This window comes from Zalophus californianus, chromosome 7, assembly GCF_009762305.2.
Source record: "Zalophus californianus isolate mZalCal1 chromosome 7, mZalCal1.pri.v2, whole genome shotgun sequence".
NCBI classification, from domain to species: domain Eukaryota; kingdom Metazoa; phylum Chordata; class Mammalia; order Carnivora; family Otariidae; genus Zalophus; species Zalophus californianus.
In genome coordinates this window covers 92045232-92117320 of record NC_045601.1, presented here as the reverse complement: position 1 = coordinate 92117320, position 72089 = coordinate 92045232, and the positions used below count along the sequence as shown (strand labels likewise).

The window sequence follows — 72089 nt, the reverse complement described above, 5'->3', positions numbered from 1 at the left end:
GACATGAGATCATAAGATCCACTGCTCTTACCTTAAACTCCATCATCCAGAAGCAGTCAGCAAAATAGAACAGTGGAAGAGCCTGTAAAAGACTCAGATCCAGGAGCCAATTGAGGACAGCGTCCTGCCAGTTTGGACACTGTCCTCTGGGATGTGCTAAATCAACAGCCAATATATGACGAAGTGTACCCAAATGCAAAAATACATCCATCTATTAATCAAGAGGTGGAAGGATTGGCTCTGCTCACCATAATTCCTAATGATATATTTGCAGAATTTATGTTTCTCAGTCCCCTGACCTTAGGCTTTGCCAGGTTTGGGGGTGGGGGATAAGGAGGCAGTCAGGGAGGGGGAAAGGGAGGGAGGGTTGAAGATACAGGGAGGGAGACACTTCCACCAGGGTATCCAGTGAGATTTCCACCTGAAGCTACATGCCACTCCTTTTTGGTAACCTGAGGCTCCCCCAGCCAGCAGGCCAGTAGGCAAAGAAAGGAGTTACTCTGTTGCAGGGATAATTAGCTCTAATTACTATGAGGAGCTGAGCTGCTACTAAATAATGGGGACAGAAAGGAGTATGTTTTGAACACAGTGAATTCGCTGGATCATGCCTTTGGGTGTCCATTCAGAGCAATAATAATGAACAAACAATTGCTGTAATCACTGCCCAACAAAGCCAAGAGAAGGGCTCAGAACTGTCAGGAATAAGAACCAGATAACTCAAGCCAAGCTTTGGATGCCAGGGTGGTTCCTGGCAGCGTAAGTCCTGGCCAAAAATGAGAAAAATCTAGCCGGCAAAGCAGAGGATGGAGATAATAAATATCAGTGAAAGCCTTGGGACCAACTGCAGAAGCCTCTTGTAGTAAAGTCCCTGCAGAGACTGCATCTGGTCACCACCTTGAGGGACTCTATAACAATGGACTCAAAAGAAGGCATAGCAGATCTGAATGAAAGTAAGAGTGGATTGTATCAGACACCTCCTATAGTGTCACTACAAATCCTCTGGCTCCGTTTCTCACCCCAGCCTTGCATACCGTTCCATGCAGCAGGCTTCAAATGGCCTGTGGGGCCACCTTTGACCAAAAGAGGAAGGGAACTGATAATTAAATGCTCTTGTCTTTTGTCCCTGGGAGGACAGTTCTGCAAGACGTTTCATAAGGCTCCGGAGAAGGTGAGCTGTAGCCCCAGCCTCTGTAATGGAGGCCAACGCAACAGTGTATCCTTCGTGTTGCCATCCTCTCCTCCCTGTTTCACCTGTTCTCCGCTTTTTTTGATATCACTTCCCAAACATACTCCCTGTCTGACTACCCTTGTCTAAGACTTTACTAAGTCCTAGATGAATTGCTTAATTTCTACAAGCTTCGTTTTCATCACATTTACAGATGGGATGTTATTTATAAAGGGTATTTGAGGATTAACAGAGGGAATGTATATGAAGCATCTACAGCAGGATCTGGTCCAAGCAACCACTCAACAAATGGCAGCTCTTATTGTATGTCTCAGTTCTGTCACAGATCACTGTAAATTACCTTGCTTCTGAATCATTTAGAGTATATTTACATGGAAAAACAGACAGAAAGCCAGAAACAAAAAATGCCCATTTGATGTGTGTTGCTAATTTATTCTGCCCTGGATCATTTTGACATGATCCAAAATAGTACAAATAGTACCAACTTACATTTGTGGCAACCAGTCCTCCCAGCAGCAGTTTGTATTTCATTCCAATGACAATTTGAAGAGAGATGTGAATCAGGAAGGCTCTTAATAATTGATGGAGAAAATTCACGCAGAGGTGGAAGAGGGCGGGACCCACAGTCACATGAAGGAATTCACCTTAGACATAGGAGACTTCTACTCCTCTTACACAGAAGACAAGGAAGGAAAGAAGGGTAACGTGGCAGCTTCTTCTGTAGGCGTCCCTGGAAGTTGAGTGAATTCAGTTTCAGTTTAAGAAGGCAAGGTCATCTGTTGGGACAGGAAAAGAGAAATTGGCAAAGGAGTTTAAGGTAGAAAGATTTGGAATAATTAATATTAGATAGAAAAAGAGATGATTCTATGTAAGCATTAGATTCAAAAAAGAATTGATCTGCGTGAAATGCACAGGTGGCTGAGGAAGGCTGAGAGCCAGCTGAGACTGGAGACCATAAATGTACATTAGCGTGCAAATGTGGGTGGACTATGCAGATATTACATAACCTAGGATAAAGGTAGGATTATGAGGCCTTAACGAGATGGATCTGAATGAAACTCTGGATCAGGGAATGTTGAAAAACTTAAAAGTTGCAAATGGATTTATTCCCTAAGAAGCTGAGGTTTGAATTTATACTTTGATACAGACTTCTGCTTAGAACAGGGAAAACATCAATGAGCTTCAAGGAAATAAAGTGCTCCACATAACCATGTAAAATGTTGTGGTTTGGAGAACAGTTTCATCTTTAGGTTTATGTTTCCGTCAGAAAAAGGTGTGTTTTTTAATCTGGACTTAGACCACCTTTTGCCTTAGCATTACTCCATACTCTTGCAGGCAGCATTGTTTGTGCAAGTTCTCACTTGAAATTAGGAATAGGGACCTTAGAAATTCCAGGAAATGCTTGCAGTCCTGATCTTTACCAGGAATAAAACTGGAGTAAAGACCTGAAAAAAAGACCAAATTGAGATTTTGGCAGCCAATGAAGATCGGACTAGTGTTAAAAATGTTAATTAAAACTAAGCCTGAAAAATTAAGAATTTTTAATGTTTTGTCCATTATTTCCTGGTGAAGTTTAATTATATTTCTGGGATTTGAAAACAAATCCACACCATAATAGCTAGGGCTGAGTTTTTCCCTGAAATAAATAAGTGGACTTTAATTTGCCTGAATGAAACATTTTAGGAAGAAGGATTTCCTAAGTTAAGAAGGATGACTTGAGTTCTCCTTTCAGCCAAGAAGGAATAACAAGACCTGAATTTGTCCTCACTCCTTAAACAATTGAAAAACCAGACAATATTCATTAAACATTGATTTTCAAGACAATGGAAATCAGGCAATGAAAGATAGATCCTAAGAAAGAGGGGGGAACTGATATGAACCTATGATTGCCAAGGTTACTGCCTAGAGAGAGGTTCCAACCTGCAGCACAGTGTGGAGGAATCCAGGTAGTAGTCAGTGGTCTCTTGAAGTTGTGATTGAACTGGAAGTGTGGGGAGGTTAAGGCAGCTAATGTTTTCAAGGCAGAGTACTAGAGAGGAGAGAGCCGCAAAGAAAGAGTTCCAGAGATCCAAAGTGGGTCCTCCTCCAGTCTTCAGCTGAATACTGATCAGAAATACATCAACAAATAAAAAACAAATAATCCAATTAGAATGGGCAGAAGACATGAACAGACATTTCTCCAAAGAAGACATCCAGATGCCCGATAGACACATGAAAAGATGCTCAACATCAGGGAAATGCAAATCAAAACCACAATGAGATACCTCATACCTGTCAGAATGGCTCAAATCAAGAACACAAGAAACAAGTGGTGGGAAGGGTGTGGAGAAAAAGGAACCCTCGTGCACTGGTAGTAGGAATGCAAACTGATGCAGCCTCGGTGGAAAACAGTATGTAGGCTCCTCAAAAGGTAAAAATAAAACTACCCTACGATCTAGTAATTATATTTTTTGTTATACAAAACCTCTAATTCAAAAGGATATATACACCCCTATGTTTACAGCAGTATTATTTACAATAGCCAAATTATGGAAGGAGCCCAAGTATCCACTGATAGATGAATGGATAAAGAATATATATACATTGGAATATATATAATGGAATATTATTCAGCCATAAGAAAAGAATGAAATCTTGCCATTTGCCCACATGGATGGAGCTAGGGCATATAATGCTAAGCAAAATAAGTCAGTCAGAGAAAGACAGATACCACATGATTTCACTCATATGTAGAATTTAAGAAACAAATAAACAAACAAAAATGAGCAAAGGGAAAAAGAGAGAGAGAGAAACAAACCAAGAAACAGACTCTTAACTATAGGGAACAAACTGGTAGCTACCAGAGGGGAGAAGGGTGGGGGGATGGGTGAAAGAGGTAAAGGGGATTAAGAATACACATATCTTAATGAGAACTGACTACTGTATAGAATTATTGAATAGCTATATTGTACACCTGAAACTAATATAACAACTGTATGTTAACTACCCTGGAATTAAAATAAAAAATAAATTAATTTAACTTAATTACTTTAAAAAGAGCTCTCTCTAGCAGAGGACAGCTGTGCCCAAAGGAGTGGCAATCTCTCAAGAGGTAACAGTAGCAGACTTAGCACCATGGTAAGATGACAGGGAAGCCGGAACAATGAATTCCCAGGATAGAGGTGAGAAAGCCTTCTAGGAAACTCACAAAAAATAGATGGTAGGACATCATGACAGGGAGCTGGTTTTTTGCCACCAGGCTGGTAGAGCTCATAATTCAATGTATACACAGAAATAGGACATTATTTTGCAGTCACAACATGGAAAGCAAAGAAACATGGGTGAGCACTAGAAATGGAATACTAACGGGTACTAGATTCCTCAATGAATGTCGGTATGCTGGCATTCAAAAGATGACACTATTCATCAGGGCACATGAAGGAAGAAGAGGAGGTGTGATGTCGATGGGCTGAGGGGAAAGAGGAAGGCATTAGCGGCCAGAGCTTCCACCTCTAGTGGGAGCATTTGTAAAAACAGACTTGGGTGCATCTCAGAGACTCCATGAGTCTCTTTCTTCTATTCTGCCTCAGATGCCTGCAAGGAATGAGACTGCTAAGTTTGAGACTATCTCAAACTTATTTTATCTGGTTCTTACAAAGGCCAATACAAAAAAAGCCGACACAGTTTACCTTGGGGACCCTGCAGCTCCTGAAGTGTTCATTTCACCAGACATATTTTATTCATTTTAATTCCCCTGGCTGTATGATCCTGTACAACTGCATACCTCACTCTCTCTACAGGGCTGACAGAGTCAACAAACAAAAGGATACCCAGCTAAATTTGAATTTCAGATAAACGACAATCATTTTTGGTATAATTATAGCCCCAATATCTGGAAACCCCACTCCCCAGGGATAGGAGATGTTCTGTCAGGAAGGTTGTCATAAATTAATATTTTTTTCCCAGTGCTTCATGTGTCATCCTTGAACCCACATTTCACAGTTATCATGAAAATCCATCCCCTGTACCTATACCTTAGAGAGCTGGGAGCTGGTTTTTTGTCACCAGATTTTTTGCCATCCACTAGTACTCTAGTGGAAATGCTTGGGGCAGAGATATGGGCAGATAGGGCTTGGCTTGTAGGCACTATTGAAGGGGAAGAACTGATCCTGCTGATTCATGTCTCATTCCTCAGGAAAAGGGAGGTGCATGAAGCTACTTAAAGATAAGTTGTCACACAAAATTCTCTATATATCTTTAAAAGGGCAATGTACCCTATTTGAGGATCAGCGTGCTAGAGAGGTCTTCACAGGTTTGTATGTGGTGGAGGCAGAAAGAAGGCATTTTTCTCTCCTTCACTAGTGAGGCATGGTTAAACTTTTGGTAAAAACAATGTGCATAATGGCCAACATCTAACTGATCTTACTCTGGCCTTGACAGTAAACATACTAATTTACTGAATCTTAACAGCCCTGGAGTATGAGAACTAGATGAGAAAACTAGCCACAGAAAGTAAATAACTGACCCAATTCACACATGATAATTTAGGACGTAAGTTATCAGCTTCTTCCTTTTTTTTCTTTTTTTTGCCTCATATTTATGTTTTATTAAAAATGTATTTTAAAATGATAGGAAACTCGAATTACAATTAGTTCATTTTTTGAGATATGAATATGAAGCCAACCCATAGGGATATAAGTGCTATTGGGAAAGAACACTTTGAAGAATTCTGCTAATTATATTTCATATCATTATTAATCACTAGGACCCAAATATAATATAGAATGCTACCTTTAGCTCTTCTTTACCAATATTTTTAAAAGACAACAAAATGCTTGTCTGGGAAATAATAAATGTATATTTATACTTTAATAATTTAGTCTCTCTCTATATGTATACACACACACACACACACACACACACACATATATATATATATCTTTCTTCAGTAGAATTTTATTTATTCAGGAAAAAAGCAAAAAAAAAAAAAGTTTTCCAACCACACATAGGAAGAGTATCGGTAGCGGGGGGAGTGTCTGTCCACCTAGGCCCAGCCCCCGGTCCATGTGGTTTTGGCAGTAATAAGTTGTGTGGGGTAATGGCTCCCAAAATAAACACAGTGTGTGTGGAGGGGGGAAAGGAGAGGGGTCCAAGGCAGTGGGGAGTGTTGGGGGGAAGAGACAGGCAAAGTCAGTACTGGGAACATCACAGGTGGGAGGTTATTTCTATATTTTTTATTGATCAAACCACCATGGTCACCTTCTTTGCCCATTAGCAAGACTAGGTCATGACAGTCATGGTGCAATGATGTGGAAGGTAGAGTTTCCACCTGTGCTCTTGGTACGAAGATCCATGATAAAGTTTCTGTCCTGCAACAGTGAGTCTCAGATCACAGAACATTTCTGTCCCCAAAGTGTTAGCGCAGTCATGAGAAAACTTGACCGGTCTTTGCCAACCAAGACACCAACTTCAGCTGGCATGATGTTGGCAAAAGTTTTGCCAAGGAGGGCCACCCAGATGGGAGGGCAAGTCCTTACAGTCCGCAAAGGCTGCATCCTGACAGCTCCCATAACACTGTCCTGTAGGTTGTGATTTAAAGGTACAACATCTTCTCCTGAGAAATAGGATGAGAAAACTGAATTTTCTGTTCAGATTCAACGTGGATCTCCCTTTCCTAGTCTTTACCAATGGTCACATTCTGCTCAGTGTGTAAAATCAATCGTATTCTAATATTATGCCCCTCTGATCTGGGCATTTGTTGGAGTTCTGTACTTCAAACCTTTAAAACTCAATGCTCATTTAAACAACTTTCGTTTAGTTGAGGCCTGTTGAGGATGTACTGGATGTCTTATGTGCTCTATTCCACACTCTCCTCTCGACCTGAAAAGACTGTAAGATTCCCTTTGTTAAGTCTGGGTCTCAGGTAGTGCACCGTGCGCCTCTAACACCAAAAGCTCATTTTGAAAGTCACCCAATACAGAAGAAACTCATGGGGCCAGAGATATCACTTTCAAAACCATCTTTTATCCTTTTCACAGTGGTGACTTGGAGTATTTAGGCCATCCTTGGACTATTCCGGGAATGCAGAAACATTTAGGATTACTTTAGGCTCTAGAAAGATGGCAATCTCAAATATTTGTTTCATTATTTGTAAGGCTAGGTATTTTATATACTCTATACGTTTAATTCTCCTGATCTATGAGAATTTATTATTTATCTCTCTTTTAAACAATAGAACAGAACATTAGGAAGTTTAAAAAGTGGCCATATACTCAGTGAACCCCATAGCATAGCAGTCAAACCCCCAGACCCATGCCCCATCACCTCTGGGAAATTGCTTTAGAGATACAAGTTACCATTACATTTACTTGCAGTTTGCTTTTTAGAGGGTTTGGGGGCTCAGAATGAGCTGTGACTTGATGACTGTAATATATTGTGAATCCATATTCAGACATTTTCTTTAAAAAATTAGAGGCCTTTCCTTCTCCAATTAAAACAGGTGTGCAATTTGAAAATAGACTATTTCCTCTATCTGTCACATCTTGTTTTAGTCACATCTGACATTTTATTGGCATTGCAATAAAGTAGCATAATTTAATGAGATAAGCACAACTTAAAGGTAATATATATGGATTATGTTCATTTATCTAAACAACAGGTGTATACTCTAAGGTTATATCTTCACAGACAGACTCACTTTATTAAGTTTTGTTTAAAAAAATAAAAAATAGTTGGATTCCAATTACCACACATATATGCATGCACACACACATACACATACATATGCAGAACCTGACAGCTCACTCTTCTCTAACACTATTAATGTGTTCTTAAGAAATTTCAACTTAATAAAAATCCTATTTAATAATCCTATAATATAAAAAGCTGAGTCACTATAGGGGAAAGAAGGTGGAACCTGGGAATGTCAGACACTCATAACAAAATTACTTTTATGAGAATTTAATAATATTGGGGTTTTTTTATACAAGAAATATATTAACATATTATCTTTAAAACTCCAAACAACATAGATAAAAACAAAGAGTAAATATAGCTTAGGTCCCCTTCTTTCCTTCTCCCATTCTCCCCTTTGGCAGCCGTAACTTCTAGCCATCCGGTGTGTATTCTTCTACTTATTTTTTTGTGCATCTATATGCATATATGCATTTATCATATGATCCAATCAATCCTCTCTTAGGTATTTATCCAAGAGAAATTAAGTAGCCCATGTCCATACAAAGAATTATACACAAATATTCATAGCCACTTTGTAAGTAATAGTCGAAAACTTGAAACAAACTAAATGTCCGTTAACAAGTGAATGGATAAACAAATTGTAGGATATCCGTACTATGGAACACTACCCAGCAGTAAGAAATGAACTATTAGTATATGAAATAAGCTTTTAGATCTCAAAATGATTATGATGAGTAAAAGAAGCCAAACAAAAAGAATACATCATTGTATAAACGATTCCATTTACATAAAATTCTTAAAAAGGCAAACTAAAAAAAGATATAAAGCCCGTTAATGGTTGCCTGGGGAGGAGTATAGGAAATAGAAAAAGGAGAGAAAGAATACCTTGGAGAAAAAAGAAATCTCTTAGTTGATTAAATTATTCATTGTCATGATTATGGTAATGGTTTAATGGGTATATGTATATCTAGAAACAGTATTTTCTTTAAATGTGTAATTTATTGTATGTCAGTGTTACCTATACACCACACACACACTCACATAAATTATAGGAAAGACAAATCAAGAGATCCCCTATCAGTTGGAATTCCAGGTATTTTGTACTATCCTATCCACAAGGAAACTACAAAAACAGTAAGATAATTTTACCTAGGAATTGGTACTTAGGATGGGAAGACCTTATTTTCATGTCAGAAACTTCTGCTTTGGGGCGCCTGGGTGGCTCAGTCGTTAAGCGTCTGCCTTCGGCTGGGGTCATGATCTCAGGGTCTTGGGATCAAGCCCCGCATTGGGCTCCTTGCTCGGTGGGAAGCCTGCTTCTCCCTCTCCCACTCCCCCTGTTTGTGTTCTCTCTCTCACTGTGTCTCTCTCTCTGTCGAATAAATAAATAAAATCTTAAAAAAAAATTCTGCTTTAGATGATTTGGGGGGGCGTATGGAGGTATTTGTCTTATTTCAAAAATCATTTCTGGAGATATATTTTTTTTAAAGATTGTATTTATTCATTTGAGACACAGAAATACGGAGAGAAAGAGAGAGAGAGAGCACAAGCAGGGGGAGTGGGAGAGGGAGAAGCAGGCTTCCCACTGAGCCAGGAGCCCTACATGGGGCTCCAGCCCAGGACCCTGGGATTATGACCTGAGCTGAAGGCAGATGCTTAACCATTTGAGCCTCCCAGACGCCCCTGGAGATATTTTTAAATGCTTAGAAAACTTACAGAAAAAAATTCAGCAAAACTATTTACAGTAAATATCACTCTATAAGGAACATGGGTAACTTTTTTCATTATTCTGTATTTCTAAATTTTCTTGCAAACTTTAATAATTTTTAAAATCATTTTTTAAATACTGATTCTCAAGTTGCTAAGAATAGTGGTGGCACTCTGTTCAAATAAAACTTTTCAAGATTCCCAATCTGGGGGCGCCTGGGTGGCTCAGTTGGTTAAGCGACTGCCTTCGGCTCAGGTCGTGATCCTGGAGTCCCGGGATCGAGTCCCACATCGGGCTCCCTGCTCAGCGGGGAGTCTGCTTCTGCCTCTGACCATCTTCCCTCTCGTGCTCTCTATCTCTCATTCTCTCTCTCTCAAATAAATAAAATCTTAAAAAAAAAAAAAAAAAAAAAAGATTCCCAATCTGTAGAACAGATAAAACTTACCTTGTCCAAGCCCTTGTCCCTTCTGTTCTTGTCTCAAGTCTCCATTTCTTGCTTGTAATCCACCCTTGGTCCTGATGCCAGAGGATATTTCTCTAAATTTATCCCCCTACATATAATCTTATCGTACAGAAGTCCCCAAATTTTTCAGATTCGAAATCTTATTTTTATAAGTATTCTGAAACTCCCTTTTACCTTCTGAGATGAAATAATATATTACCTATGTGTGTGTATGTGTATATGTGTACATGTATGATATGTGTGTATATTGGGATATAAACATATAAATATAGGATTTATATGTTTGACATAAATGTCTAAAATTTGTATTTCTAAATAAATTTCACAAATGATCTCATCTAATAGTTTGGTGGTGCTACCAAAATATTGGCACAAAAAACAATGAGGAATTTAAAATGGGAAAAATATTTTGTCTTTATTGTGCTCAAAGCAGGGAAATAGTCAAGCATGGCTTCTGACACATAACCTCATAATGTCTCTTAGTTTCTCAAACTTCTTTTCTTTCATCCATTTACTGATCAAAGCACAATATTTAGATTAAGAAATTTAAAGTCTTGACTCTAGTGCAATCAAGAGATCGCTATATCCTGGAGGCAGCTTCCATGACCTATGTAGAATTTTAACAGGGCCTTGCAGAAGGAAGAGGGTTTGGATAGGATATTAACAGAGAAGGCATATGGTTAAGTCAATTTTTACTTCCCTTCCTGAATTACGAGTTAGTAAACCATTAGGATGAGGATGGAATGGGATTGGGGGGGGCTTTTGCAAATAAGTTAGAAAAGCTCATACTGAGAAGCCTATACAATCTGCACCCAGTTTTCCAACTTAATATTCCAGTGATCCACAAAAGCCCTATTGTCCAGCTAGACTGGTCAATGTCTACAAATGTCTTCCACATGTTTTGTTTTTTTTAAGATTTATTTATTTATTTGAGAGAGACAGCACACTAGTGAGGAGAGAGGCAGAGGGAAAGGGAGAGAAGCAGACTCCCCGCTGAGCACGGAGCTCTGTGTGGGGCTCCGTGCAGGGATCGATCTCACATCCCTGAGATCATAACCTGAACCAAAACCAAGAGCTGACCACTTAACTGACTGAGCCACCCAGGTGCCCCTCTTCCACATGTTTTTGAAAGAAGTTTGAAAATTGTAACATAGCTTATATATTGGCTCAATATAGACATGGTTCTTGTCTGCATTAAATAATCCAAAGTTTAAAACAACATAAAACCTGATTGCTTTTTCAACTTAGAGGTTATATTGTAGGTAAGATTTCAGAAGGGGAGCATCAGAGTTATACTGAGACAACAGAAATACAGACCATAGATGAGAAATGACAAGGACAGGGTCCTTTTGATGTTCAGCTGCAATATACTGTTAGTCCAATCAATCGTTATACAGATTCTAGTTAATAATAGTTTAATATCTTTATTCCATGTGTCATGAACACTTTTCTGCATGAATATTATTTATTCACAATTATTTGTTCTCCTGCCAATTTAACCATGCTGAGTTTACTTTCCTTGCCTATGTGTTTGGGTTTGTCACATGACGGGCTTTGGGCCCTGAGATAGGAGTGGGATATAATACTTGTCATGTCTGAGAAGAAGTTCCAAATACAATCGCATTGTCTGGCTTGGTCTTTCTTGCTCCTTTGCCCACTGACAAGAGAGAGACCTGTCTCACAAGCTGCTCTTTCCAGCTGCCTTTTTTTTTTTGTAATTCACTAATATTTATTTTAAATAAAATAATTTTCAAAGAATGCATTTAAAATCATCTAGGTATTAATTTTATGGCATTAGAAAAACCTAAAGGCACAATTGAAGTATTCAAATAAATTGTGAGGAGTGGGGGTGAGAGTCTAAGATGGGGGCCAGGTTAGTTCCAAGATAAATAGGATTTTGGAGAACACCTGAACTTGACCTACAGCTTTACACCTACTCCAGCTCATACAACTCTCCAGCCAAACCCTAAACCTTCATGCAATATGAACAAGGGAAAAAAATTATTGTTTTTGTAAGCCATGGAAATACTGGAATTCAATTATTGCAGCAGAAGCTGATGGTTAAAATTACATTGTGTATTATTTTTATATTATTTTTTACTGAAAAAACTGAGAATGATCAGTTGTTTCTAAACATAACAAAATAGATATGTCACCTTTTTTAATATTGAAAAATATTTAAGCATCACTTGTTTACATTGAACATTAAAATGATCAGCTGAGGTTCTCAGCTTCTTTCAGTTATTTTGATGTCAATTAGTATTACCATTTCTGTCAGTTGTCAGTTACTATCTTTGGATGTATATATACATCAAAATGATGTATATATGTGTGTATAATGCATATATATACACATACATACTAGTTTGGAAAATTTTGATGTGCCATAATAATTTGCAGGATTCTAAATGTTTATTAATTTTTTCTTCATCTACAAATATCTAGTCCATGATATCCTAAATGAATTTTTTATGCTTTGTTTCATTATCCAAAAAACATTAGGTTAGCTGCCCTGATTAAGTATGTCCTATTGCTTAGTAAAGCAGTTTTAAGTGGGAATATGTCTCAAAACTGTGGAACACAGATTTTTATTAACAAATTCTTTTTTTTAAGATTTTATTTATTTATTTGACAGAGAGAGACACAGCGAAAGAGGGAATACAAGCAGGGGGAGTAGAAGAGGGAGAAGCAGGCTTCCCACCAAGCAGGGAGCCCGACACGGGGTTTGATCCCAGGACCCTGGGATCATGACCTGAGCCTAAGGCAGAGGCTTAACGGCTGAGCCACCCAGGCACCCCTAATAAATTCTTTAAAATGCAATCAAATGGATCTCAAAATACTAATTCAATCTAAAAACCTGGATATAAAAGAAGTTTCTTAATTCTTGTAATAAAACATTCACAATATCAAAAAAAAGAACATTTACACTATCATAGGCTTAAAAATACAAACCATGCCTTAGATATTTTAAAGTATGTTTAGAAAATATAATAAAATGATATAGATCTACTTAATGATTTCATCAGCCATTATTTAAAATTAAATAGTATACTTATCAAGAATAGTAAAGTATGGAAATTATTCCTTATTTGCAAACCAGGAAATTAGCTTGCCACAGTTTCATGGATGCTATTTGTGTTAGAGAAAAAGGACTTTCTTACTCCCAGCTCAGCAAGCCTTCTGAGGCGAAGCATACTTGCACTGGTTTTCCTTGCCCCCAAGTCCCACAGAGGGAACACAAACGGGCCGAGACTGATGCTTGCACACATAACAGTTTGCAACAGTGGAGAGAAATTCTGAACTTAGGGGATCTTAATATTTTATAATGCTCAATAAGTATGCCTGCCCTTTGTTCTGGAGGGAGACACTATGTCTTTCTTCTAAGGCTGTTTGCTGTACAAACATCCTTAAAAAGAGTGTGAAACAAAGAGCAGTTAGTGCCTTTCATGCAACATGTGCAGAATCATAAAAGATTCACAGAAGATTGTCTCTCAACACACTTCCAAATAAATTCTAAGTGGACTTCATATAAAATAAATCAGTAAAACCAATAACTTAAGATCTAAATTTTCAAGCTATAAGAAAATATAAATAAATATTTATCTAATATTTTGAGGGAGGAACTCTGAGATTAAAAATAATAAAATAAATTACAACAGAAAAGATGGTTGCATTGAACTACATAAAATTTGAATTTCAACACAGGAAAACCACACAAATACAAACAAAAGACAAAGGAGAGATCGGGAAACTATGATAGATCAGTGCTTAGTATCCTTACTATATAAAGAGATCAAAAATAAAAAATATTAATCTCCCCTATTCCTAATAATGAACAGATAAATCACAAAGGAAGTTCAAATAAGCTGCTAAAGTAATTAATTCTCAACCATAATCAAAGAAACAATGTTGTTAATCAACAGTGGGCCACATTCTTTGCCTATCAAATTAAAGTGTTTTTAAGTAATATTCAATTTCTACAATGGTATAATAAAATAAAAACATTTATACCCTGCTGATGAGAAATTCAAATGTTACAACTTTTCTACAAAGCAAGTAAGTGTTATGTATCATTTTTTAAATGCTAATGACCTATGATTTAGAAATCCCTCCTAATGTTACAACTTTTCTACAAAGCAAATAAGTGTTATGTATCATTTTTTAAATGCTAATAACCTATGATTTAGAAATCCCTCCTAAAGAAAAAACTACAAATATAAATGAAATTTCATTCATGAAGGAACCACACAGCCACATTATTCATAGGAGTGAAAAATAGGAATCAATTTAAATTTAAAGAGTAAATTATGGCAACTCTATTGAGAAAAATGGGTATATATTATTTATATGCACCCAAAGTCTTTAATTCAGTCTTTATCAAAATTAAAATGTATTCTTTTTACCGAAAACATGAGAGAATGAGAAATTGCTGACATGAAGATTTTTGAGACTATAAAGCAAAATATCATGCATTAGTATTTACTTAGGAAAACAAGAAAGAGAAAATATACACCTCACATATACAACAAAATCTAAAACTATTTTTATTGTCTAGCTCTTCTAAATCTGTTTCTTTAAAAAGGTCAAAACATCATATTCTAATATTGAACATTTTTTTATGTTTTCATGAACTCTTGGCATTTTCTAACACTATGAATGCTAAGGAAGATTCTACTTGTTAAAATTTTTGACAGAGGAAATGATGCTTGTTGGCTTAAAGTTGTAAACTTTAAAATTGATTTTATTTACTGACTTAGGAATAATTAACATGATCACATTAATCTAGTTATGCTTAACCTAACCAGTACAAAAGGATTTGCAGATCTTAGAAATAAGAAAATATTAAAGATTTTCCTCTTTATAAAACCATAAATTAAATGTGACTCTGAGTTTTAAAGAAACGAAGACTTTTACTTTTTTGTAGCAGAGTACTTGTGAGTTCTCAATGACATGCAGAAATATTCATGATACAATGTTAAGTGAAAAAAACAAGACTAAAAATATAAAGTGTAACATCAGATGTATTAAACTATATCTCTAAAATAATATCAGAAAGAAACATCACTGTTACTAACAATTGTTAATATGATCTATTATAGGAATATTCATTTTTACATACTTCACTATATTTTAATTTTTTGCTATATTGAGCAAAAACTTACGGAAATTTTTAAGAATTCAAAATATATCAGCTTCGGATTTCTACTCTATGTAAAGTGTGGTAACACACCATCACATGTTGCAGTTTGAGAACTTCTCCATGCCCCAGTCCTACTCAATTTCTCTTCGAGAAAGAAGTCCTGGTGTTTAAAATTCTCCCATGAGTGTTTTCTTCCCTTGGGTTTCTTCAAAAAATATAAATATCTCTCCAGAAAGATAAACATCTCTGATTATATCCAACAAATTAAACTGGACAATATTGATGCAGTATGAACTTAACAGATGTTTTACTTTTGGCAAGTGGAACATAAAGCAGGAGGCAGAGTCAGATGGAGAAAGCACAGGAATGACAAAAGACCCCAGAAAAGTGTACAGCAAGAGACCTCAACGATGCATTTTCCTTCTTTCGATTGTAACTACAGGTGCTTCTGACACCTCATCCGAGCATGGCAACCTCCAGGATAACCGAATAGATTGCTTAACTGTTGGCTCTCCCTGCAATTGTGTAGGGATACTCGCAAGATTTTTAGAGTAGTCTTCTATTTCTGCATCTATGTTAATTACATGAAAGCAATAGTGGATGATATTTCTTTCTCTGGTTTTTCTTGTGTGCTATCAAATATTGAACACCTAAAGTAGTGTGCTATCAACTTTTAAAAATGTAGGTCTCTTTTAGTTATATGGCAGTGCATTGTTTTCTATTACTAAGTAATAAATTACCACGCATTTGGTAGCTTAAAACAACACAACACACTCCTACAGGTCTGGAGATCAGAAGTCCAATATCAGTCTCTCTGGGCTATAAAGTCAAGTTGTCTTCAGGGACGCTTCCTTCTGGACATTCCTTGCCTCCTACAGCTTCTGGACACTGCTGGCATTCCTTGGCTTGTGGCTCACTTCAACCTCTGCTCTTACCATATCACGTCTTGTAACTTGGATCCTCTTGCTTCCCCCTTATAAGGATCCTTGTAACTGCATTTTCTCCACACAGATAATCCAGGATAATCTTGCCATCTCCAGATCCACAACTTAATCACATAAGCAAAGTCCCTTTTGCAATGTAAACTAACATATTCCCAGATTCCAGATAGTTAGATGTGGGATCTTCAGAGGACCATTAGTCTGTCCACCAGAGTGTAACATAAATATTACCAAGTAATGTATTAGTATATTATTTCTTTGAAACTAAATTCAGAGATCTAAACAAGATTATAACTATTGACCACTGAGTAAAATCTACTATTCCTTTCACTGAATCAAATACATCTTCAGTATTTTTAAACAGCATAAAATAAGATTTAGAGAATTTTGTCATCTGACGGACGTAAGATGTGTCAATAAAGTGCATCAAGTGATTTTAAAGATAAAGGTATTCAAACCTCTCTTTTGTGAGCATTTGCGAAATTTGTAAAGGGCTTTTTCCTTTTGAGTTTTTAAAGACAGTTTGAAGACTAAATGTCTGTGAATGTCAGTAATTTATTCAGCAAAGAATGTCATTTAATTAAATTGTAACTAGTATAGTTGTTGCAACTGTACCCTCAGGACCCTTTGAAAATAAGAAAAGAACGATTCAAAGTGTTTCCTCTGATTAGACGTAAGCAAGCTGCTGGGAGACAGGAGTGACGCCAGTAGAGAAGAAAATTAAAAGCTCTGGGAAGGTTCTAACGCTGAATCTGATTTTTTTCTCTGACAACGCCAACAGTGTGAGTAACAGAGAGGCATGGATTCGTGCTTTGAGCGCAGGGAAAGAGAAGCTCGCTGGAACCCCAACCAGGACAATCAGCACAGGGAACTCACTCCAGTGACTACAGAATGAAAGCCCGTCTTGTCATTGCTACCAGATATAGGTCAGAAAAATGTCTCTGCATAGAGAAAGAATATTATTTTTAAGAAAAAACAAAAGTACTTGAAACTCTCCAAAAATTTCTCATAAGTAGCTAGGAAGAGACGAGAAGAAATTTTACACTGACTTCTACAAAAGCCAAAATTTGTTCACTTTCTAAGAAATAACTCTATGGGAAACACAAATAGAATATTTCGTTAGTAATATTTAGTCAAGGGGCGCCTGCGTGGCTCAGTGGGTTAAGCGCCTGCCTTCGGCTCAGGTCACGATCCAGGGTCCTGGGATCGAGCCCCATGTCGTCCGGCTCCCTGCTCAATAGGAAGCCTGCTTCTCCCTCTTCCTCTGCAGCTCTCCCTGCTTGTGTTCTCTGTCTCTCTGTCAAATAAATAAACAAAATCTTTAAAAATAGTAATAATATTCAGTCAACCTAGAAATTTGGCAATAAGCTGACAGAAATTTCCTTGTACTTTGCTTCATTTTGTTTATCACTTTGGCATGCTACAGATGCAACCAAAATTTTATTCTGATTCAAGAAAATCATAAATCATCACTTAAGAAATATAAATTTCAATTCACAAGCATCATCAGATGTGCTCTGGGTGTCCACTGTGTTCAATGCACAAAATGTGGGGCGCCTGGGTGGCTCAGTTGGTTAAGCGACTGCCTTCGGCTCAGGTCATGATCCTGGAGTCCCGGGATCGAGTCCCACATCGGACTCCCTGCTCAGCGGGGAGTCTGCTTCTCCCTCTGACCCTGCTCTCTCTCTCTCAAGTAAATAAATAAAATCTTTAAAAAAAAAATGCACAAAATGTGAATGAAATTGGAAGTCAGACCGTGTCATCTTTGCTCAAACTCTCAGTCTGATCCAGGGGAAAGCGGAAATATTTTCAGGGGCCTACGAGGCCCCAAATGTTCTGCTGCCAACATCCCCCCTTACTTCTCCGACTTTATCTACTGCTCCTCTCCCCACCTGCTCCTGTGACTACAGCCTCACCAGAGAACCCCCAGGCAGGTTCCTCTGAGGCCATTGACCAACCCTGGAAGCTTCTTCTTCCAGGTACCAACTTAGCTAACACCCTCACCTCGCTCCAATCTTTGTTTACATCTCACCCTCACGATGAGGCCTACTCTGAATACCTTATCTGACACCGTGGTGTCACTCCTGAGTATATAGAACTACCAAGGCTCCAGTCTCCTCACCTCCGTTCTTTTTTTCTTTCCGTGGCACTCGTGGCTTTCCAACATCCTCTACAACTGATTGATTGGTGTCGGTGTTGTTTCTTTCTCCTGCACTAGAATACAAGTTCCGTAATGGAGTTTTTGTCTCTTCTATTTATTGATGTTCCCCAAGATCATAGAACTGTGTCTGAAACAGCAGGCATCATTAACTGTATGTTGAATAAATGAATACCAACCGAGGACAGGAATTTTTTTAATTGACTTTCATCCTTGCAATAAACTGTAAATTAGATATCATTATAACTTACTTTTACAGATGGCTAAACCAAGAACTTGCCAAGCTAAATGATTTACCTATATCAGGCAGCTAGTAAACAACCAAGCTGAAACTCAACTCAAAATCATAAACATTTTCCGTCATGCCACGCAGAATACCAGTTTTCATTTTTTATTGCAGCAATTATTTCCTGAGTGCCTAGGCCATACAAAGGTTACAGGAATTATAAAGAATGAAATATGGTACTTGTCCTCAAAGAGGTTACTGTCTGATAGATTTTCAAATGAGAACATGTGAAGAATGGGATGGAATCCATCTGGTCATCCAGCTAAATATGCAGAGTTCTTAAGCTTTTCCCTGAACGACCTATCCCAGCCAATTTTGTTGTTCCTGGTTGGATGTTTCAGCATAAATAACACCTTCTCTAATATCCTACCTTTTATCATCTGAGAAAATGGAAGACCCTCTGAATTCTATTTTGTCTGGAAATGCTTTACAGCCTATAATTAGAGCATAGTTCCTCCTCCATTACCCTTATCCTCTTTGTTCTGCAGAGTTTCTATAAGATGGGTTCTCATTTTCTAATGACTTATGGATTGTGGACATGGAGAGAATAAATAATAACTTAAGTACGGTGCTTCAGGCCAAAGTCTCAGACATCCTCCAAAACATCTAGAACTTGTCCTGGAAACTTAGCAGGAGCAATATATTAAGACAGTGCCATGGAATGATTACATCCCTTCAAAATTCATATGTTGAAGCAATAAGCTTTGGGGGGGGGGGTCTTTGGGAGGTAATTAGGTTTAGAATAGGCCATGAGAATGGAACCCTCATGATGAGGTTAGTGTCTTGAAAAGGAAAGGAGACAGCCCTCTCTCTCTAGATGGGCATGCACCGAAAAAGGCCATGTGTGCACACACACAATGAGATGGCAGCCATCTACAAGGCAGGAAGAGAGCCCTTGCCAAGAACCAAATCTTCTGGCACCTTGATTTTGGACTTCTCGACCTGCAGAACTGTGCAGAACAAAAATGTCTGTTGTTTGAATCACCAGGTCTGTGGTATTTTTTAAAGCAGCCTGAACTAAGACAATAAGAGCTAAAAAATAAAAGTAGCAGATGAAATAACTAAAGAGAAATACCAAAAGCTTCCTCCCTCTGCATCCCCCTCTGACTGTTAATAATGGACCTTGTCAAAATAAGGATTTTCCTGCTATGGGAAGGGAGGTGAACAAATAAGCCTTCTAGAAAAGACACTGGACCATTTATACGGGGATTGTTCATACTAAATGTGAGAAAATATTTACTCCTTTCAGTCTAGATTTTACTCTGATTACCCACAAGATCCTGATGGGGCTTGTAAGTTCTATGAAATCTCCTCCTAATGTGCAAGCTAGTCTAGGAGTTCAAAAAATGTATTTTTAATTTAGTGTGTGGCTTAAAGAAAATAAGAGATGGAGTGGGAAAAGAATACTGTAGCTAGCTTGTGAAGGATACAAGACCTGGGCAAATAAAGACGTGGATAAATGGAAGTTCAGATGAAAGGAGTACCAAGAACAAAAGCAGGCACAATGGTGCAAAAACACCAAGTGAAAATAAAAAATTGTGAATAGTTCAGTTTAGCTGGGCAATGGGGTCTTTGAAGGGGAGCGCAGATGGCAGATTAAGGCTAAGGAATAGAAATATTGTTCTATAAGCAGCTGTGAGTCACTAATGTTTTTTGTTTGGGGGGTGACAATATCTGACCTATATTTCAAAAAGACTCATCTGCGTGTAAGAAGGATTAAATATCCACATTATTAGTGGAAAAGTAAAGAGTAAGGAAAAGATACTGTGTGTATACTATGTCAACACATAAACACACGAAACTTTTTACAAGATGACATACACTTATTTTGTCATTGAAGAACGAAAATAGGGGACACAAGACTGGACTTGTGCATAGGTTACCTAAATTACTCCCCTCGTCAAGAATGACTAGGTGTATGCCACTCTGTGAGACCTCAAATGTTAATAGGATTTTCGATTATTCATTATTCTATCTGAAAAGTTCTCTGGAGAACCCACCCACTGAGAAGACCTGAATCCTCCAGCCTGGAAGAATCTGTCTTTTTGTTAATTATATGAATCCAATCCTCAGAGATATTACTCTTTTGGGTGAATAATGAAGAACACGTTAAGCTCCCATAACAATGCTATTCGGATATCAGAAGTGGGCCTCTTAGCATACCCTAATGCATAACTGCTCTCATCCAGCCACTCTGGTGGTCTCTCAGAAATGGGGTGAGCCACTGGAGAATAAACCACACACTTAAGCTAAATATTCTATAGTTCTGATCAAGTACAAACTACTCTTAATAAACTATTCCCCATCAGCATTAGGATGTTATACAATGTTATAAATGTCCTTCGTTCGAGAAGTCTATTTGAAGTCTTCCTTTCTTTCCTTGTGTTTGAAACCATTAATTTCTTAAGTTTGCTTTGTGGTGTCTCTTGAACCTTGAAGCTCTCACTCCATAACTTTAAGCTATTGTGTGAATTCTACCTCCTCCATTCGTTCTTCCACCGGAGTTACTCCCCTCGAGAACCTATGTCTATGGTTCTCACATCCCTATACCACTGGGCCTTGGAAGTCTTCTTTATCTGTTCATTTGTTCATGCATTTCTGGGTCTATGGTAGTCATCAGTGATTCTTTTAAAATAGGTCACCAATACTATATTTTTTATGAAGGGATAATGATATTATGACTCACTCGTAGGTCTTAGGGACATTTTGTGTGGGGTCCATACTAAGAAAAAACGGAACTTCTGCAATGGTAAAAATATGCCTTCCTTGTTCTCTCACCCTCTGAAACTAAGCTATGAGCATAGAACATGTGATGATTTCCTATTGCCAGATCAGGAGATATTTTAAGTCTTCTTGCCATTTATAATCATAGGCTTTACCAATGAAGCCAAAGAAACGTAGCCAGCCTCCTGCTCACATTTGCATAGTCTATATTTCCTATAAATATAGACTATTGAGAGGCTTGAATATATTAGAACTGATAACATCAGATCAAATGGACAGCCTATTTAATAAATATCAGACTCAAATTCACTTATTATGTTTTCCTGTAATTTAAGAAGCTTACGGGGTTTTGGAGAAGAAAAAAGAAAACTCAATATGATGAAGCCAAATTTGATCTTTTAAGCTATTTTTGCATACCTAGGATAGAAAAATAATAATTCCATGGATGATGATTGTACTACCGGTGATAATTGCAAATGTCCTTGGGTAGATATGTTCTTGATTAAATAGAAGTCACTAATGATCTTGAAATGAAGTGTTTCAAAATACAATTGCATTTTTGAGACGGCCTACATTTTTAAAAGCAACATAATAAGTAAGACTCAAATAAAAAACAACCTTGAAATTTTTTTGTTTTTCTTAATAGACGGCAATTAAGTTTTACGATTGTTCCAGGCTTGATATGCTTCTGCTTAATTATCTTCTCCTTGACATCCTCGCTACATGTATTATTGCTGAGAAAAAAAATTATGTATATGTGATAAAAGTAACGGTTGCCTCTTCCTATCTTCCACAAAGAGATTGTACTAGACACATTACATATGTTATTTCACAATAATCCCACAAAAAAAATATGTTCTTCTTATGTCCATTTCATACCTGAAAACACAGATCTCTCGAGTTTACACAATGGTGTGGCAGCCCCAGGATGCAAACCCAGCCCTTTTGCATCATTAGAGACTCACTTGATTGATTTATACTTCACTCAAGAGAGGTTTATCAATAAATAGGATTAAAATGGCACAAAGGTTTTCTCCTCTTTTTCTATATTCCCTCTTATTCTTCCCAGTTGGAAGGTGTTTCCAGCATAACTTTCACTTCTCTGGAAACTCTGGAAACTCTCCCCCTCCTCAGCTGTGCAGAGTACTGTCTGGGGAGGTTCCTATGGAACTTCAAGGACATAAGCCAGTAGAAATTACTCCGTAATTGTCAGAACAGATAAGCAATTCTCAAGTAGCTGGCTGCATAAAATATCACTGAGGAGTATTATCTTTCTTTTTTTTTTAAGATTTTATTTATTTGAGAGAGAGAGAAAGCAAGAGAGAGATCATGGAGGGAGAGAGAGAAGCAGACCCCTAGCTGAGCGGAGAGCCAGACGTGCAGGGCTCGATCCCAGGACTCCAGGATCATGACCTGGGCCGAAGGCAGATGCTTAACCAACTGAGCCACCCAGGCGCCCCACCAAGGTATTTTCTTAAAAGCAGATTTGGGGGGACCCGCCCTCAAGTAATTCTGTTTAGCTGAGCAAGATGAGGCCAGGAATCTGTGTCTTTAACAGCCTCCCAAGGCAATTCTCATTCATAGGCAGGTTTGAGAACTATTGGTTAAATCAAAAGCAGAATTGATAGTAAGTCCTTAAGGCCAAGACTAAGAACAACTCAGCTGCACATTAGAATCACCTTGGGAGGTTTTTTTTTTTTTTTTTTTTTAAATCCTGATGCTCAGGCCCCTCCCAGAACAATTGCAGCAGGATGTTTGGGGTGGGACCTAAAGCATCAGTGTTTTTCAAAGCTCCCCAGGTAACCGCAAGGTGCAGCCAAGGAGAGAACCACTGCTTTGCAGGGTGGAAATAATCAGTCAGAGTTGTTTAGTTTTGTTCACCGCCCCCCCCCCCCCGCCAGTTCACATCTCTCCCTCTCTTTGCCTTCTTCCTCTCTCTGGACTGCAGTCATAGAGCTGTCACCCTGAATGTGATGACACGTGAATATCTGTCGGCAGCTTGGGTCTAGCTCCAACAGGGAGCCGAGAACTGGGTCCACAGCTGCTAAGTAGCCTGCCTTCCACTGGATCAGAATACTTAAGTATCCAAAACTGAAATGTCAAAGAGAAATTTCACTTATTTGCCCAACAGATAAAAGCTAAATGTAAACATTCCCTTTCACTCATGTAAAAAGAATATGGATGATTTTCTATTTCTAACTTGCTCAAATGCATCCACACACAAACTCTGAAACACACACTCACATGCTTACTCACGTAATCTCCATTGCAAACTCTTTTTTTTTACTTTTTTTTATTTTATTATGTTACGTTCATCACCATACATTACATCATTAGTTTTTGATGCAGTGTTCCATGATTCATTGTTTGCATATAACACCCAGTGCTCCATGCAGAACATGTCCTCTCTGATACCCATCACCAGGCTAACCCATCCCCCCACCCCCCTCCTCTCTAGAATCCTTGGTTTGTTTCTCAGAGTCCATAGTCTCTCATGGTTCGTCTCCCCCTCCAATTTCCTCCCCTTCATTTTTCCCTTCCTACTACCTTCTTTTTTTTCTTTTTTTTCTTTTTGTAACATATAATGTATTATTTGTTTCAGAGGTACAGGTCTGTGATTCATCAGTCTTATACAAACTCTTGCTTAAAACTTTGCCCCCTTGTGTATTTCAGGACTTGGACGGGAGGAAAGGAAAGTAGAAATGCTAGGGGCTCTGGGCTGGACTGGACACAAACAAGATGAAATTAAAATCTCAAAGGTCATTGAAGGTTAGAGGTAAGGGTGCCCAAAACAGAACCAGTATGTTTACATAGTATTTCTCTGCTACTCCAATTCCCAAAGGATATTGTCAGTAAAAGCTTTAAGTTGAGTGGGGGAGGGGGGGGAATAATTCAGATTCCTGAGAGAAAATAGGAAGCCAGCAGCCAGACACTGACATAGCCATAAGCAACCAGGGTCAGGCAGTCAAAAGCAAATGAGGTGATAAAGGCCTGGAGGACTATGAGTCATTGACACCGGCTGGGATTTTTTTCTGGAACAGGTTTGAATATACTTTTTATCTAAAATCTACCACTACTCTTTTTTTTTTCCTTAATGTGTTTGAATCTGGTCCAAGATTCTCTAAATCACCTGCAAGTTTGGGAAGCTTTCCTCAGTTTCTGTCATAAGAACGTAAAACAGGATAGCGAAAGTCTGACTGGTGATTGGGAAGTAGAGAAAAATTGGAAATTACCTACAGTTTATGTCTAAGTCCATTTAAATCAGGGGATGGGCCCAAACTCAAGCAGGACAAGCTAACAGTTTTATGAGCCAATTCAAAATGAGTTTTAAAACAAATTTAGAACCCAAAAGGCAATTTAATTCAAAATTCCTCTAGGCAGAAAACCAATGGGGCTTTAAAACATGGCAAAATGCAAATAAAAGGGCAAATTCAAGGGTAAAAATATTTTACAAGTTCCAGTGACAGCACAAAAATTCTATTCAAATATGGGATAATAGGAAGATGACATTGTACAGCATTAAAAAAAAAAAGCACTAGACTGGAAATTAACAGATCCTGATATAATTTTGGTTCTGCCAGTAACTAACAGCCCTGGGCAAGTCATATAAAATTTTCTGGGCTTTAGGTTCTTCATCCTTAAAAGAAAGGTGAGGAATAATTGGTATCTTTCACATTCCTAAAATGTTTGGTTCTGTATCTACTTGGAAGCCTCACACTTTGGATTGTCTGAAAGGTCTACCTCATTTGATTATCTCATAAGTGAAAATCACATTAAAATCAAATTTGATACTTATAATTCTTTCCCCCCACAATAGACTAAAACCCAATCTGAACTCACCCTACTTGAATTTAGTCTATAGACGATTAATAGCATTGTACTAAAAAGGCAAAAAGTTTTCAGAACTGAGAAAATATTTCCAGATTGGTAAAATATTTTCTCTAGAAGTTGTTTTTCCTCAAAAATATTTCCAGATTGGTAAAATATTTTCTCTAGAAGTTGTTTTTCCTCAAAAATATTTCCAGATTGGTAAAATATTTTCTCTAGAAGTTGTTTTTCCTCAATCTGGAAAATATTTCCAGATTGGTAAAATATTTTCTCTAGAAGTTGTTTTTCCTCAAAATGTTCTAATTAAAAGAGACCATGGAATCAAATAACTCTTTCTCTCTGGCAAGAAGGCATAAAATTTTTAGTAATTGCTGGGTGGGACTTTTCAATGTTTGACAAGCGTCCAAGATTATCTTCCATCTTACAATTTAACAACTTTCTTGTTCTGAGTCCTTCCCATCATCATTTTACCTCTCACCAACAGAAAGATTTCTTAGCCCTTGGTTTCTTCATGAGTTTGTGGTTCAGAAAATTATCTTGCCACTTCCAGTAAGTTTTGCTCCTTTTGTCCAAGTGGCCTCAATATTTGACATCACAGAAGCTCCTACCTTTATTCTTGAGAAACTCATTAACTTGCCTCATTATCTTGAGGCAAGTCTTGGAAATAAGACTTTATTCTTATCAGAAATGTTATGCCTATGGCTGTATTGCCTAATGTAATGGCAACTATCCAGTTTTAAAATAAATAAAGATACTTGATTTACCATGCAATTCATAGAAGCTAAAAGGTGAATCCTATTGTGAATCTCCATTGATTTAGAGTAAAGCACAGGGAAGCTTACCATATAATTCTGTTGTAAAATGCTATTGATTTGCTGTACAATATATAGAAGCTCATGGTGTGGCTTTATTGAGAGACTCTTATTCACTGTGCAGTAGCATGAAACCAACTGAGTCACTTGATAGTGAAACCCTCTGATTTAATATGGATCCCAGAGGATTTTATTGTGTCACTCTATGGTAACAAAACTTGAAATTTCATTAATTCATTGTGAATGTCTCAGTAGAAGCCCTTCGTAGCCTGAGATATGGCTCTAACCAACCATGAACAGTAGCAAGCACAGGGTTCTGTATGGAATTCATGAAAAAACAACCTCAAGAGAACAGTTTCTGGCATAAGATGTGTGTTGCTAATCTTCCTCTTAGTAAGAAAGATGAAAGATTTTATCCTCACAAAAGAAAAAGTTCCAAAGTTCATAGTATAAATTTGAAAGGAGAAATAACAATGTAATCATTTATTTTAAGATAATTTTAAGATTATTTTAAGATATTTAAGATTAGCTTTACCTTATAAATACTTTGAGATTGCTTGTGAATATCTTAATTTGCTCACGTTTTTTTCTATTTAGAAAAGTCTGTTAATCACTATTTGAACTACGTAGAAACTAAATGAGGTAGCACAAAACAAAATAGATTATTATGCTGCGGATGATTTTTTAAAGTCTTCAGGAAAAAAAGTCTTACAAGATTTTCAAATTTGAAAATTATATAGAAAAAAGATAAAATATGTAAAATTATATGTTTCTTGGTCTCAATGCTGTTGTCAATTCATAGTATTTAATTTCTAAATTTAGTTATAGATATTCCTCATTGGATGGGAGAACAATTTTTTGTTTAAATGATTATAAATCTATTACTCTTTAAAATAAGCTTGTTTTCCTTGAAATCTAATAAAATGAGCTCTTTTCAGAAGAAACCCCAGTGTCAAATGTTATTTTTTTGTGTATGTTAGGTTTTTGTCCTTTACATAAATTATTCAAATCTGCCTTTCTCTTAACCCTGCATATTTCTTCTTTGACCTAACATGAAAATTGTACTTGGTAGTGAGCAAATGAATGAATAGTCTTGCATTTCAGTCCTTTGTATTGTTCAAGAAATACAGTGTGATTTAGTATGCTAGAAAGATTCCTTTCAACTTCACAGGCAGATGAAAATCCATGCTACATGGGATTTCTTCCGGAAAGTTCCATTTGCAAAAGTCGTCTTCTTCTTACATGTGTGTAAAATATAACCATGAAGAATAATGTTTGAAGGACCGCTTGAATCTGATATACTATTATATTTTTTGTCAGTCAGACTATCTCTGAAGTGTGTTACAAGTAATAAAGTAAATTTTTCAAAACAATACACTAAGAAAAGGAAAGAAAGAAAGAAGAAAGAAAGAAAGAAAGAAAGAGAGAGAGAGAAAGAAAGAAAGAAAGAAAGAAAGAAAGAAAGAAAGAAGGAAAAAGAAAGAAAGAGAAAGAAAAAAGAAAGAAAAAAGAAAGAAAAGAAAGAAAGGAAAGGAAAAGAATAGAGAAGAGAAGAGAAAGCACTCCCTTATCCTGTCCAAGAATTATTTGCAATGGGAAAGAGGAAAACAAACACAAAGGCCAGAAAACATCAGGGTTAAAGCCTAAAACTGGTCCCTATATTTGCTCCCTTTATACAACCCCACCATAAACGTGTCCAAGAGAACTCCTTTTTTTAAACCATAGCCCCCACCGGGGGAGGTCTCAAACCATAGGGACAAGGTAAAAGGAAATCCATGTTTTCTCTTGTCACAAAAAATAAATAATACTAAGATTTGTTTGCAAATATTTACTGAATGTTTAACAAATGTCAGGCACTATTTCAGGGGCTTTCCGTGCATTAACTAATTTAATCCTCACATTGACTTTTGAGGTTTTATTTTGAAACTCCTTTAACAGATGCAGAAACTGAGCACAGCAAGTTTATAAAACCTTCACAAGGGTACAGAGATAATGAGAGAGAGAGCTGGAACTCAAGCCCAGAGTCTAATTCCAGAGATGGCACCCTGGAAGATTCTGCACTAGACTGCCCCAGTAGGCATAATGATGGTACTTTCTAAATCGCACATTTGTGTGTGTTTTTATGTAGAGGCTTAGATCTATTGTGGATAAATACGTTTCTTTCTCTCTCATGCCTCTGTGTGTGTGTGTGTGTGTGTGTGTGTGTGTGTGTGTGTGTGTGTGAGAGAGAGAGAATCTGATATGAATAACGCATTTCAGAAATTTCAGAATCTTTTACAGGAATGTGGACAAATGCAACATGTACAACGTGTTTCCTATTGTGAGTGTATATCTTGACCTAGCTCTTTCTGTCCTATGAAAAAAATGTGCTTATTATTAGAGAGAATTAAGAGGCATTAAGAGAGTCAAGAGGCATTGCATAACCCCAACTAGTACCAAACAAATACCATGTGACTTCTTGATCATGCAAGAATTTTGCCTCCTGGGAATATCAGATGGCTTAATAAGGTTAAAGGTCCCTCCAAACCCAGTAAGTTGGGAGCCATTCAATCAGAGACTATTATATAGAGTCTCTCTCCTTCCTTAAAGGAGGAAGTGATGAACTGAAGTGAGATCTTTCACATGTCAAGAAGCTTTTCACTGTCTTAGCTGCAAACATGATTAATAGTCATCACATTGACCCTAATAGCACAGCAGATAACGTACTTTTTTGAAGCGTGTAAAAGCCTTCTTTGAGTATTAAGAAGATATCCTGGGTGTGAGAACAGCTGTTTGGCTCTGTGGCAGTTTCGAATAGCAAATGTTAGCCCCAGGGGCACAAGAAACTAGAAGCAGGGAAGTCGCTTCTCAAAAGCAGCAGAGACTTTGTGTATTTTCCCCTTAGATTTGGGGCTTATGGAAATCTCCATGAAATCCTGGACAGGTCTTGATCTTGCAGGTCAGTGCTTTTCAAACCTAAGCACACAGAGGAATCCCCTAGAGTGCTTGTGAAAATACACGTTCCTGGGCCTGAGAGTTTGCATTTCTAAAAAGCTCGGAGGTGAGGTGATGCTTCTGCCATTGCAAGGATCCCTTTGAGCAGCTCTGAGCAGCACGGTTTTAGGGCATCCCTATAACCAATGTGATTCTCAAAGCTGCCTCACTTTCTCACTATTTTTTTTTTCCTCTTCTCTCATACCAGTGAGGCAGGGAAACAGCTCTGGGAACCACAGGGCATGCAGAAATAATTGCTGTGCCCTGACCAAAATACCAAAACAAACTATAAGGCCACCATGCAGCATGGGGCTTCTTTGACTGGCACATGAGTATGAAAAACGAGTATCCCTGAAGTGAGAGAATCATTCTATCCCACTGTCTCCATGAGCTCCAACTGTGGCAAGCGACCTTGCCAATTGAATCCTTAGGGTGTTGTTTCATACTAGAAAGAGAAGCCAAGACGATTTGAAGTAGACTGCATGTGGGGTCCAATTCAGATGCTCTCTGCAGATTTCAGTCAAGACATTTCTTTATTCTCTACTCAGCTTTCAGTTTCTGTTCATCTAACTCATAGCAAAGTTTTCGGTAACTGTTGGATGACTAAGTCATACAATCATTCATTTAGTGTCACATTTTTAAAGGAAGAGCCAAAGAAGCTTAGCACAATACATTTATGAAGCTTAGCAATATGATCTGACTTTATAGCCTTTTTTTTTTTTTTCTTAAGTAGGCACCGCACCCAGTGTGGAGCCCAATGCAGGGCTTGAACTCACAGTCCTGAGATCAAGACATGAGCGGAAACCAAGAGTGAGACACTTAACCAACTGAGCGACCCAGGCACTCCTATAGTCTTTTTAAGTTAAAAAGGGGGACAGGAGGAGGAATTTCTGTAATAGGCCTGCTGCTATGGATAAGGAGGCTATGCTTATTTTATCACCGGAGGAAACATGGTTCAAAGAAATTAGGTTACTTGCCCAAAATCACATGCCAAAAACATAGAAAGAAATGGTGGACCAGCTGCGAACCAGTGTGTGGGATAGGGTGAAGCCATAGCCAAAGCTGCCCAGTGGACTGTGTAGGCCCTTCAGTGGATGGAGGACATGACAAACTTAGAGGACCCTTAGTGCCAGAAAAAGGGGAAGCAACACTAACATGGACAGATGAGAGGGATTGGGGTGAGGGGGGGAGCCCTGACTATGTGAGGAGAAGAGACCACATGTCTCACCAGGCCTCCTGGGCTTAAACTATGGATGGCAGCAGATGACCAGTAACCTGGCGTGACAAGGGACTCTTCTAGTAGGAAGCCAGTGAAGACTGAAAGAATAGTAGAGGACTGTTATGTAGATTTTTAGGCCAAAGGTCATGAGTTAAGCACTGGATACTGAGTTTGAGATGCCGGGGGGGGCATATGAATGGAAGTGCACTTTGGGAAATCAATTTGGCAGTCATCTGCTTGTAGATGGCAACTGAAGGGATGGGACTTACCATGGACACTCACTGGCTTTTCATGTCTTCCTGCAAGGATTCCCCCTTCTCTGTGCCCCACCCCCACATTGTAATAGAGAAAACCATCATGACTGTACACTGTCACTTCTCCCTTGCAAGCCACAATTAACTGCATGAGTGGGCACACTGGCCGAATGGAACCAGACAATTTGGAATCGGACCCGAAAAGTCCAGCTTCAAGCAGGTGCTTATTGAACATAAGAGATAAGAATTTGGTCTGTGGTGCCAGCAGCCCTTCTCCATTCTACAGAGAAAGAAACAGAGAAAGCCAGGCTATGACAAGAGAGAAAGCATCATGCTAGCATATAGAGAAACACAGGGATGAAAACAGAGACGTCCTGGTTTTTCTGTAGTGTTTCGGTCCCTGATTAGACCCATTTCTGGGCCCTCGCTGCATCCAAGTTCTTATGGCCCATAAGGCAAGGCACACTTCTCCCTCTACCAGAAAAAAAACCCCAAAACTTCTCCTTTATTTAATCAAGTTCAGTATGGTTCCCATTACTTCAAACCAAGAGTATTAATCAATAAAAAGTAAGACCAAAAATAGGTAAGATTTACAGGGACACATTTTAGAATGAGGAGGGGACTTTTAAGAGAGAAGAGAAGAATCCTGAATAACAACCAACAATGAATATTAGACAGAAGACAGAAGTTCACAGGAGACTGAGAAGTGGGGAGAGAGAGAAGAAAACCTAGAGCCTCTTACAAGTCAAGAGAAAGCCATTTCAACAAAAAGGCAGAGGTCAGCTGTGTCAAATTCTACCTGCCTAGCAGTCTTGAAACATAAAGAACAGGCATGGCCAGTGGCTTTAACAAGAGGTCACCGTTGACCTTGGTGAGAACAGTTGAAGAAGATTGGTATGGACCTGTCAAGAGTAAATGACAACAGGAGGTGGAAAGAGCAAGGGTGGGGCGCCTTGGTGGCTCAGTCGGTTTAAGCATCTGCCTTCACTTTGGGTCATGATCCCAGAGTCCCAGGATCGAGCCCGGCATAGGGCTCCCTGCTCAGCGGGGAGTTTGCTTCTCCTTCTGCCCTTCACCCTGCCTGCGCATGCTCGCTCTCTCTCTCTAATAAATTAAGAAAGTCTAAAAAAATAAAAAATAAAACAATTTAAAAAATAAATTTTTTAAAATAAAAAATAAATTAAAAAAAGAAAGAGCAAGGATGTGCAACCTAATCAAAAATTTGATTTAAAATCGGAGAGTAGGAAGGGTACTTGGGATTGATAACAGTTTCTCCCCCCTCTTGGGATGTGTGTGCATGTATTATACACATGGGAAATGGGTCAATGTGTTTAAAGATCTGATGGGAAAGAAACATCAAGAATGGGCCATACAGGAGATAGAACAGAGAAGGGGCAATTGGTAGCAGGAGGGCCTGAGAAGGCCGGAAGAGCAGGATCCTGAGAACATCTAAGAGACGCCTCTTGCATTAGGTGGCAAAGCAAAGGTGAAAGGCCGGTTCCCTATCAGGGAATAAAGGAAGGGGAAGAGCCCAACACAGCCGCTGTTTCTTCTCTCCTTCTTAACCACACTGTTTTCCTTCTTTGAGTCCTGGAGACAGGGAGCCTGATAACCCTGCCCTCCTGGGGGTTGGGGGGCGACGAGGTTGGAGTCAAGGACGTACAGACAAGACACAAACAGCCTTTTGTATTACTTGATCAATAGGCTTCTCCTCTATGCTGTTTTGTCCTCTTCTGCAACATCTATCTGTCCTCAATTCATAGACATTTATAAATATGTCTGATTCTCTCAGTGAAGTTGAAAATTCTTTGTGAAAGAGAAACATGTGTTGTCCAGTTTTACACCTTCGTCTTCACTAATTCACGTGCAAATAGCTCTCAAAAACTTATCTGATAAGTTAAATAGAAATGCTGTTTAGGATCCAAGTCAATAACAATCTAAAAATCTAGCCATCTTTTCTCACTTCTGACACTAAAGTTTAATTGTAAAAAGGTGAGTTGGTGTATATGTTTTCTAGTGATCTCAGAAAGAAAACTAGCACTTTGTGGAATTTATTTAATTTATAGATGTTTTAGAGGCTTTTATCGGCTGATTCATTGAAATGAACCTCCAAATGAGTAACAAATTATAGCTAGGTTTTTATCATTCCTTTCATAGCTTATTAAATATTAAACATTTCTTCTTTAGTCCTTTTCAGAACTATTTATTCCAAATCCATTGCAGAGTCATCCAGAATTTTAAAAACCTGGATTAATTTCAGACATCACATAATGAAGCTAATGTTTCCATGGTTTCATATTTCTAATGGCTCTTGAATCTACCCTTCAGTGTCAGTAATATTATATCCTTCCAATGCTCTTTTCTTCTCTCCCCTGGCCCCAATATTGAGCCTGTACTTAATATCTGTTAACCTGAAGATATTCAAATGCAAGTCATATGATTGGAAATGCATTTCTGCTGTTAGTATTTCTAATACACTTTTTTTCAATTTCCATTCATTTAAGATCTGGTTACTTTCATGTTTAATACTAGCTTTCGTGATGAATTCTGAGCCAGTGATCCTGAATGTTTGATGGTACGCTGCCGCCCTCTAGCTTACTTTTGCAAAGTTCTCCACAATATAACAATTTATTCAGCAAACCCCTTTTATATGTCCAATTGACAGATAATCCATTCGTTTTCAATGAATCATATGTTGAAAGTTCTCTCTGTACAGCTATTAATTAAAGTTATACATTTCTTTCCTTTCCAGATAAGATTAAATTATCAGTTAATCAACTGATCAAATTATAAAAGAAAAAAAGTCTTAAGAAAGAAAAAATGTTCTCATTGTGTGCCAGATTCTCAGCCAATTCCCTTTTCACCTTAATTTACACCTTTTCTCTTCAGGTAAGCTGACTGTTTTAAAAATCAATGTGCTTTCTTATCTTTTATTCCTTAAACAGCCAGAGAGAAGTATCAAATCTTCTATGCTCTCGGTGAATGCTGAACACTTGTCAAAGGATATTTCTGAAGATGGAACAAAATAATTTCAGTTCAAATTCCAAAGACTGTCGGAAACTTCAACTGGGTGTTTTTTTTATGTTCAAAAAATTATAAAACTATTTAAGGCTTGAACTACTCTTCTTGTCTGCGAAAAGTTCTGAAATAGATGCTGTTGTGACCTGATACTCCTTTGTGATGAGATCATCTGATCTGGATAGAGGTATCTGCTATTTATTACCTGAACAATTCCACAGTTGGTTTGCTGGGATTTATTTGTCGTTGAACAAATTGACTAAAACTCAGTGCAATGACATTAAATTGAACCACATCTTAACAAAAAGGGATGGTATATTTATTTAAGTATCTACCTGCACTTTGGTGCCCCAAATCCTTAAAATTGAAATATGATGTGCAGCTTAATTTTCAGTGTTGTTCTTGGCTGGAACTGTGTAGAGAATGACATCCGGGTATAGCATAGAGACCGTGATGCTCCAAGGATGGAAACCTGGGTCAGACTCTCGCTTCTGTCAACACTGAACTCCTGAGTGTTACCTCTCTTACACTTAACTAGTAAACTAAGGGCAAATATCCATTTGCCTTTAGTACAATAATTAAAAAGTCGTGATATGAGTCTCTACTTCCTACACTTAAAATAGTGACCATACCATGCTTGTGAAATTGTAGAAACCGTCAAATGAGGCAGTGAATGAGAGAGCACCAGCATTATGCATGCTCGATACAAGGATCCTAATAAAACTTTGTATAATCTAAATCTAATATAAACATTAAATTGTTCCTACTCTTCGGATTTAGGAGCACTCTCTGCTTTTTATCCCTTTTCCCCTTATCAAAGTTTTCCCCTCATGTATTTTTTTTTTGGTCTTTTTGCAAATTCTAACTATTTTAAGCAGAAAATGAATTTATTAAGAGATATTAGGTAAGTCACAGAATCTTGGAAGGTCAGAAAAACAGGTTTAGAAGCTACACTGACTTTTGCACAGAGACCCCAAGCCACTGTCACCGAGCGACTGTCCCACCAATGCCACCCCAGGATGCTACCACAGGGACTCTTGTCACTGCTGCCTCCTCAGATTTACCCAGAGTGGAGTCCATGAGGGTTGAATGATTGCATCATGATTGGCAGAGTCTGCACCACGGCTGCAAGATAACCTGGAAAGCTGAGGTTCTAACTTCTACCTTGGACGACGACAGGAGACAAAAGGTGAGGAATTCTACAAACATAACAAAGTTACTGAAGGATTCAATGTGGCCAAAAAGCATGATCACTCCACTCTGCTCTCTGTTTTTTATGATCCCCATCAAGCTGATCAAATTGTTTACTCAAGAGTTCCTAGAAATAGAGACGCTGAAGAAGTTCATCTAATGGCAGAAATTTCAGGGCTAATAGCAAACCACAAATCATAGATTCTCTCAGCTGTCCCCATTTCTCCTTTTCACTCTCTCTGGGCATGAGAATATGTGTGACAGTATTATACTATATAAGCACAGAAATGTATTATGTCTACACTATATACAAATTGATTGATTGGCTGATTGATTGATTTAACATGTATTGAATTCCAGAACATCTGCAAGGAATAAGAAATATAAACACAAATAATAATAAGATCTGTGCCCTTCATTCTTGGAACTCACATCCTACTTAGGAAATCCGTCCTATAAACTGCCAACTATAGGCAACCTGAGAAACACTTTGACAGAAGATGTAGGGCATTGTGCACATATGTAACGAGTGGAGACACTTGGAGTAGGAAACCTAAGATTAAAGGTACTGTCCAATAATACCTATATTGCAAACATATTGGCAAGTCTATTTTGTTAAACAGGAGACTGGAGACCTGTCAATAAACTGTTGTACATTGCTGATAAGTTCAGACCTTCCTGTGCACTTTCAATTTTTATTCATATTAAAGTTTTCAGATTTTTCATTGCCTTCAAATCATCATTTCAAGCTTCGTTATTATTCAGACTCTGTAAAATGAAATTTTAGATCATAAAGTGTCCTTGAAAATAGAAACTTCTTACTATGATACTAATGTTTTAGTTTCTAATCTTAAAACATTATAGTTTTTAATTTACATTTCTTATGTATACTCATTTAATAACCAACTTTAAATTCAGTAATCACATTTTCCCCTAAGCTTTGATTAGAACAATTATAGTAAATGAAAATAAGAAAGTAATTTCCGTAAAGAGATTCATAAAGCATCGTTTTCAAACCATAAAGCAGCCTTCCAAATAGTTTTTTTCAGCATTAGGTCTACCAAAAAAAAAAAAATGATTTTGTTCTGCTGAAGATAAACAGATCCAAAATGCTTTCACTGTCTGCTCATCTTCTTTTTCTGGGTCTATCCTGGTATGAAGGCTTAGCACACAAAATGTGCCCAATAAATGCTGTTGAGTGAGTATCTGGCCCTCTTGCCAAAACTAAAAAGGTAGAAGCATCAGCAGAGAGTCCCCTTAGAGGCGCGCCTGGGTGGCTCAGATGGTTAAGTGTCTGCCTTTGGCTCAGGTCATGAGGGGTCACGGGGTCCTGGGATCAAGCCCTGTGTCAGGATTCCTGCTCAGCAGGGAGTTTGCTTCTCCTTCGTCCCCCCTCAACCCCCCCACCCCCAGCCACTCTTGCTCTCTCGTTCTCTCTCTCTCAAATGAATAAATAAAAAATCTTTAAAAGAAAAAAAAAGTCCCCTCTGAAATAAAAAACTTGGGAACAGATAAAAGAAATAGAAAAGAAACAGATAATTGAATTTTTTACACCTACCCCATTTTTCTTTAGCCCTAAACTTTATTCTTGGCCCATGTTTACTTTGGGTTTACCTTACAAAGCAAGAATATACATCAGCAGACACCTAAGGGAAATCTCAATGAAGATGGCCACACCAACTTACTGATTGGTAACACATGGCTGAATATTTTCTGTCAGCTCACTGTGGTACAATTAACACTGAAGATATTATTCCTAGTTACATAATTCCCTCACACCGCCATGCTGAATATTATGTTTCTTTAAGATATGCTAATATGATGTAAGGGGGGGAGGCTACAAACAACTTGATTAGCAGAATTTTTATAACATCTCTTATCTATTGTGGAAAAGTCAAGCCAAAGCACTAGCCATGTTTCATGAAGGCCCATGGGCGACCAGGGTGTCTACACAGCTCTGTTAGGGTGGGAGACAGTACAGTTTTTTTTACATGTGTGGATCCCTCTAATTCAGATGCTCCTCTCAAAAAGCAGAAAGACTGAGGGGCACCTGGGTGGCTCAGTCAGTTAAGTGACTGACTCTTGATTTCGGCTCAGGTCATGATCTCAAGGTCCTGAGATCGAGCCCCGCATCTTCGGGCTCCATACGCAGCAGGAGCCTGCTGAAGATTCTCTCTCTCCCTCTCCCTCTGCCCCTCCCTCCTGCTCAACAGTGCATATTTGCTCCGTCTCTCTCAAAAAGGAAAAAGAAGTGGGAAGATTGAGGAAGTGGTCTTTCACTGTTTATTCTGTCTTTATTCTTTCATCCCCAAACTCCTCAAATGTTTCCCCACACACATACATACACATACAACCAGACACATGCACTCATGCACACACACACACACACACACAGTCACATTCACAAGTAGGAAGGTAAGTTTTGTCACAGTAACAAAGACAAAAATTACTGTGCCTTAAAAGAGAGAGTTTATTTCTCTCCCCGGTAAAAATCTGAATGTAGGCAAATCTGCTTTGTGAAGCCGAGCTTCCTCCTTGTTACTCCATCTTGCCTGGGCTCCATTCCCAAGGGCATTACTCTAGCCACAATACCTGCAGGTTAGCCAAATGGAAGGGCAAAGGCAGAAGGATAGAGAAAGGGCAGGAAACAAAGGATCTGTCCTTTAAAGAAGTTTCCCAGAGCTTCCATACAACACTTCTACTTACAGCTCTTTGGCCTGAATCTAATAACACAGCCACACTCAGCCACGGTGGGAACTCAGAATTGTGATTTTTATTTTCCATAGTCTGTTCCCAACTGACACATTTAGGTGTTATTCCTGAGAACAGAGGGAGAATGGATATTGGCAAATAACTAGCGAGCTGCCATGGGTTTGGTTCTTCCCAAGTATCCTTCCCATGACAGAATGAGTGGGATTTCATTCTCAGATGGTTCAGGGCAAATTCCTTTCCTTCTCCACCCACATTGCACTATCTTTTCGTCTACCTTTTAATCCACCAAGAACATTATTCTTATGTATCCAGACACACTTCTCCTGCTCAGAGGAGCAAAGAGGGGAGCAATTAGTGAAGGACAGATGACTTTTACTATTTAAGCTACTGGGTACTACGAATTTGAATAGGAGGATCTGAGCCAAATCTAATCCCCTGCTTTTGTGTTTGCTATCTAAATTGAGACCACTGTCAGTTTTAATTGAACATAAAATCTCCTGTTTAATCCTAAGCAGGAGAATAGGGTTTTCGTTTGCTAGTCAGTGGATTTTGGATTTCTTCCCCAAAGAAGCTAAACTTTAGTGATAGTTACAACATTATCTCATTCAAATGAAGGTCTGGAACATTTAATATTTTCCAGAACATATCAACTTCTGTGGGCAGCAGAACCAGTCATTTAAATACAAATTTAAGCTGCAAACATAACCCTGGTTATGTAGACAGTTGTTCTCACACTTCACAAAGCACTACAGGTGTCTTTGAAATCGTAGCTTTGAAGAACAGAACAGAGCATGAAGAACCCTCCCATCCCCAAGCACACACCCATTCCACCTGTGTTTTACATCTGGGGTTCTATATGAGATATTGTTTAAAGAAAAATTTTCATGACTTTCAAATATTTGACCTCATTGTTCCCAGCCAAATTTTATTTCTTATGGATTTGTTTCTTGTGGACATAATGTCCTTGAAATTCCTAGGATTTTCAGGAGCTAGTAAAGAAGGGTACAAAGAAGGGATATAATGTGAAAGCTTCTGCTAACTTGTCATCATGACATATTTTTGAAAACTTATTTAACTTATTTAGAAAGATCACAATGATGCTGGCAAAATTTGCTCCACAAAGCAGAGCTTCCACCTTGTTACTCCATCTTGTGTGAGCTCCATTCCCAAGAGTGTTCCCTTAGCCACATTCCCAGCAGGTTAGCCCATGGGAAAGGTAATGGCAGAAGGATGGGGAAAGGGCAGGAAACAGAGTGTCTGTCCTCTGTATGTTTAGATTAGTGAGATTGTATTAGTAAGCATTTTTGTCTCCCTGGCAGTCACAACATATGTGCATAATTGAAATTCTTTTTTTTTTAGTCATTTACACTTTGCTTTGTAATCTTAAGGCTTTTTTTTTTTTTTATTGTGTGAATGTACCTGTTGCCTGAAATAACTGAATATTTCTATCTAGGTCAACATACACAGAGGAAATGATGACTGACTGACAAGACCTGGGAAATTTGCATATTACAGCTGCACCACAACTTTATTGTTTGTTTCTACTATCAGAATCCTCTCGGCAGTCCCACTTCATCTGTCAAATATTCCATGGGGACAAAGAAGAGCGAAAGCCTATGTAGTCCTTTTGTTGTTAATTATAAAAATTCAATCTTTTCTTCCTGGGAGATCAGCTACTTAAAAAACAAAAAAAACCACATCTCCAAAAGAATAGTTAAGGGTTCTAGTCTAAATAAAATATTCTAAGAATTTATTTCTCTCAGCATCTGTTTCTTCATTTTCCAACTCATATTTTTTCATGGCAACAAAATAGCGAATAAAAGTTTCCCCCAGGGCCTGTCTCAGACACTGATCTTCCTCCAGGGCCACAAGAGCGTCTTCCAGTTTCAAAGGGATCTCGGAAGATTTGGCCTGATAGAAGTCTGTGCTGCCATCCGGACCGGCCAGGACACCATCACTGCTTTGAAGTCCATCCAAGCCTGCAGCAACAGTCGCCGCCAGCACCAAGTATGGATTTGCAGTCGCTGAGCCCAGTTTATTTTCTATCCGGGTGCCTTTCTCACCATGACACTTGATATTAAAAGCACAGCTGTTATCATTGTATCCCCATGTTGTAGGCACACTCTCCTTGAGGTCTTTACTCTCCTTGGAATAACGCTTTCGGCAGCTAACAGCGGGAGCCATCAGGCAGCTGAGGGCAGCAGAGTGCTTCAAGAGCCCTGCCAACCATTTTTTCCCAGTGATCGTGAGCTCCTCAACTCCAGAATTGATGCAGAACATATTTTTCTTCCCCCCAACATCCCAGAGACTGTGAGACAAAATTCCTGAATTGCAGAATCCAGTCTCGATGAAAAAGCTGGCTATGTAATTATATTTCCTCGCAACTTCTTTGACACCTGTTCTGAGGGTGAAAGCATTATCAGCTGCATTGATGCCAAATTCGGGCAAAAAACAGATTTCCATCTGACCGGGCCTGGTAGAGGAGGAAAAACTCTCGACATTGGCTCCAGTGTGATACAAGCCATCAACGAGTTCCTGGATGAAAGGCTGGTCGTGATTATTTAGCAATGTTGAAGCAGGAAAAGAGATGGTCTTTGAATTGATAATTTCAGGCACAGCAAAAATGCAAAAATCATAGATGAAGGCAGAGAGCAGGGAAAAGCCAGAGTCCTGCAGCTGGCTCAGCTGGCTCTTGGCGATGTACCGTGGGGAAGTCAAAAGAGGCTCCCCAGTCACAGTGAACGTGTCGCATATCACTCTGGCAGTTCTTTCAGCCCACGGCAAGACCCGGAAGGTTGAGAGCTCGGGCATCAGGACGATGTCACTATTAAAACATGTTGCCCTTATGTGATCCACTTCCTCGTCCTTAGGATTCGGTATCAGTTCAAGATAACCTCGGGGCATGCAAACGCCGTGGATCACTTTTTCCTAAAGAAATTGAAGGACAGAGCAGTCAGGTTTTGACACTTGAAAGCAAACGAAAGGTGGGGGGAGGGGACACATTGCTAATGAGGGGGAAAAAAGTCTTTAACACATGTTGGTTAACACTAGCTTAATATCAAATAAATTTTAAATATTTTATTTTTTAAGATGTATTTATTTGAGAAAGAGAGACAGGCAGAGAGACTGTGAAGGGTGGGGCAGAAGGAGAGGGAAAGAGAGAATCCTCGAGCAGACTCCCTGCTGAGCATGGAGCCCTCACGCAAGCTTGATCCCAGGGCCCTGAGACATGACCTGAGCCGAAATCAAGAGTTGGCCGCTTACCAGACTGAGCCAGCCAGGGGCCCCCAAATTTAAAATATTTTAAAATAAACCCCTGAGTTACTGTTATAAACAACTCTTAATATGTTTAGCTTTCAAGGCTTTATATGCTTTGGGGTCTGAAAATAGCAGTCATAAATAAAAGGTTCAATGATAAAGAAAATGTCTTTATAGCAAATGACAAAAGTAAAGCCTTGTGAAACTACTTGAAATGATCATAACCTAGTCCTTTTTAAAGTACTTTTTATTTTATGGCATAGCTGCTAATATCTCAGATAAGGTTTTATTTTAGCTTATTCTATTGTAATCCCTATCGTTAACTGAGAATCCTCAGCCTTTCCCAGAGACCTGATGGTGGTCAGTCCTACCACACACAGGACAGTCATCCTAACGAGGAGCCTGGTCTGCTGACAGCTGCAATCCTCTCTGCATCCACTTTTACAACCTACTCAGAATGAATACATCATAACCTCCCAATCCCAGAAACTTTGCCTGTGAGTGTGGACCTATATCTCCAAAGCTATAGTTCCAAAACGTGATACCGCCTTCAGGTCAGCCACGAACTGGGTGTCACCAAATCTGACTTCTAGGCCTAACTCTTTCATCCACCACTTGTGCAAAGTTAGGCAAATCACTGGACAAAGTGCATTGGCTTCCAGGTCTGTGAAACAAAAGTGTTAGACTAGAAGGTTGCTAAGGCACTTTCTAGTCATAGACCTCTTAGGGTCAGTGGATTTGGTCATTTATTTAACTTTTGCTATATGCCAGACAACAGGGACATGATGAGGTTATAAAGTTGAGCAGATACGTAAAACAGTTTCTAGAAACTGTGTCATAGCAATATAACAAGGCTTTGTGGGTTGAAGTTTACATTAATAGTAGGGGAATTGCTAGCTATAAGGTTTGGTTCCCATGATGTCAGTGTGTATCATGAGGTTAATAAAACATACTAACATTCTGTAAGCCAAATTGTTTCTTCTATTACCTCCAATCCCAAAGAGCATAGCTCCCAAAGAGGGGCTGATGCTAACAGAGACCACACTGGTCACTCTTCTCCTTTGACTGCAAGCCATTGCCTCCCCCACTTGCCACCACCTATCCGTATACTTTCAAATGCCATTTGACTTGACTGATCCAAATCTGCTTTTGCTGGTAGTAAAGTTGAGAAAGTCAAGCACTCTTCAGTACCCGCTTAATTTTTTCAATTCCCTCAAGGACCTGTACACACACACACACACACACACACACACACACACAGAGGCATTGTGGAATTTTTGAGTACTTTAGTATGAAATCCTTTCATGTGAATTTTTACTATAAGAAATAATGTTATTTCCCTACTTTTCAATTTTTTAGTTTGAAAATCTGTATGTTAGCTCTGTATACTCCTAAAATGAAGGGTAATGTATTTTATTCGTGAGACTTCCAAGAGTTCCTGCAATTGAAATCTGTGTTTGTATTCACCTGGTTGTGAACAATAGGGAACGACTTGTTACCATTTCATTCCGCTAGGCCTTCACAAATTTAAAGAATAGGAAAAAGTCACACTTCATTCTTCAGACTATTCAATCTCTATTTTTCTGAGCACTCTTTTTTAATACTGTCATTTTCTTTCTTCTTTCTTGGACATTCTGAATTCAAACGACTCTTAATTAGTGGTGGGAAATACATAAATGTACATAAACATGTCTTGCTCATGACAACAAATTATCTTAAAGTGTGTTTATAAATATAAAGCACTAGGACAACTTCATACTCTAATATAGATCACCAGGGATTCAATAAAAACTCTTGTAAAATAGCTCAAATCTCTATGATAAGGGAAATTTGGACCACAGTAAAGGCCGCCAAAGAATTAGTTATAAATTCTATTGCAATATATCATGTTTTGATTAGATCAAAGATAAAAAGAATCCACATTATCTGCATGTAATTTAAATGTAAAAAACTAGTCTTTTGCTAGAACAGAGACAGTGTAAGTTAGTTGTAAGGTTTAATCAGCTAATATTTGTAAATTTAGCACAGTGCCAGGCACATGATAAGTTTTCTTTACAAAGTAGATACCATCATCATCAGAGTTTCCCCATTTGGCCTTTTCCAATTATATAACAGTCTTTTCCTCTATTCTTAGTAGGTGACTTATTTTTAAAAAATCAGTATTGTTTCTTTAGTAAGGAAGAATGCTTAGCTCAAAAAAAGAATAAAAAGAAATATACAAGCTGAGCTGGGTGAGCCTAGCTGGCTCAGTCGGTGGATCATGCAACTCTTGATCTTGGGATTGTGGATTTGAGCCACACATTGGCTGTAGAGATTACTTAAAAATAAAATTTAAAAAAAAAAAGCTGAGCTGGAGGCTGTAGGTGCAGTAAAAAAGGGAAAAGAAGGAGGAGGAGCAGGGAAGGAGGAGATTGGAACTGCAAGTGAAGAATCACAGCTGGACATCCCAGATCTGCCTCTAATTGCCTGTATAATTTTAAGAAAGCTTTCTTTAACTTTTCTGGGCCTGATTTCACTCATCTATAAATGAACCATATGGATTATATTACCTCCTATATCCCCCTTCACGGTCTAACTATAATTTTTAAATTGACATTTTATTTTCCACAAATAGAAAAAGGTTTAAAAATTACTTTAGAAAGATTGAAATTACTTTTCACTAAGTTATAGGCAAACTTAAATCATGGACTCCACTCTTCGTTTAATGAGTTCCCCACACAGAATTGTATTTATATCAGACACATGTTGTTTATATTGTTTTGCACAGCTGAACTTATTTTTTATGTCCATTTGCAATAAATTTTCCAAAATCAATTAATTTTAAATGACAAATACTCATGATGTAAATATTCACTATTACTTATACCTTCACAAGTTCCAAAATGAACTTAAAGTGTTTTGTTAAAAAATAAATAGATACTATGTCATCATTAAATAAGAATAAAACAATGACTAGGTAATGAAATGAGAAAGTGAGTTTGTATTAGCAAACTAAGGTTAAAAATAAATACAGCAATTGAGAGGAAGTATGATAAGTTATATTAAAATTCTTATAATAGACAAACTTTTTCCCTGTGTAAACTCCAGAAGAAAAAAATTGACTCTAATATATTGGACATTGAATGAGATCATGGAAAGTATTTTCAATAGTATTAAAAAAAAATAAATGCAGACATTTTCTTTTTATGTCAATTATATCAATCCCCAGCAAGTGCCTAGGGAGCATATTAAATTATATTTTCATAAAAGAATTTCTTTAAGGAACTAGAATAATGCTCTAAATATGTAGCTTTTGAGATGCCATTAGTGGAATAAATGATTAGGATTTGACAAAAACTGAATAGCAAAGTTTTATATTGAGGTCTCTGGCAAGTGCCTGAAGTGCCAATTGTGTTTTCTTACTGATTGAAAGAAATTCAGATAAATTAGATTCTCGGCCTGTTCACAGCAAATTTCACGTTTTCTTATCAAAATTAACCAACATGTATTCTTGCCTGGATGAAGAGAAAACAATGTCTGCAGGCAGGTCTAAAGGATTTCTTAAGAGACAAATTTGGGAGGATTTGTTTCTTTTTTTCTTCATTATTATTATTAAGTATAGTTGACATACAATGTTATATCAGTTTCAGGTGTACAATATAGTGATTTGACAATTGTACACATTACGCCATGCTCACCAAGATAAGTGTAGTCACCATCTATCACCATACAATGTTATTACAATATTATTGACTGTATTCCTTTTGCTATACTCTTTGTCCCCATGACTTACTTATAACTGGAAGTTTTGTACCTCCTAATTGCCTTCACCTATTTCACCCATCCCCTACCCCCTACCCTCTGGAAACTATCAGTTTGTTCTTTGCATTCATGAGCCTGTTTCAGTTTGTTTGTTCATTTGTTCTGTTAGATTACACATGTAAGTGAAATCATATAGTATTTGTCTTTCTCTGTCTGACTTATTTCACGTAACCTAATACCCTCTAGCTCCATCCATGTTGTCACAAATGGCAAGATCTCATCCTTTTCATGGCTGAGAAATATTCCATTGTATATGTATACCACATCTTCTTCAGCTATTCATTTATCAGTGGACACTTGGGCTGCTTCCATATCTTAGCTATTGTAAATAATGCTGCCATAAACATAGGGGTGCATATATCTTTCCAAATTGATGTTTTCATTTCTGAAGGGTAAATACCCAGTAATAGAATTACTGGATGGTATGGGTATTTCTACTTTTAATTTTTTGAGGAACCTCCATACTGTGATTTTCCACGGTGCTTACACCAATACCAATTTACATTCCCATCAACAGTACACAAGGGTTCCCTTTTCTCCACATCCTTGCCAACACTTATTTCTTGTCTTTTTGATACCAGCCATTCTGACTGGAGTGAGGTGAGATCTCATTGTCATTTTGATTTGCATTTCCCTGATGATGAGTGAAGTTGAGCATTTTTAAGAAATAAATTTGAACCTGTTGGAATTCTTTTAAAAAGTATTTTTGAAGATGCCCAGTTCATCCCAACATAAAGCAAATGAGAAAATTACAGTTGGATATTAAAGTGATAAAAGTAAGATATACCTTAAAAATAAACTTAGAGGTTGCTTAACTTTGGAACTTTCATATATAATACTAACAGATGTCCCTTCCTTCTAAGAAATGTTTCAGTGACACAATAAATCCTTCCTTAAAACAAATACATGACATAAACTGAAAAAAATCTCAGAAAGTCTCAAAACATATCCAAAAACACAATATTTCTTGATACCACTATTTTCAAGAACTTAATGATATTTATTAAGTCATCCAACAACAATAGGGCATTTTCTTATCAGGATTAGAAGCTAAAATGGATATGCTTTTTATCTAGCAAATTCTTTCTATTTAATCATTTTTTTCATTTTATATTTGCTCTTGGGTCTTCTGTTGCAATTTTCTCATGTCAAACAAAATATAATCTCCATAACTGCAGAAAGAGGAAAGATAATTCTATGGAGGGAAATTATTCAAGGCTGAAAGTCTAAAATTACCAGTCTTAATTAGTTTTGTATTTCTGTTGGGTAAAAGAATTACTATTTGGGCCCTGAAAGTATATATATGTTCAGCTCCTTATGGAGCAATAATGTGTTTGGGGAGGGACAAAGGAAAAAAACAAAATAAATTATTGGTTTCAGCTTGAATTACTGTATAGATTACAAGAAAATAAGAAAGAGTTGTAAGGACCATTTGCTTGCTCATGGTCATGAAATTACATTCAATCATAACTCTACCTGTAAAACTCACTTGGAAAAACTGCGCAGGGATACTCTTAGATCTGGACACACCATGGAGGTCTGTTGCTTCAAATCGCACAAACTGAAGGTGATTTTTGGACATCTCTTGTTTAATGTGCTTCATTCTAGAGGAGAGATAAGGTGTGGTCGGAATTTGAGTGCCGTCCCTGGTGTTATCTGTAGAATAGAAGATGGCCCTAAGTCATTAGATCATGATGAACTGAAAAACAAACGGAGGCTGCAGAGTAGTGACTTAGGCATCATGAGTGTTATCCAAATCATCATATACTCATGTCATTGACCTACAGCTGGAGATCTTACCTTTCTTATCTGCTTTTACCATATTCCCAAGAACGTGGTCTCTAAACAGCCTAAGAGATTGTTTAGCACTTGGGGCTAAGGGTAAATTAACATTATTTGAATAAGCATAGAGCAATATCATATGTAAGTACTTAACGGAAAATGCCTTTGCTTGTGGGAGTTAGGATAGGTTTGCATGACTTGATAGATTAGGCACCATACAAGTATGTATCCAGAAGACTATCATCAAAAAGCCTGAGCTTCTTGAACTAACCGGTAATACCTAAATTAAAAGTTGCTGTATGATTAAAGGCAAAATTGTTTGGTTTTTGTTTATCTTCTGCAGATTTGCATTTTTTGTTTTTTGTTTTGTTTGCCAAAAAGGCTTTATAATGGCATCTGAATCTAAAACATCTACATGTCTCTGTCAAATTTAAACCTTAATATCGGTATAAATGAGCAAATAAAATTGTTTTTCAAGGATGAGAGGGCAAGAGATGAAAAGTCTAGACTGATTACTCAGTTTTTAAAACCAGAAACCTAAATGTATATATTTAAGATAGACTGCAAATTCTAAAACTTCAGAGCTAGAAGAGAGTTTGGCCATAAATCACCTAATCCAGCGGACTTGCTGGCTTGAGTCCTAGAGAGGTACTATGAGGTTGTCCAAATCACTCTCAGTTCGTTGCCAAAACTGAAGCTACAAACCAGACCTCTTAACTCCCAGTGGGTGACTCATTACCATAAAATGAATGAATATATCCAAAGCATATAAAAAGGTCAGGCACGTAGTACCTATCACGAATGTTAGCTACCGTCCAAACTTTCAGAAGAGATAGCAGACCGTAGAGATTCAACACAAACACTGACACCATCTGCCTCCCTCAAAATCCTGCCTGTGCCCTAGACACTTTCTTACTTCTCTGAGCCTGGGCTTTCCCATTGATACAATATTATCCACTTCATAGGCTTGTTGTGATGATTAAGCAAGTTATTCAAGAGTTCCTGGCAGACATTAAGCACCATATAAGTGCTTCTTAAACACATAAAGTGAACACAATTACTCTAACCCTGGTAATGGTATCATGATCATGTCTGAATCTGAATACCCATCAATCTGTCACTTCACCGATGTTGAGCACCTATAATTTTAAAGTGATACCTGAATATCATTTTTTGAGATAAAATTGGCTTTAAAAAAAAGCATAAAGATTGACAGTTTAAAAACACAAATTAAGTAGTTTTTAAGTACATGAAGCATGAGGAAAACAAATTACTGGTTTCACCTATACAAATATATTAGAGATAATGTCCTGTCACTGATATGTTTGGCTGCTCTGAGACTCCTGAGGCTTTATAACTATCTTCCATTTAACACAAACAATTAATCTGTAGGAATTATAATGTTTCATGCTAAATTAGCAGTTGCTGTCTTCCCAACCTATCCTGAAGAATTGGGTGTTCTGCCCAAGTTGAACAATTCTCTTTACAGAAAATAAAATTTATAGGCATTTTAAAATATGGAAAATTTCAGACGAGCAGTATTCTAAAAATAATATGGAATTACATACAAGCTATAAATATTTTAAAAACATAAAAAACATAAAAAAAATCAGTAGGCATCTCCTACTAAAGGAGCAAAGTCATGGGCTCACCAGTAATATGATCACAGACAATCTTATTAGTTCTTTGCCTTATCTGTATCTTCTAATGTTTCTACAATAAATATGCATTTTTTAAAATAAAAAAAATATGCATCCACTCACGATAGGTTGTTTAGTGACCATGTACTATTTATATTGGACATATCTCTAGGAAGAAGTCAGAAAAAGCCCTGCCCCCATAGGGCCTTTATTACTGAATAGGGGAACTATAGACAATACATATGCCATCGAATGCAAAGGCAGAATACTTTGCCATGGTTAAAAGTGCTGAAAATAAATAAACATAATCGCCTGGAGTATTAATTCTATGAGACTTGATCACAACGTAGACAAGTCTAACCCCTGATTCGCTTGAAGATCGCCAAGTTGCACTATGGCTGGACAGTAAGTACATGTATTAGTTTGCTAGAGCTGCCATAACAAATACCACAGACCAGGTGGCTTACACAGAAATTTATCTTCTTACAGTGCCAGAAGTCTAAGGTCAAAGTGTCAACAGTGTTGGTGTCTTCTGAGAGCCTCTCTCGTTGGCTTGTAACATGATCTTCCCTTTCCTTGTGTGTGTTCTAATCTTCTCTTCATACAACAACACCAATCATGTTGGACTAGGGCCCACCCTATAGACCTCATTTAACATTAATTACTTCTTTTAATACCCTATCTCCACATACAGCCACCATGTGAGGGATGAGGGGCTAGGACTCCAGCCCCCTGTGAATTGGGGGAGACACAATTCAGCCCATAATAATATATCATCCCATTTCCGTTTTCTTCAGAGTCCTCATCACCACCCACTGTATTGTAGAATCACGTGCTTACTTTCTTCCTTCCCCACTTGCATATCAGTTCCAGGAGAAAAGGGGTTCAGCTTTACTTGCGGCTATATCCCCAGTACCTGCCGCCGTACAAGCATATCATAGAGGCTCAATGACTATTCTTTTAAGAATGGGGTGTGTGAGCAAATTAATTAATTAATACACCCTGGGTGATTTGACCTTGTCTAATTAACAAGTAGAAATTGGCATCACATATTTCAGTAAGTATCTTAAGCATCATTTTATTCATTTGAAAGTTTAATTCTTTCATCAAATATGAGAACTCTATCCCATCTAACTTAATTTTCAAGAATCAACTAATCTTACTGAATCATTGTCTGAATTTCTTTTCTTCAACTAAATCATACTTGTTAGTTACAATTAAACCTTTTGGTCAGACCTTCCCAGGTGCACATGATGAATAGCAGGCAGATAATTGCTAGTTCGGGGACTCATTTGTTTTTCTTACAGTATGGTTCCTGGGAGGTGTTCTCCTTTCCCATCCCCTCAGAGGACTAATAAATTAAATCAATCTGCTTTTACAGAGGAAGTTTTCCTGCTGTGAGTGTTTAGGGGGAAAAAATAAGAAAACACTAAAAACTAAAAATAAGAAAACACTAAAAACTAAAATAAAACCTCAAAGCTCTATAGCAACTAGAAGGCCTTGGAGAAATGTCTGTGTGTGACAAGCCATGGTCACTTATCAAAGGCAGATTGAATAGACATTTGAGCTTTCAGAAATACCAACTCAAAAAGGGAAAAGTGCATTCAAGAGTATATAAAACGAGGGTCACAAACTGCAGAAGAACCAATGTGGCCAGCAGATGTCTTCTTACTCGTTGTCCCAGTGTTTGGAAACTTTTAAAATAGTCAACACCCACATATCTGAAAATTTCATACAAAAATCTTGAGTTCAAGCTTCTCTTGAAGAAACTAAATTTGGTAATGCTGGGTGGTCATTTCTCCATAGCAGCCACTGGCTAGAGCTCTGAGGTGGCCTGAAATGGGGCATATATCCTCCAATCCAGGACTGGCAAATGTTTTCTATAAAGGGCCAGATAGTAAATATTTGGAGCTTTGTAAGCCATATGGTATCTGCTGCAACTTCTCAACTGTGCCATTGTAACACAAAAGCAGTCATAGACGATACATAAACTTTATTTACCAAAAATGGCCAGCAGGCTGAATTTGGCCTGTGGGCCACAGTTTGTCAAACTCTGTGCTAGTTTTTCACAAGCCAGCCTCACTGACCGTTTCCTTACACCAGCCCATCTCAGTCATTCGTATTATTTACTTGGCCCCTGTGGCATTTGGATTGATAGTGCCTGATGCTAGGCTGTCAGTGCTCATCTTCATTTCACGGAGAAATTCACGAAGCCAATGCACAGAGAAATGCAGAGATGAGAGATGCTGTGATAGCTAGAACTGCCCACAAAGAATTTCACGTCCTAAATCCTGAAACCTGCAGACTATGTTAAACTGCAGACCCAAAAGGACTTTGCAAATGCAAGTAAAGCTATAAACCTTAAAATAAGGATATTGTCTTGGTTTATCCAGAGTTCTTAAAAGCAGTGAACTTCCTCCAGCTGTAAGCAGAGAAGAGGTGTGGAAGAAGGAGAATTTCGAGAGGCTCCAAACATAAATATTTGAGGGATTGTTTTGGTCCTGAGACACCGGACCAGAGAGAGGCTTCCAGGAGCTATGGGCCATCCCAGTGGACAGTCAGCAAGGAAACAGATACCTCAATCCTATAACCCCAAGGAACTGGGTTCTCCCGACAATCTGAACGCGCTCCCTAGAATCTCTGGATAAGAATCCAGATGGCCAAGACCTTGACTTCAACCTTGCAAAATCTGAACAAAGAAACTGGAGGAGACAGCCCAGACTTCTGGCACATAGAACTAAAAGATAATGAACTGTGTTCTTTTAAGTTACTAAGTTTGTGGTAATTCATTATGCTGGCAATAGAAAATGAATACGTATGGAATCCTGACAGCATTCACTTCCAGGTTTTAGTTCTTCCTTAGGCCCTGTGAGTCATAAAGAATTTAACCTTGCCAAAGGAGACCTCTTTACCCTTGGCTCCTGGAGGATAATCTGGAATGTCCTGCATGACGAGAGTGTCTTTGTGGCCTCCGGGACTTCTGGGCCACATTAGAAAATCTAATAATGTCATTTATCCTGGGAGCTTTGAGTCATGTGCTATCAGCTTGACTCCCAGAGAAGCTGGAGACTGAGGTCAGCCACATGAAGCCCCACTATGGAGCCTCCCAAAAAATTCTGGACACCAAGTCTCAGGTGAGCTTCCCATGGTTGTCAAAATTCCATGCATATTTTCACATATCATTGCCGAAAGAGTGGTGCTGTCCGTGACTCCACTGGGAGAAGACAAATGGAAGCTCCATGCTTAGAACTTTCCTGCACTCTCCCGACACTGGGTCTCTTCCCTTGGCTGATTTTCATCTGTATTCTTTCACAGTAATAAACCATAACCTTGAATATTATAGCTCTTAGTGAGTTCTGTGAATCTTTATAGCAAATTATCAAAACTAGGGTTAGTCTTGGGGAATTCCCTAACTGGCAATTGGTGTCAGTAGTGAGGGTAGTCTAGTGGACAGTGGCCTTCTAACTTCACACCCTGCTCTATTTCTGCCTTTCCAAACCTTGTTTGTTCAACCCTGTCTTCACGTATTCCCTTATGGAATAAATACCTCATTTTAACTAGTTTCCACTTAACTTGGATCCCAAAGATTTTTAACCAATACGCTGATAGGCCAAAATAGTTATATCACTATTGATAAGCCAGAAACTTATAATAAGAAAATTCACTTTTAGAAAAGACCAGAAAGATCATCCATTGCAACTCCTCCATTTTCTAGATGAGCAGCCTAGTGGTTAAAGAAAACTATAAAGTCTTTTATAAATGATAGGTGTATAAATTCTTCTGACTCCCAGACTAACATTCTTCAGTCAATGCCACATTATCTTTAATTCAAATACAAATTTGGGATTGGTGGCTAGAATCATGTCAGTTTGTTTCAGAATCCTTACCAGTATGGTTGGAGTTTGTGTTAAATTCACGACAAGGAGCGCTGGCTGATGTTCGGAGGGGTGATGGTTTTATCACTATTGTCTGATTCTCAGAGTCCTTGTCATCTTGCTGCAGATGAGAGTCTGCCGAGCCAGGTCCCACAACTGGTTTGCTCACATCCCCCAACTTGTGGCACACCATTTGGTTTCTGATCCTTTCTTTAATAAAGAAAGAAAAAAAAATGTTAAAAAATACTGCTTTTGTTTTCAACTGTCTTTTAACATGATATGGAGAGGAATCTTTGAGAAAATAATTTATTCCCAGGCAGTGACATACCAAATGAAGGGCAATGAGAATGGCCTGCCCTGGGTGTGGGCCATAAAGGGGTATGTTGTCCATAGAAAACTTAAACTCTGATTGTTTCTTACTGTTACTATGCACTGGCCATTCCTACTGCCCCTGCCTTGGAACACCACTGTTCCTGGACTGAGTCTCTTGTTGTTTGATTAACTCCTAGTTCTAGCACTGTTTCAGATCTACTGAGTCTAGTTGCAATTCCAGCAAGTGATATGAAAACTTGTTCCACATCTTTACTGTTGTCTCCCAAATCCTTAGTAATGATCTTTACACTTGGTCTCAGAGAAGAAATAGGCTTCCCTTCTTACATATATGTTCCTTCTGTTGTGTTCTTTCTTTTTTCCCTCACTACCATCCTGGTTCTGCTCCTTTTCAATTCTGAATATTTTGATTGGTTAATTTTATATATTTACATTAAACCCTTACATTTGCTATCTTTTGTGTTGCCTGTGTAGAAATAAATTTTAGTTCTTTTTTTTTTTTTTTGCTTCTCCCTTAGATGAAAAGGAAAAGTTTTATGAAAAGGAGAACCAAATAGAGATTGTCACTGACATCATATTCCTGAGGGATCAAAGTAGCTAAGATACCTTTTGAGTTGGATATATCCATTTCTCCGACTTCAGTTGAGAAAACATGTTGTTTTGTGACTTTCTTTCTTGTTCTTCTTAATTTACTCATCCTGCTGGCTTCAGTCTCATTACCTTCATCTCTCGTATCCTGTAATAATTCATAGACAAAAAGCCAAATAACAGATCTTGCATGCAACTAAATTTGGTTGTCAAGAAAGTATGACAATTGGAGAGCTAAGTTTTCAAGTGAATATAAGAGACTTTGATAATGAGGTAAATTTTGTCACTTCCACATGCTCTTGAATAATTCAAAATTAAGAAACCCAATATTCTGCTTACAGTCAGGATATTCTGCACCCCTTTTATATGTGGTATGGGAGTGTCATTAAATAAATTAAGATCTTGTCCAATGAGTGAAGATTTCTATCTTTATTTTTTACTCTGGGATATTTTATATTATCCATTCCCAAAAATATTTTACCAAACCCAATTCAGCTTCAACGTCCTCTTTTTATGATTTCCATCTTTTTTAGAATCTCTAACCTTTTGACCAAAAGTACAGGTACCTGAAGAATTTAATTTTATTCTTTTTTCTTACCCTCATCCTTATTGCATCAATATTTACTTTACTTCAAAAAAGCAGTTGCATTCACAAAATACTATTTTTTTGTATGTGTAAAACAAGTGTTATACTCAAACAGTTTTATAGCTTGGGAAAATCTAAAAAATATTTTAAAACAAAATAACCTAACTTGTACAATCTAGTTCTAATCCTTGACAGAATTCCCTGATAAACCTGCCAAGGAGTATTCCCAGCAAGGAGCTGGGCAGTGAAGCAGGGGCCGAGGGGTGAAGAGCTCAGGCATCTTTGCACCAACAGGGGGCAGAATCACCCCTGACGTCCCAGGACATAAAAGCTGACATCGATATTTTTATGTTTTTTACGAACCCTCATTATAGTTTGAAGGGAGAAGAAAGGGGAAGAGGCAGGGTGAAAAACTATAGTCTAACATTTTGAGCTATTGTCTTTTTGAAGAGCAGATTCTGAAAGGCCCCAAATCTTGGAGCAACTTCTAAATACGTGTGCAGAGTGGTTGCTGGGAACAGCTGTACCCATTTGTCAATACCAATTCGGCCTCCAAAAGCCAAAAGAAGAAAAAATAATTTAACTTGTATTTATATGTAATTATGACACATTGTTATTATTGTTACTATGTTTAAAAAGATATATTTTGTAAGATAAAATCTTTTTTGTCATTTTAAAATTTCACATCTTAGAAAATTGTGTTCCTTTTTACTCCAGATAATTTTGTATTTGGATGATGTGATACTTATTGTGAGATACAGTAGTTTATTTTTTTCTAGCAGTTTATTATTTTATTTAAATATTTTTCCAATACACTCCTGATAGAATTCTGACAGTGATATACTAGCCTTATTGTACATATGCACCATTTCTAAAATTACATTGCCAGAAATACACATTATGTAATTGCATTTTTGATAAGTGTTTTTATAAATACATGACCCTAGCTTTATTAAGAAGTCTTGTTTAGGGGTACCTGGGTGGCGCAGTCAGTTAAGACTCTGACTCTTGGTTTCAGCTTGGGTCTCATGGGTCCTGAGACCGAGCCCAGCTTTGGGCTCAGCGGGGAGTCTGCTTGAAGATTCTCTCCCTCTGCCCCTCCCCCTGCTTGCACGCGCTCGCGCACTCTCTCTCTCAGATAAATAAATAAATCTTTAAAAAAAATAGGATATGTTAAAAAAAGAAGAAGAAGAAGATAGCAGGAGGGGAAGAATGAAGCCGGGGAAATCGGAGGGGGACACTAACCATGAGAGACTATGGACTCTGAAAAACAAACTGTTCTAGAGGGGAGGGGGCTGGGGGGGTGGGTTAGCCCGGTGATGGGTATTAAAGAGGGCACATTCTGCATGGAGCACTGGGTGTTATACGCAAACAATGAATCATGGAACACTGCATCAAAAACTAATGATGTAATGTATGGTGATTAACATAACAATAAAAAAATTTAAAAAAACTAATGATGTAGTGTATGGTGATTAACATAACATAATAATAAAAAAACAAAAAACAAAAAAAAGGAGAAATCTTGTTTAGAAATGAAATACTTGGTCAGGTATATAAATACAAAAGGATATTGAACAGACTAACATTTGTGTTCGTTCTACCCATTAGGGATCCCCTTACATACAGATGAAAGGAATCAAATAAGATAGACTTTAAGATTTCTTTCAGCTTTAAACTCTAACCTGCAATTGAATAACAATGTGCTAAAACTGAGCACTTTGTCAGGCACATTTCTCAGCATAACCCTCAAGGTAATAGAATCTCCATTTTACAAATGAAAAAAGTGAGACCCATAATAACTTGCCCAAGACCACAATAGTGAATGAGAGATGCAGGTTACAAACAGGTCTTCCAATTTCCAAAATGCCATTCTACTTCTTAAATGCCAGAAATTTGAGTTTAGAGAAAGTTCATTTTAATAACATTCACCTGCTTTCATATAGACCAGATCAAAAGGGAAAGTTTAAGAAAAAACCAAGACAATTCACCTAGTTACTAACCTGAGATTTTCATCAATAAAGGCCCAAGAACTAAGTCATAATATATGCCTCTGGCTCCAAAGAATTTTTTTTCAAATGAAGAATACATTTAGCTCAGTCCTTTGAATTTTTTTTTTATATACAAGGATGATCAAAGTATAGACGCAGCTCTAACAGCTGAACCTAATTTATTGGATCCCTGGCTTACCCTGCCCCTGGTAGAATGCTTTTATTCTCCTAAATCTTTCAATTGTATTTTGTTACAATATGATAATGTTTCAGTAAAAAAGCCTACTAGCCAAGATTCATGAAGTTTGGGTTCTAATTCTGACTTGTCCACTAAGTAGCAAGTTCTTCTGGAGACTTGTTATTTTCATCTGCGAACTCTGCTATAAATATAAATATACCCAGCAAGTATATTCACATTTTACAAGTATTTTCATAACCAGGCAATATTTTATATTTCATTTAATACAACAACATCAAGGGAACATTTATTATTACCTACATTTTGCCAAAGCAGATATAGGTCCACAGGGGTTAAGTGATTTGTTCAAGGTCATATGACTGCCAAGGAAGAATGGGAATTATATGAGGAGCTTCCCACATCACTATAGCCAGACAGTTGAACTGGAGTAAATTTCACTTCTGTTATATAATATTATCTGTATGACTCGTAAAAACGTGTTGACTCAACTTCCTCTATTATATATTCTTTTTCATTTGCATATTTTTTATAACTCTTCTCTGTATAAGTCTTAAAACCATCTTAAGTCACTACCAGCTTAAACTTCATCCATCCAGACAGTGAGGACTATGGGCAACCTCCTGTGGTAAGGCAAAGTCAAAGAAATAAACCAAATAAAACATGGTATCTTTCATAAACAGTCTTATAATTTAGTACAGGCAATCAAGTGTTGTTATAGAAGTTTAAGGCTTCTGTTTTGTAAAGAAAGGGACATAGTTCAGTGTCACCTTAGTTCAGAGATAGCAAACTCAAATACCAGACAGATAACAAAGAGACGCAGAGGGCTGGAGAGTGACCACCAGAGCTGAGACCCCTTTCCAGGAAGAAGCCCCCACTTGGCTCCAGCCTATCACTGCCATGACAAAACATGGCCCCGGTGTTGCCAGTTTTCCAAATTTCCTATGAATGCCAGAAGTCTGGATTTTTGTGTGAAATTTAATGATTTTTTTAACGTTGGCAATTAATTTTAAAGTATAAGGTAAGGAATAAAGAAGAAAAGAAAGTTTCTCAACTTCCACACAGCGAGGTGTCAAAAAGACTTGAATGCAGTTCAGAATATGTAGCCTTTCAGGGCACCTGGGTGGCTCAGTCGTTAAGTGTCTGCCTCGGGCTCAGGCTATGATCCCGAGGTCCTGGGATCGAGCCCCACGTCGTTGGGCTCCCTGCTCCGTGGGAAGGCTGCTTCTCCCTCTCCCAACTCCCCCTGCTTGTGTTCCCTCTCTCACTGTGTCTCTGTCAAATAAATAAATAAATAATCTTAAAAAAAAAAAAAAAGAATATGCAGCCTTTCTACAGGCCCCAGGCAAGAGGACAACAGTGGCCATGAATCTTTTCCCTAGCACTGGTATCTAATGTGGTACTGAGAGATGATGCTCAAAACATTTAACTCTTATGACAGCTGATAAAAATCAAAAAATGCTTTTATTGTATCTACTATATGTCATCTCTCTTCTAAATACTTTGCATGTATGAATTCATTTAGTCTCAAAAACAACCCCTTGAGATAAATATATTCTCTCTTCATCTGAGATATGAGGACAATGGAGTCAAAAAGACTAATTAGCTCAAAAATCACATTTCTCATCATTGGTGGAGCTAAGATTTGAACCCAGGCGATTGGCTCCAGAGTTCAAGTACTTAATGCATCTTGAATGAATACCATCAGAATATCCCTGTGTCATTGTTGGGGTGCTGGGAAGCCAGGGCAGGGTTCTAGAGAACCCCTACAGGGCCAGATGTTAACTCTTTAGTTGATGGATCATGGAAAGGTCCAAATGCCCAAGAGGATTAGTAGGATAACTCTGGAAGTTAAGAGGGTTGGGATGCATGGGTGACTCAGTCGTTAAGTGTCTGCCATCAGCTCAGGTCATGATTCTACGGTCCTGGGATCAAGCCCAGCATCGGGCTCCCTGCTCAGGGGTAGGCCTGCTTCTCCCTCTCCCACTCCCACTGCTTGTGTTCCCTCTCTCGCTGTCTCTCTCTCTGTCAAATAAATAAATAAAAATCTTAAAAAAAAAAAAGAAGGTTGAGAGGAGCCTTAAGGGACTCTTGTCAGCACCTGCTTACCAACTAGTTTAGAAACTTTTCACCATTTATCACATATTCAATAATATATTCCCAATTTACAAATCTCCTGGTTGCACCATTATGTGGGACAAGCAGTGCCTGATGTATAGTAAGTACTAAACAGATGTTAATCCTGATTATTATTACCTACGCACCATGCATTACTGGGGATCTCTGTTGGGAAGATACCTCATTCTAGGTTACCACATGGGCCCCTCCCTGACTCACAGGAGATGGCTCTTACTAAATCAGGCACTAATCCCTTATCTGAACAGCTCTAGATTCTGAACAATAAACGAGGAGAACCTCTCAGAGAGGTTAGGGTATATCAAGCAGTCTGAGGGTTCTCAGAGAGGGTACTGTGACCGATACACTCATGCTCAGACTCTGGTACTGCTATTATTAAACAGGCAGAGTATTTTATAAACTGTCTTTAGACAACCAGGGAAACTAGACCAAGCTTAAAAAGAAGAAGGGACACTTAACCTGAAGATAGAGGTGAAGTAAACCAGGTTGGAAGAACCACAAGCATAAGTACAGATATGCAATTTCATTTTGATCGCATGGCATAAATATGCAAATCTAATTCATGCTTAATTTAGACAATCCCAAATTCTACTACAACAGGTTGATCCTGACTTGATTTGATGTTTCCAGAGAAAGGCTTTTCCTGCTTCAGAAATGTTTCTGCTATCATTCCATTAGATGACTCGTTTGCTCATACATGGGACTGGCCTTAAAGAATGTTTCATATCACAAGAATTTTCATTATTCATGTCTTTCTCATCACATTGTTTCTTTCGAAAGTTGTTTTATGGTTTAATATAAGTTTGTCATTTTGCATTTCAACTCAGTGGCTTCATCAAATTAACTAAAAGAGGTTTCACCTAAAGGGATCCTGCCAACCATTAAATTTAGACCCTAATTTGACCTAATAAGTTTCCCTTCAGTGTATTAGCTGGTGTTATTTAGATTCTAAATATCACTGACTTTATTCATTTGATTTTAATTTTCACTAACAGCTACCTTTTTACTACTGATACTTTAAAAACCTTTGTTTTGACCTCTGTATACTGGCAATAGTCTGAGGTATAATCATTAATGCATTTCCCAAACACTTTGATTTCATTAATGGTAAGGGTGCCTGACAAAGAAAGCAAGCCCAAAAAATCTCATCAAGTTTTAACCTCTGTTAGAAATAATGGTAAAAAAAAAATCAATGATTACCAAATGCAAAAGAATTTTGAATGTGCCTTCAGTTTCCTTAATGTGTGCTCTTCAAAGAAAGAGGGAGGAAAATGTATTCAAAATATTTACAGAAGAGATACTTCAAAGAACACATCGCAAACTTACATCGACTAATCTAAAAATATCCATACCTGTTAACTACTAGTTCTACTTCTGGCAATTTGTTCTAAGACTATAATACAAAATATATAAAGTTCTATGCATGTCCAATGCCACCTTTGTTATAACGAAAACTTGAAAGCAGCACACATTGAAGTGGGAAGAGTTAAATACGTTGTGGTAATTCTGCTCAATGAATTCGCCATTTAAAAATGAGTGCTTCCATTTCCTATCTGTGTGACCTGGATTACCAGAATGGTTACAGGAAACTGTCTTCCCTCCTTTCTCCACTTCTCCCCATCCTCCAGACTACTGCTCATGGTGCTTCTTTAAATCACAATTTTGGTCTTATAATTTCTCTGCTTGGGATACTTCCACAATTTTGCATCACCTTCAGGAAAAATTCAAATTAGTATTCTCTGAGACCCTGCAAAGGCCAGTCTCACCAATCCCTGCAGACTCCATAGCTAGCCGCTTTTATGCACAAACTTTATCTCCATCCGCAAAAAACTAGTTTTATCATTCCTCTGACCCACACTGTTTTCTTCGTTCCTAGGCTCTTATCGATTATCTAGTTTGTCCCAGGGAAACAGTTATCTGCTCTTCTGGTCATGGCTCAAAATGAACACCCTGGACAACTTGCTGTAGCCGCTTCATTCAAAGATGGTTAATTTTCTCAAATTCCCAGGGAAAGTAGATCCCTTATTAAATTTTAAATCTGTTTAAAATAACTCATCATTATTATCTTCTTCATCACAATTGGTAAATGTTTAGCCTCCTCTTAGAGATCTTACTTAGTGCTTTGTAAAATAATTCTCAGTATCATTAACTCTTCATTTGTATACTTTTTTCTCCACACCAAAAGGCAATGATTAATTTAACCTAAGTATTTTGGTTCCTTCGGTGTCAAGACTATATTTAGGTGTCCTTCTAGAATTCAGGATCATTGCAGCTATAAAACAAGGAACTACCTATAGCCCCCATATCCACTTGGGCAAAATGGGGTAGAGATGATGTTGACCTGACTACAGTAACGGCTGTGGGGGAGAAAATGAGCATACTACAGATGTTTTCGGGAGGTAGATTGGCAGTCCGGTGACAGACTTGATATAGGAGGTGCAAGAGACAGAGGGTCAAAGGTGCCAGGCAGATTTCTGACTAGGGAACTCAGAATGAGGAGGAGACCTGAGAGTGGAGCTGCTGGGTCCTGTTCTGAATACATGGAATCTACGATAACTGTATCATCTGAAGGTATCCAGCGAGCATTGGCCACATGGGTCAGAATCCAAAAGATAAAATGGAAGGAAGAAAGCATAGCCCTGAAAGTGGTGGGAATCCTTAAAAGAGAGAGCAGAGACTGAGAAAATAAGACGACTGAGATAGAACTGAGAAACAATAGTATTGACTAAGAAGGCGTAGGAATGGAATCCCAAAAAAAGCCGTCAGAGTAAAAATGACCAGAAGGTGAAAGAAAAAGTTGGACAGAGGGGTTTCATTGATAACGAGAAATAAAAGCTGTATTAAAAGAAGGGAGCACCAATAGGGCCTACTCCTGAAACTATAAACAAGGTTGCTATTAAGACCAGACCATTGTATTTGCGACCCAGGTCCCTCAAGGCATCGGTAAAGCAGGTATGGTGGGAGGACGTCAGCAGCAGCCAGACTGCTGTGAGTTGAGGAGGAATGAGAGGTGCTTCGTCCGGGGTCTACATACGATAAGCATGCCAGATATGTTCTCTATCATCAAAGGGAGACAGTCAGGAGATAAAACTCAAAAGTAAGAAGAAGAAGGAGACAAACGCAATGACCACTGGGAAAGTGCATAGGGGTCTGACTCAGAAAAGTTGATGTTGCTCTTAGGAAGAACAGACTTACACATATTTAAATGCTTTGTGAAAGGAGTTAATAGAGGTGTTGAAGGGAGAAGAAAAGGGATAAAGCAAGGTCCCTGAAAGGGTAGAAAAGATGGAAACTAGAGTTGAAATGAAGGGATTAACTTTAATATAGCCTCCTCCATAAGAGGAAGAGAAGAAGCTAGAATGTTAGGAGGAGAGAAGAGAAAAAGTAAGGAGGAAAGGAAAATTCGGGGGAGGAGAGGACAGAGGAATTTCAGATGACAGAACTGAGTCTCAGGACAATTAAGGTGACCCAATAGGTGGCAGAATCTGAAACTGAAACTAATTTTCAACCCTTGATCTTTCTTGTCTCTTCTGGATAAGAAAGGTAGCCAGTTACGGAGCTTCCAATTTTCTCTGCTAGGTGGGAAATGCTCAGACAGTATACATCTGGAAGACTAAAGCTTTAAGGAGAATGGAAATGGTTTGCCATCATCATAGCAGAGAAGGTGAAAAAAATGAACTCAAGGAACAAAAGTGTTCAGTGCCCCACAGAAACTGGAGATTTTTAAGTTATAGTGGCATCAAATCTGCACAGGTAAACTATTTTTCCTCCAGCAAAGCTCTTTCAGAGAAGTGAAAAACACAGGATTGAGGTTTGGTGAGAATACAAACTTAGGAAGACAATGACAAAAATAAGTTGAGGATATTTGCAAGAAAGACTAAAATAATGAGATATGGAATCCAAGACAGATGGAATTGGAAACAAACTCAGGAAAGACTGACAAGGGGAACCTAGATAAGGGCTCGGAGACCCCTAGAAGGTAGCATATTAAATGTATCATTGAGCTGAATATATTGACTAGAATAAAATAGAAATTGAGTAAATATTTTCTAATAAATGAATGACAACCAAAGCCTACCATATTGAAATATAAGGCCAGAAGGAAATTTTGACTCAGATCTCGCCTTCATGAATGATTCAAAATGAAATATCTTTGAATGTCCAATAGGATCTGATGATAACTCAGTAGGTTGATGTAATCAAAACACTTTTCCTAGATAAAATATTACATGGACTCCCTCAGTTTTCTGAAGAAGAGGTAAGAGAAAAACAAGCGCTGCTGGTGACAAGCTGCTCCACAATGACTCTGCCCCTTTACCCCATTAATTCCACCTTTCTTTCAAGATTTTTTCACTGTATTTATCCTCAAAGCCACACCTTATCTTCAAGGTTATAATTACTCCCTTTAGACATAAACAAAATCTTATTTCCTATGCTTCCTCATAGCATAACTAAAACATGTGATATTTCAAATGAATTTTCTAAACATTAAGGAACAATATAAACTAAAATTAAAAAGAACCAAAACTACAAAATACTTGCTTTCTATTGTCTTAGTAATTAAATATGTTTTCTTCGATTCTGATCTGTTCCCTGTTTTACTCAAGACCAGTCCAAAGTATTCTCCTTTTTAGGTTTCTAGTTCACCAGCCAGATAAATAAGCAACACTTGGAAACTTGTTTGAAACCTTAGAACACTTCTTTATGGCCTAGTAAGTGATTCACTCCTTCAACCAAGCTGTTTCTGCAAAGTCACCTTAGTCTTACACTAAATTAGAGTCCCTGAGATCATTAAGGACACGGACCCAAATGACCACCATTTCCCAACTTAAAGAAAATAAGACACTCTTAGGGAGACATTAACCACAGATCTACTTATCCCTAATACTAGACCTTCATCTGCATATTTGTAAAGAATTTTAATCCTTAAACTGTATTGCATTTTAGGAGATTCCATCTGAATACATGGACTCTCCAGAGATTTTTATTATAATTTACTCTTTATTACAAACGTAATACTCTTCATTGCAAAAATTCAAGGGTCAGAAGCTCACAAAGTAAAATCGAAAACTTAAAAAACAATGAGTCCTCTGTTTCCCTCTAACCTTTAGATTTTTGACAAGCAAATATTTTCAGAAAGAGTTGGTTCTACTACTCCAAGTAAGTCTTATAATGATTTTTTCTAATATAAGTTCTTTAATAATTGTTCCTAGTAATGATTTAATGTGTCAATATTGATTGGGACTAGACGTATTTTGAAATACACCAAAAAGAGAAATTGAAGAGAATAGATATAGTACATTCATACCCCTTGTTGACAGGTGACTTACTGGGGCCACCCTCCGTATGAAATTCATTCATTTACTCAACAAGTACTTAGTGAATATCTAAAAGAGGCCAGGCATATAGGTCTGGATGCTCTGTGAGAGATAAAGATGAGCTACTTGTGGTTCCATTGAACATAAATATAGTACATGATAAAAAGTGGTATAGGTATATTATATGAATGAGGAAAGTACTATGGAACCATCTTCCTGAGGAAACAGCTGTCTTTGAAAGTTGCAGTAACTCCTCTGACTTCACACCTAGCAAGTAGCAGAATCCAAATGAGTAGTTGCAAACTCTTCTTTCATTTTTTCATCCTATTTACAAAATTTACAGGCAATAAAACGTTGAAAACTAAAAACATTGCTTAAAAACTATTGAGCAGTTTTATAAAAAAGGCAGCAGGAAATTCAAATGTTGTTTTTGTTCTTTTTAACTTCACAATTCAACATAGAGTTCAGTAGCATCCCTATCTTTTGAGGTAAAACTAAGCACAGAAGGTAAACACAGATAAATTTCTTGGAAGTTACAGAGAATCAGTTTTACTTAATATCATAGCTAAAAATGGGATGGGCTATTTGTATATGGGTCAAGCTTCTCATCCTCGAGCACATTTGTGGAAGGGGTAGAAGAGTTAGATAGTCAAATGTCAGGAATGACCTAGAGAGTTTCCATTTCTTCCACCACATATGCTCACCACTTTTGCAAAAAAATAACCTAGATCCAAGTTAGTAGGTTAGATGGAACCTTGTTCCACCTATTTATCCACCTCTACCCAAGAATTATAGAGAAGCCATCATTATAAAGAGCTTCTTATGTGAAAGAAATGTCACAATGTAAATAATGCAAAGAGCTCTGCATCTCACTTCCATTCCCAGCAAGATGGCAAAATATGCAACAGCAGCAACAAGCCTGAAACAAATATCCCCTCTGTGGGTAAGGCAATGCAAAATCTGCAACAGAACATTGTATATGAGAAAAGTGTGCATAGCCAATAGTTTGAGAGGGAAAAAATTATTTTATAAACATCTAACACCATGTTATTTTCACAATATGAAGCTAAATAACAAACAAAGCTAAAATAATAAAGGATTAAGAATTTGGCCAATTACCTGAACTTGGTGCTAGCATCAGCTTTCTTTTATACTAAAAAAGAAATCTCCATATTTTCCCAAGAAATGAAGATTCTGTCTCAAAAATATCAGTGTAAATAGGATCCAAGTAATTTTTGAAGGCTTTGTGATGGGCAAAAATGCAACAAATATGTTTCAAAGGTGAGAGAAGATTTATAGAAAAATTTAAATATACATATAGTATGTAATATATATTTATGGCACTGATTTCTATAATACGGTGTGAAATAAGATCCAAGAACTGTCAGTGAAGATATCAGCTAATAGGCTGCTGCAGATAAAAATATTGGGCCTCATCAAAAAGATTATTTTAAATGTGACAGCAGAAGGTGTTCCATCTTTAAAAAAATATGATGTGCTTATGGCTAGAATACTAAATATAGTTCTAGTCACTGTCCGTTGGAAAACATTAATGGGCTAGAAGTGAATCAAGATGTGTTTATTTATATAAATGTATACCACATAGAATTGTTATTATTATCATACAGAAAGGCAAATAAAATTCTACTGCGTGAAAGAAGAAGTGCAAAACTCTACAAGGCTATAAAAATGAAAACTTAGGGGAGAGATTACTGGTCATCTACAACATAATAAAGTATATATGATGAATAACTCCTGTTATTCACTATATTCTGAGCCCTATTCTAAACACTGAACACGTATTAATTCATTTAATCTCTCCACAAAATCTCTTGCAGTCAGTACTATTAATGTCCAAATGAAGCACAGAGAAATCCAATAATTTGTCTCATCTCACTCAGATAGTAAGTAGCCGAGCCAAGATTAAAACACGGGCATTCCGGTTTCGAGGAGTATACTCTTAACCACTGCATGTGAAACACAGTCCTAATTTTTAACATTAAGAGAGGCACTTAAAGGGATATAGATTCGAGGTAAATAAAAACAAATATAAAATGAACTAAAAACCTTGAAATCTAGAAACAAAACTGAATTTTAAGAGACCAAACACGTATAAAATATAAAAATAGAATCAGGAAGTCTTTATAGAGTTGCACAGACAAGCATAAAGCAGGTGAAATTTGGGTAAGTTGCAGTAGGGAAATCTCTAGCCTTGAGTCCTACTTCTAGAAAGTCAGTCATAACCTCCCAGAGAGCTGCACTTAATGACCCAACACACACACACACACACACACACACACACACAGATGATACAGGCTACAGAGCGGAATGAACCTCTGGTCTCACCCAGATGGGATCCATTCTTCCTGCGATATGGAAGCATCACCCCTTTGTGTCTACCTATGCAGGTGTTTTCCTTTGTGTCTACCTCACTGATATTGAGGCATAAGCATCATCTACAGGGCAGAGAACAGATCTTCCCCAACTCACTTGGCAATATCACCCAGCTCAGGACCACACACAAGGCTTTTGATAAATAGATTTTAATTATTATGATGTGCTGCCATTTGCCTCAATTTGCAACTTCATACACACATAGGGTGTACTTTGGGGAATAAGAATGTGTTTTTGATCTATTTTCTGTTCACTACTGCTAAGAATTTGGCTGCATACAGGACTTTATGACATTGTTTTCAATAGAGAATCTCAGTAAAATATTCTTTAGGGAAATACCAAATCTAAGATTAGTAACTGTTCATTTTCGCTGAAGATTCTACCGAGGAATTTGTTCATGTTGGGGAAGTAATCATCCTGGGAGATTTTCTTCACACATACAATTTGCCCTTTTGATTCATCGGGCCTTTGTTCAGCTGCTGTGCTTTTGCAGTTAACCTCATGCTGCGGCTGCTCATGGTACCAGAGGATCTGGTATGGAACAAAATCATTGTCCTGTTCCAGATACTAGTTAACTGGAGATGGAATGTCACACACCATCTTCCTCCCTCCTCCTATATTCTTTCTCTTTCTGAGAATATGACCCTACACAGGGCAGCACAGGGGCTGTTCAATGGAGAGTTGGGTCAAGTGGACACCAAGGCTCACTTTTATTATATCTATTAAATATAATGTTCTATCCCAGTTATCAAGGAATTTTTCCCCAAGAGACAGGGTTTGTCTCTTGCTGTGAAAATTGTGTACTTTAAAATCATACTGCTAGTTTTTCTACTCTCCAATCAACATCGGTCTAGACCGGTCTTGGGAGACTGTGACTCTTAAGGATTTTCACAAAAGCTGGGTCACCTGGAATCCTTGGCTAAAACTACAGGAGGTGGGGATAGGAAACCCAGTTTTGCCATTGGCTCACGAGTAGTAAAGGCTAGACCAAGAAGAAGTTGAATAGTTAGACACCAATATCTCAAAACGGTAATAATGTGCATACTAATTACTTTCTCTAAGCCATCATTTGCAGCTACAAATTTACTTTCAGATAAATTCGTTCTATTAAACAAGTCCGTCATTTGATGCCTTTGACAAAGACAAGACACTGCTCGGCGAGCCACAGCTACTCCCCAGTGAGTCCCTTCTTCACATACTGTTACCCAGTTTCCTTGTGGAAAGTACATTTGTTGTCTCCATCCCAAAGCACACTGCCCATGCTAATTATACATAGCAGTGACCCCATTCTTCCTTAATCGTCTAGATGTCTTTCCACCAGATGGAGGAGTGGGGATCAGGTCTCTTCTCTCTCTGCCACTATTTCAAACACAGGACGTTGGTCTGCCACTGTGCTTTGCACATAGTAGTTTTGCTTCTTGTATTTTATTTTCTTAATTTCATCTAAAGAAAACCCACATCCTCCCAGACTCGACCACAGCGCGCCTCCCAGTCTACATTTCAGTCTTGCAGAATGGTCTGTCAGAAATACAAGAGTAGAAGTTGGGTACATACACATTAAAAACTAGGAAAAAATACTACATGTTGACAGCTATTTTAATATATTCAAGAGCAGATGAGAGGCTATCACTATTTAAAATGCCATGCATTTCAATTACAATTTGAAAATGGGTTCTCACGTTTAGCCACTTAGCCTCAAACCATTTTTATTACAATGAGACAAAAGCTTTGAGAAAAACAAAGATTTTGCTCTTAATAACAACCAAAATAGGCATTAAAGAATTTTATAGCATCCTTACGCTTCTGAAACCCAGTGCCTAATGAAGTTATTTTCAATGATCTTTCAAACTAAGTGAGCTGTTCTAATGCAAATTCTGAATTTTGCTTTTATTATATTTATAAACTCAGTGCTTAGTAGAGGAGAGAGTTTCTTCACAAACTTCTCCAAAGCAGACATAAAACAGGTATAATCATGTTGCCCTTATTCATACTGGCACACAGATAGTTGACATAGAATAATAAAAAGCTTTGCTGTCAGTATTTTGGTAAATAACATTTTAACTGTTAACTTCATACCTCCTGCAGAAGGTCCCCTTCATCATTCATCTCACACTTTTTTATTTAAGTCGACTTTGGAAACCACAGTATCCCCCAACAAATGCATTCAACATGTATTTATATGTATACCTGAAACAAACACTGCAAATGATGAATTCCATGGAGGCTCTTTCCAGAGGGGCCTGGCAGGTAATAAAAGATAAACATCAGACTCTGATGTGTCAGGCCCAAAGCACAGGATGCTGGAAACGCACTAGAAGAGTCAAATGACAAATGCTCATTTATGCCTGAATCCCTACAAACAAAGGACACTACAATGCTTAAAACTGTGTTGATTGACTTTTTCTCCAACATACTGAATTTTATTATATAACAATTGTATTCTAGAATAAAATCTATTGTTAGACTCAGATGATGACACATGGATTAGACAACTAAGCAATCACGGTCCACAGCAAAACACAAATGGAAAAGAACAGCTGTGCGTGACCCAGATTTGTACCAATGGCAAAAACCCACTCATTTGTAATTCCCATTTTTCTTTTTCTTTCTTTTCTAGGGTCCCTTCTAAATTAATTCCCTTCATTATATAACCACAACCATCTCTCTTTAGCCTTTCTAATTCTATTAATGTCGGTCTCCGACAAACCCCAGCCCTTCCCAGCTGGCCACAAGGAACATAGAACCATCTACATGTTGCCCCACATGGTTCCAGGAACAACCCCAATTCAGTCGGAGGGGACAGAAATGCTTTCTCAAAGAGAGTTTGAAATTACGCTTCTGCTGCCTTCAGTTGTCACTTCAAGTTGGTGGGAGGGGGGGTAGAGGGCTTTTCTAAATCAAACCAAGTCCTCTCTAAGTATTTTCCATGTATGAGTGTACAATCTCCATAGCTGATCACTTGCATCCTGGACTTTGGCCTGAGCAAGCTCAGGTCAGTACTGCAGCCCATCAGCCAGAAAGAACCCATCTTGTTCTATTTCCACAATTGCATAGTTATTATTTTATGTTTGTTATAATCAACTCTACTATTCCCTTTGTTTCTTTGCTCATCTTTCCACCTATCTCCATCTTTGTGTCTCTTTTCTACCTTATAAATTTCAGTATCTTCTCCGTTTAGCCTCTGTGTCTACTAATCAAACCATACGTAGAACTCAAACACACTGTTTATAGTAGTTGCTATATTGCTGACAAATTTTGTTCTCTGTTCTTAATTACAAAACTTAGTATCTAAAAAGCTTTTTGTTTCTCTCTTAAAACTTAAAAAATCAGGGGTGCCTGCATGGCTCAGTCAATAAGCGTCTGCCTTCAGCTCAGGTCATGATCCCAGGGTCTTGGGATCAGCCCTGCATTGGGCTCCCTGCTCAATGGGAGGCCTGCTTCTCCTTCTCCCACTCCCCCTGCTTGTGTTCCCTCTTTCCCTGTGTGTCTCTCTCTCTGTCAAGTAAATAAATAAAACCTTTAAAAAAAAAACTTAAAAAATCAAATTGGACCTGTTTACCTAATTACTTTTGGTTGATTTTTCATAATTTCATCCAAATCCAAATGCTGATTTTCTTTATAAACTTTAATAAATCAAGACAAAGTAAAAAAATTATAGCTGAAGTTTCCAGATAATCAGTATTATTTATATAAAATACAACAACCTACATACTGGTTATATACATAACCACACCCACTTTCTTTAACCTTCCAAATTCATAATTACTTCTAATTCTAATAAGCAAGATAAAATGAAAATCTTGTCATGTCATAAAACAGGGAGTCAGTATATTTCTGAAAAATAAGTCAGATCAATAATTAAGTCTTACTAAGTTGTTAGAACTCCTTTATTATTCTTTTACCAGAGTTTTCATGTCACATGCAGAGCAGTTTTATCTGCACAATAGTGGCCTGAGTTGCACACCATAAGTCAGAGAGATCTCAATTCAGATATTCTAATTTCCAGTGACAACTTATTCATTGAGCATCTTTGAATTCTGTTGTACACTCTAGACTTGTACATCATCTCCAATCCCCCAATCAAATTGTCTTTAGACTCTCCTCACTCTAAACCTCAAGATTAGCTACTTTAACAAGTCCCCTCCATGACTTCTTCCACCAGTCTAATTCTATACTTACTAAAAATTGTTATTTTCAAAATTGCTTATCCAAATTGCACTAGTTATTGCAAATATGCAGTTTGATTAAATATTATGTAAACTAACTCAAAGGAAGATATTTAACATTGCTTCAAAACTAAGATGAACACTTTAGAAGGACTTGAAAATAATACCAGTCTTAGTTTGCTATGTTTTAACAAAAATACTATGACTAGGTAGTTTATGAATAATAATAAAAATGCATTTCTTACGATTCTAGAGGTTAGAAAGTCCAAGATCAAACAGATTCAATGTCTGGTGAAGGCCCACTTCCTGGCTCATAAATAGTCTTCTCATTGTGCCCTCACCTAGAGCTTTCTGGAGCCTCTTTCATAAGGGTACAAATCCCATTCATGAGGGATTCAGTAATTAGCAGTACATGTCTAGTAAAAATTGTTGCTAAATTCTGCTCAGGTAATACACCTGTAAAAAATTAAGATAATTTATTAAAGTATAGAATTTTCTTTTGGTTTGTCTTAAGGTCTTAAATCACAAAATAAATAAGTAAATAATCTTACATTATTCTTACTTGATGCATGATGATAACGGTTTATGCAAGAGAGACAATATGAGATTCAAATCAATGAATGTATACTCAAAACAAAGTATTGATCCAAAATCAATAGATTGGCTGATAAGTGTATAATTACATGACTTATTAAAAGAATATCTTTAAATGAGTACTTCTTTTTAGGGTACTTTATTTCAGCTGACTTTCCTGATGAACCAACCAATTTTTTACTTAATTGTTTAAGATAAAAGATCTCCTTTGTCTTTATAAACTTTTCTTTAAAAAGTGGATGAGGCCTTTTGGAGACAGATGTCAGATACAATACATGCATTCACTTTTGCTTGTTCAAAAAAAAAAAGGAAAAAAAAATCTAACTAAAGGGGATAAGCAAAAGAAAATCTAACTAAAGGGGATAAGCAAAAAAGAAAATGGAAATGGGGACAACAGAAAAAATATTTGAGTGGTAGAAAGTACATGGACAAATTGTAGAAACTTTTAACAAACCACCGAAAGCTAATCCTAAATAATCCATGAGAAAAGTCAAGAAACAATGCAGTGTCATTGTAGAACATCCCAGAAATAAGAGAAAAAATAAAAGAAATGAAAGAATAAGATCAAAGAGGCTAAAAAAGAAAAAGACGACCAATCTAGGAGGTTTGACATATGAATAATAAGATTTTCAGAGAAAGAAAATAGAGAAAAATAGAGGGGAAGGTATCTTCAAAAATAGTCATTTCCCAGAATTAAAGGACACAAGTTTCCAGAATGAAAGGGTACTCTGAATAATTAGCTAAATGGATTAAAATTCATACACACCAAGACTCATTATCATAAAATTTCAGAATTCAAACACATACTATGTATGAGGAATCCAAAAGAACCCAGACTTCTTAATAGCAACACTGGAAGCTGGAAAACAATGGAGAAAAGATTTCAGAATTCTGTGGAAAAATACCTAACCCATAATTCTATACTGAGTCAAAACTGTAGATCAAATGAACAAAATAAAAACGTTCACATACCACTCATATACCCTTTCTTGGAAAACTAATGATGGATATGATTTTCCAAAATAGGAAACCAATACAGAAGAAAACCAGAGATCCATGTAACAGCAGATCCAACATGGGGGACAGTATAGGGAATCCCCGGGAAATTGATAAGATAAAATCTGAGAACGACATCTGGATATCAAGAGTAAAGTACTATCAGATATTTTCACAACAAAGCCTCAAAATATAATTTTCAAAAAGAATAAATTAATAAAATACCTCTGTGTCTGAATGTTTGGGGAATAATTGAAACTGAATTTCTAATGTATACATAGGATACTTACACATAAGCAATTGGAAAAAAAAGGACAATTATTAACCTCACAGAAAAGAAAAAATGATATAGGCCAGGAAAAATAATCATGTAATAATAACACATGGCTCAACTGTGGATGGCTTTACATAATCATGGTAATGTAAATACTAAATATTTTTTTTTAAAGATTTTATTTATTTATTTGACAGAGAAAGAGCATAGGCAGAGGGAGCCAGAGAGGGAGAAGCAGGCTCCCTGTTGAGCAGGGAGCCCAATGCGGGGCTCAATCCCAGGACCCTGGGGTCATGACCTGAGCTGAAGGCAGACGCTTAACCGACTGAGCCACCCAGGAGCCCTGTAAATACTAAATATTGATCCTAGTAACATTATAATGTTTTATTAGGACAACTGTGGGAATTGAAAGTGTGCATGTGTATTTAGGGAGGAGCGAGGAAAGAGAGCTAAATCCTCGTTTATCCAATGTGAGAAGTCCATAGTTAATGCCAAAAACTTAAAGGTGAGTAAATAGTAATATGAGCACAATTTTTAGAGATACTGAGTTAAAACAGAAAGATCCAGCTAAAGAAATTGAGACTAGATGTCTTGGGAAGGGAAACAGAAATGGGACGAGGAACCGCTTGACTCTTTAAACCATGGGCATATATATCTTTAATAAACTGAAAATTAGTGTGTGGGGGGGATGAATTGCTAGTATTTTCTCTTCAAAAAGCAGTTCTTTCAATTGTGTTTACTTGATTTTTCTTTCTCTTCTTTTTTTTTTTTTTTTGGTTAAGAGGGCTTATGTAATTTCTTTATGTAGAGTTAGTCATTTTATCTTTTCACATAACTTTATATAGTGTTTTCCATATCATGGAGTATTTTACCTGT

At 37.6% G+C, this 72089-nt stretch overlaps 1 protein-coding gene across 1 annotated transcript; it reads right to left on the bottom strand.

The window, feature by feature from the left end:
- Positions 1-38645: 38645 nt before the first annotated feature.
- Positions 38646-67303, bottom strand: LGSN (lengsin, lens protein with glutamine synthetase domain). Its single transcript, XM_027602801.2, has 5 exons — positions 67260-67303; positions 52581-52710; positions 51657-51854; positions 45837-46003; positions 38646-40216 (listed from the first exon to the last, which is right to left on the bottom strand). Exons 1-5 carry the CDS (start codon positions 67287-67289, stop codon positions 39017-39019), a joined length of 1725 nt encoding a protein of 574 aa, XP_027458602.1. The 5' UTR covers positions 67290-67303; the 3' UTR covers positions 38646-39016.
- Between the last annotated feature and the right edge of the window lie 4786 nt (positions 67304-72089).

Excerpts from the sequence above, each read along its gene's own strand:
- LGSN (XM_027602801.2), bottom strand. The coding sequence starts at position 67,289 with ATGAATGATGAAGGGGACCTTCTGCAGGAG. Across the intron at positions 51,855-52,580 it reads GGATATATCCAACTCAAAAG|AAAGGATCAGAAACCAAATG; the intron begins GTATCTTAGCTA and ends TCTTTATTAAAG. Across the intron at positions 40,217-45,836 it reads TCCCTGCGCAGTTTTTCCAA|GAAAAAGTGATCCACGGCGT; the intron begins GTGAGTTTTACA and ends CAATTTCTTTAG.